Source organism: Adiantum capillus-veneris, chromosome 1 (assembly GCF_014529385.1).
Source record: "Adiantum capillus-veneris isolate H3 chromosome 1, ASM1452938v2, whole genome shotgun sequence".
NCBI classification, from domain to species: Eukaryota; Viridiplantae; Streptophyta; class Polypodiopsida; order Polypodiales; family Pteridaceae; genus Adiantum; species Adiantum capillus-veneris.
In genome coordinates this window covers 8,152,343-8,224,431 of record NC_140931.1, presented here as the reverse complement: position 1 = coordinate 8,224,431, position 72,089 = coordinate 8,152,343, and the positions used below count along the sequence as shown (strand labels likewise).

Genomic DNA, 72,089 nt, shown 5'->3' with positions numbered 1-72,089 from the left:
CCTAAATCTAATCCAATCTTAAATCCTAAACCTAAATGTAATTTAGCTTAAACCTAATATAGCTAGCTAATCTTTAATACTACCCTAATTTTAAATCTAACCTAATCTTAATGTAATGTAAATTTAAATCTAACATAATCTTAAACTCAACATAAACATAAATCTAAATGTAATCTAACCTAATCTAATTGAAATCTTAACCTAATCTCTCTCTCTTTGTTTTCTCTCCTTACATCTCTCTTTCGTCTTCTCCCCCCCTCTCTCTCTTTGGTTTTTTATTCTCTCTCTCTCTCTCTCTCTCTCTCTCTCTCTTTCTCCCTCTTTCTCTTTCTCTTTGTTTTCTCCTCTCTCTCTCTCTCTCTCTCTCTCTCTCTCTCTCTATCTCTTTGTTTTATATCTATCTCTCTCTCATTCTCTCTCTTTACTTTCTCTCTCTCTCTCTCTCTCTCTCTCTCTCTCTCTTTCAAAGACACAATGTGTGTGTGTGTGTGTGTGTGAGAGAGAGAGAGAGAGAGAGGGGAGAGAGAGAGAAAGAGGGGAAGGGAACATGAGAGAGAGGAGAGGGAAGGAGCATACATGGCTCTCCTTGCTCTCCTCGTGTGTGTGTGTGTGTGTGTGGGGGGGGGGGGGGGGGAGAAAGAGAGAGAGAGAAGGAGAGCGCGGGTTACCTCTTTGCTTGAGCGCCAAAAACTTAGATCTGAGATCTGAGTTTTCGGGCGCTCTCGGTTTATTTTTTACCCTTGTCAGCGTCGCTATGAGAGTCGTTATGTAACAAAGAGAATAGTGACTCACATAGCGATGCTGTGGATTTTCACTTTGGAGCGTCGCACTGCGAGCGTCGCTAATGTGAAGTACCTCTTGTAGTGATGTGTCCCCCTGTCCCCTTTTGTGAGAGATTTAGGTAATTAATCAATGCAACTAAACTCCATTGGACCCCTTTGTCCCCTGGCCAATAGGAATCAGGCAAGCCATTGGACTGTTGAATGCTCATTGGACCCCTTGGGAGACTGTCCAATAGTCTTCTAGAGAGCTTAATTCTTATTGGTTCTTTTATTAAGTGTTTTTAAATTAATTAAACTAGACTTACTCTAGCCTAATTCTCATTGGTCCACCTCCATGGCCATCCAATAGGATTTGAGTACACCTTGTGGGCATCTGGGCTAGGGAGGTGACATGTGTCCCTCATTCCCTTTGTGTAAAGGAGGCTTGTGAGTGTGTCTGTGTGTTTCTCTCTCATTCCTTACTTTCAAGGCTCACCCCTCGCTTTGTAGGATTCATGAAGACTTTTGGTACACACACAAAGCATCCAATTTTTACTAAGCTTTGACCATTAAACACAACCTTTGAATTTTGGAACCTTAGCATTTTGGAAGTCTTAATGGGGTTGAACCTTAGGGTCTTTAAAGCCCATTGTTGCACTTGCCGTTTTGCAGATGCCCCCCCCTTTGGATCCGTATTGTGGCCGGTCTGCCAGCTTAACCAATATTCTAGCTTTTTCTCCCTTGGCACTTCCCCATATTAAATGATTAGTTTAACATGAGAAAATCATTTAGGAGAATTAGATATTAGTTATATTGACAAACACAAATAAAAAGTTATCCATAACCTTGGTGAAACTGAAATGTGAGACAACTTAGCGAGAAGAAAAACTTTGCGGTTTGACTTAATAGCATAGACTATTACTATAACTATAATTCTGTGCAACTTTTGATAATTGTTAATTAAGATCTTTATATGCAATGACAATAATAGTTTCTTTATTAAGTGTTAACTATAATATAACCTCTATTGTTATTCTTTATATAATATACACGATAAAGGTATTACAAATATATTTTTTATCTCCTTATTAGGATTTAATCTTTTGTCATTTATTGTATTAATTAATATGTTGATATGTTATATTTATATAATATAATTATGATATACAATTACTATTTTCATCTATAAAACACATAATATAACCAAAAAATGAATTATTGTTATGTAATATTCCCTTATTGTATTATAATATAATGTAAAATTTACATTGTATGTTATCTACATCAATTCTGTGATCTTATTTCTAAGAATTTCTTATGTATACATATACTCATTCATGGGTAGCATTGTGTATTATGTGTCTGCACTATAACATACAAGCTAGGTGGATCTAATACAAAATTTGGGTATAAAAATAAAATAAAGTAAAGTGAAAGACTGAAATAAAAAGAATAAAACCCTAAAAATGTAAGACAAAAAGCGTCATCATTATCTATGCACGTGGATGTCTAGCGTCGTGCAAGAAAGTATTATAGCGATCGCTGAAAAGCTTTGTGAATGTCCGCCTCTATAGGGAGTCGTAGTGGAAGGGGGAAAGGGAGAGAGAGAAATGAAATGAAATGTTGTATTATCCTTCTTCCAATGGCCTAGGGAACCAAACTGATATAATCCTTATGGATCTAATACAATATCTGGGTACAAAATAAGATGAAGTAAAGTCTTTAGTCGTCAAAAGGTCAAAATTACCTATAAGATCTAAAGTGATACAATCCATGTGAATCTAATCCAATGCCGGGGTACAATTTAAAATGAAGTGAAGTACAAAAACTGTAAAAAAAAGAAAAAAAATCAGCAACATCATCGTTGTCAATGCTCAAGGAGGCATTGCGACGGGTGTTGTTGCAGAGAGTATGGCATCAGGCACGGAAGAGCTTCTTCAATGCCCACCGCTATAAGTAGTCGTCGGGGGAGAAAGAGAGAAAGAGAAGGGGGTTAATGTACCTACAGATAGGGTTGGTTGTTGGACATGGCGAGATCAGAGAAGACATAACCAAAGCAAAGGATGCGTCACCCATCTGCAGCGAGCAATGAGGAGAGATCTTTACACTCCATGACTCCCCTCGGCCTTTGGTGGAGTCACGTGACAAGGAGGGGGATATGCATGAAATGGTGCCTTTAGGATGCTGATCAAATTAGCCTTCTTGTGGGACTCGTAGGAAGGAAGATGTTAGTTTATCAATAGGTTGCAACTAGGAAGGATAGGATTTTGAGACGGCCATGTGATCTCCTCCAACACAAATCGGCTATGGCTATTGCAAGCCAAAATTGGATTCAAGGTAGCTAGCTACCTTACTGTCACATAAACAGACTGCTAAATGGGTACCGAATATGGATGAGAGCAGAATATCACTACCTCTGAGAAGCCTCTCAACACTACACCAAGCCACTACCTCTGGACACCATGGTCACACTTGGCTCTTGCCCACATATTTGACATACATATCAACCAAAGCTTCCCAAGAACGAGACCTTTTCCTTTCTACCTTGTCTTGCGTAAAGCATCATGCCTTTGTTGTGAGCATGGCATGGAAAAAAAAACAGTAGCGGGAGTACTGCAAGGAAAAGGAAATTGGAGAGATAGGGAGAGAGATTTGCATGTGCAACCTGTGGTAGCCGTGTATGTGCAGCCTGTGGTAGCCATGTATACTATGCTAGAGAGATTGATGGTAACTCCAACGATGCAAGGTGGTTGCAAGGATTGGTTGGCGGTCATGATGTCCATAGCACCATGCATTACGAGGGTTGGTGGTAATTGGTGACGATGCCACCGAAAACTACGAGATGACTAGGAAATTGGATGGGTGAAATTATAAGGGGGGGCGACTGGTTGTTAACAGCCCCTGAGGGACCTGTGGCCACAAACTTCACTGCACACATGCTGTGGTAGTTTGATTAGTGCCTTGAGAGGCTGCGAGACGTGCATTTAAGCTGCATGCCACTCTTTTGTGAGAGGGAAAAGGAAAAAAAAGGTGTTTGAGATAGAGAGACTTTGGTCTGCAAACTGTTCACCCGTACAACCGCATGCAGGCCGTTGAAGAGAGAGAGAGAGAGAGAGAGAGAGAGAGAGAGAGAGAGAGAGAGAGAGAGAGAGAGAGAGAGAGAGAGAGAGAGAGAGAGAGAGAGAGAGAGAGAGAGAGAGAGAGAGAGAGAAATAGGTACTGCCTACTAGTTGGCCAGAGAGAGAGAGTGCATGGCGGCTATTTTGGGAGTTGCACTTGTGGTTTGACAACAATACGAGTGAGAGGCGGCTCTAATAAGAAAGAGAGTGATTTTGACTGGTGTGGTTGGTGAGAGAAAATTGATAGAGAGATTATCTCTGTGTGGGGAACAAGGGAAAGAGAGAGAGAGAGAGAAAGAAATATAAAATATGGTGGCTGCATGGTGTGTTTCATGAGCAAATCGTAGGTGGTTGACGCTTGTGTGTGTGTGAGCGGCGGTGGTGGGTGGGTAGTACCTCCTCGTCCATGTGTTTGTAATGCGGGTAAGTGGGTTGGATGGTAGAGGTAGCTCTTTACAAGGGTTTTTTGCATCCTTGAATGTGTATTATACCTCTTTATCTTGGCACCTCTAAAGCTTTGGTTACAACTCCTCTTATCCCTTGAAAATTAGAACTCAACTAACTACACCCGTGATTTAGAATATTGTTAATTGCAAGGAGTAGTGGAGTGAGTTTAACAGTGCTAAGCTAGCACTTACTCCTATCGAGTGGTTGATAACTCAATTATGGTTAAGCCGTTGCCAAGTTTAAAGAGACTCCATTATTAAGACCATAGTTCCCGATGGTGTTCTCCGTACCCTGCAAGTGGGCATGCCAACTGAAATAATAAATCCCAATCCCACTTATTCTATTGCAATGAACAACTTCAACTTTCATAGAATGCTCAAGGACCTCTCTTCTTAGGTAATAAAAGAGAAACCTAGGCTCTGATACCAATATGAGAGAATCTATCTATTTCTTAGATTTACAACATAATTAATTAATAGGTGTAATTTTCCTTGAGAGAATTTCACAGAGGAGACATAGAAGTTGCGCCGGGTTGATTTTATTGCACTTTCACACACATTAGAACATTTAATCATGTATGTAAAATTGAAGAGAATTACAAAATTAAGACTGAGAAATTGACGAGGACCGGATATGGGTCGGATATGCTTGGAGCTGGTCCCCCCTCCAAAAGGACTTGTATTATAATTCTCTCAAAAGAGAGCTTGGTTACAATACATACTTATGCTCTTGTGGAGCCTTTCCTTAATCAAGAAGATGGTGTACTTCAAGATTCCATGGTGCAACCCTCCTTCCCAAGCCCTAAACACCCTAAGAGAAAGAAACGAACTACGTGGAAAGAGATAGATGAGGATGAAAAGAATTATTTTTCAAGAAATTCAAGAGAATTGTACCCTATATACGCTTACTCCATCGGTAAGCTCTTGACATAACTTAGCATAATAGAGTAGTAGGAGATGATGAAGAAGAAGATAAAACTTTCACTTGGTGAGATTTGCATCCATAGCCAACGTTCTCGAGCATGGAGACTATCTCTTAAGCTCCCATGAGAGAAGGAGTGAGAGAGAGGTTGCTTGGCCACAATGTGCACTCTGCAAGTGTGTGTGTGTGTGTGTGTGTGTGTGTGTGTGTGTGCATACCCTAACTCCCACAAAGCAAGTGCGAGCTACTTTGGACAAGTGGCCTAGCCAAACTTGGAAGAGAAGGTCAATGGTCAACTTAGTAATTAAGTACGGGATGATTTAACCTTAAACTTTCAATTTCCCCTAGCCTTAATTAAAATCCCTAGCCTTACCTTTGAATTTACCGACTCGGGTGCAAGACCTTTGCACAATCCCTTTGGAGACAGCTAAGTTAGGACCTACTAAATTAGGGTAGACATTGATAAAAGTCAAATTTATCTTTGGGCTTTTAGAATCCTCCTCTCTTGTGCAGAACCTTAGCACTAGGCTTTGGAGATGTCACCAAGCTTTCCCTGAAGCTTGCAAAAAAAAACAACAAGATAGCATTTTGTAAGTATAAACATATAGCGACATTTATAAAACAATACAACAAATAGAAAAGAATAAACCCTAAGACTAACCATGCCGCCGCTAGAACTCAGAATGTCCATAAGGGCATTTAAGCCCTTCCTGCCTACGTACTCACGCTCGTACGGTGTGGGATCACGTCCTGTCATCGACCACTGTCAAAACATACAAAGAATCCATTATGTTAGAATTTAAAAACCCATAAACCCTAAACTATCAAACATAGAGAGCAATGCGAAAACACTTACAAAATCGACCTCAAATGATGCCCACCCGCCGCTCCCCAAGTGGTTTGAGCTCCCTGCCTCTACTCGCGCTCTGGTTGCCTCCTTTTGTTGCTTCCACTTGTCGGGATTCTCGCGCGCTGTTTTTTTCGCATTCTTCCAATCTTCTTTGGCTAGCCAATCTGGTTTTTTCCACCCATGCTTGACTGCTTTTTGCACTTCGGAACGCTTGTGCTTGCAGTATTCGCGCATTTGAACCTTCATCATGTCTTCATTGAAGCGGTCATCCCATGTTGGAACGGGAAACTTGTCATGAAGCATGCTGATGACTCTGTCTTTTAAATCATTTGGTACTTCACTCCAGGTGTTTAGTATGTAGTGCCTAAACACCTGAGAGCAAAGAGCGTGCATGCGCAAAATCACCTTCTTGCCTTCATCATCCAAGATGATGCCGTCACTAAAGTCGACGGAGTAAGGCAAGCCCTCTTGCCGCTGACGCGTGAACCTGGTTGTCCCGGCAGGGGTAACTCCTCCAACACAAATCGGCTATGGCTATTGCAGGCCAAAATTGGATTCAAGGTAGCTAGCTACCTTACTGTCACATAAACAGACTGCTAAATGGGTACCGAATATGGATGAGAGCAGAATATCACTACCTCTAAGAAGCTTCTCAACAATGCACCAAGACACTACCTCTGGACACCATGGTCACACTTGGCTCTTGCCCGCATATTTGACATACATATCAACCAAAGCTTCCCAAGAACGAGACCTTTTCCTTTCTACCTTGTCTTGCATAAAGCATCATGCCTTTGTTGTGAGCATGGCATGGAAAAAAAAACAGTAGCGGGAGTACTGCAAGGAAAAGGAAATTGGAGAGATAGGGAGAGAGATTTGCATGTGCAACCTGTGGTAGCCATGTATACCATGCTAGAGAGATTGATGGTAACTCGAACGATGCAAGGTGGTTGCAAGGATTGGTTGGCGGTCATGATGTCCATAGCACCATGCATTACGAGGGTTGGTGGTAATTGGTGACGGTGCCATTGAAAAGTGCAAGATGACTAGGAAATTGGATGGGTGGAATTATAAGGGGGGGCGACTGGTTGTTAACAGCCCCTGACGGACCTGTGGCAACAAAATTCACTGCACACATGCTGTGGTAGTTTGATTAGTGCCTTGAGAGGCTGCGAGACGTGCATGCAAGCTGGATGCCACTCTTCTGTGAGAGGGAAAAGGAAAAAAAAGGTGTTTGAGATAGAGAGACTTTGGTATGCAAACCGTTCACCCATAGAACCGCATGCAGGCCGTTGAAGAGAGAAAGAGAGAGAGAGAGAGAGAGAGAGAGAGAGAGAGAGAGAGAGAGAGAGAGAGAGAGAGAGAGAGAGAGAGAGAGAGAGAGAGAGAGAGAAATAGGTACTCCTTACTAGTTGGCCAGAGAGAGAAGACTGCATGGTGGCTATTTTGGGAGTTGCAGTTGTGGTTTGACAACAATAGGAGGTGCGAGGCGGCTTTAATAAGAGAGAGAGTGATTTTGACTGGTGTGGTTGGTGAGAGAAAATTGATAGAGAGATTATCTGTGTGTGGGGAACAAGGGAAAGAGAGAGAGAGAGAAAGAAATATAAAATATGGTGGCTGCATGGTGTGTTTCATGAGCAATTCGCAGGTGGTTGAGGCTTGTGTGTGTGTGAGCGGAGGTGGTGGGTGGGTGGTACCTCCTCGTCCATGTGTTTGTACTGCGGGTAAGTGGGTTGGACGGTAGAGGTAGCTCTTCACAAGGGTTTTCTGCATGCTATGCCCTGGAGCTCGCATACAACATAGACCCTGACAGAGTATGGAGCGTGTCCGATTTGCATTGTGTCAGATGCAAAAACTCCCAGTTAATTATACGATCGACAATTAATTTAAAGGCGTCTAAGCAGTGTTTTCCACTGCACGACATGTCTCCAATGGTGTTGACACTCATTTTGTCGACCTAGCTTTGTGCTTGAACTCCTTTGCAAACCCAAGGTCTTGAGGGTTTGTTGACGTTAATCCATGGGATCTCCCGAGTTTTTTTTTTAATTTCTATTTTTTCCATTCTTCTCCTTCTTTCTTCTACTACCCATCGGATTTGCATACTTATTATCTTAACAGTCTTCTTCTTCTTAAGCTTGTAACATAAGGCATAGTCGATCAATTCCTAGTAACTTGATACTCTCTCTAATTATTTATGTATTTTATTCTATATTATTATTATTATTACTATTAATCCCATATTTGCACTTGACTTCCTAAACCGAAGATGTATAACCTGAAACAATCATGGCATAAGTATTCTTATAACAAACGCCGGCGGATACATATTATGTATAAGTAATATGATTACACTAACCCTCTTAAAATAATGAAAGAGTAATATTTAGATCTTCGAAGACCTTCTTTTAAAATCAAAGAGAGATAAAACAACAAAATTTAATGGAGTAGATGAGTTTATGTAGCTTATCTCTAGTGCAAAATTTCAAGGATCTATATTTCTTGGAGGTAAATCATGGATTTTTACTCGGATGCCTAGGTTGTTTGTTACCCAAATTGTAGCCGCGTGCTCTGATACCACTGCTACAAAGGGAAGCATGGAAGGCCCTGCAAATATCAAGAATAATGTATTGAAAACCATAAAACAGACTAATCGACATACCTGGCAATCCCACAAGCGCATAATTGCGTGATACACGAATAGAGAGAGATAGAGAGCGAGATAGAGCAAGAGAGCGCGTGCAGGTGCACCTCCTAAAACGGAGTGCTACACGGACACCACAAGAGAGAAGAGAGGAGAGGAGAGAAGAATAACACAGACACTGGGTGCAATCTCCACCCGTGCAAGACTGACCATTTTCCTCTTGCACGTATTTACTTTATAGATTTCTTGAATGGTCAAAGTGAGTACAAACTGGCCGATCGGTCATAAATGGCCAAAGCTCAAAAAAGAGCACTTGAATAATAAAATGTACATAATATACTTATCCGTTTGCATAGGCCTAGATCGGTCAAGCCTTTTCCACATGTCAGCTACAATAAATAGGTAAAATATCAATTCCATAACAAGTTCTTACCTTGGACATGAGTCATTGTAAGTATTTACAAGGTTTACATTATCCTTTAGCTCGCTGTTCTGCATCCACTGTGCATCTTCAATAGGATTTTTCTTAAAATTTGATAAGATATCATTGGATAATCATACCACTTTGTAAAACCTTTTCTTCATGTTGTAGAATACTTTCAGGCTATAGAATCTCTTCTTGACCTTCAAACTCTAACGGTTCTTGAATTACACGTTCTTTGGGTGGCTTGCCCTTATAAGATTTCAAAAGGCTCACATGAAAGGCATTATGAATGAGCCAAGTACTCGGTAACCTTAACCTATAAACCGATTCATTAAAGGGATTAAAGATTTGAAATTGGCCATAATATCTTTTTGCTACCTTAACATAATATTTCTGATGACCCGTTGGGGGAGTCCTTGTCTTCCTTTGCTTATTGTATAACTGAAGTGTGCTTTGAGAAACTTAAGTAGTACCCAATCATTTTCTTTGAAGGCCAAGGCTCTTCTATGCTTATCAACAACAACCTTTTGCTTTGGTTGCGTGATGGACATATTCCTTAATCTTTTAAAAGATTCGTTGAGGTTTCTACTATACTCATTAACTACTAGGATCTCTTCTACATAGTCGTTCATCTACATTTTTATTCATTAGTTTGCTAGATTCCTCCTAGGAACATCAGGAATCGCCCTTTCTAGGGTGGAAAGATTTCCATATCCAAAAGGAGGACTCAAACTCCTTCACTCTGGAGTGAAAGAATAGATTTCAATCCCCTTTACCAATCGTGCTACGGTATCTGCGTAGCATGCTAGGCTCCCTTAACATTGAAAAAGAGTACTCAATGCAAGCAACTGCTGCTCAATGAACACTCACCCACACCAGGCCACATGGCATCTCTCCTTGCTATTGCTGCTTGGCCAGCTGTTCCAAGCAATCAACAACCCCCTACACGAGGCCAAGCCCCCACGCCGTGTGCACCCCTTATTGGTTGGCAATTGTTTTGGTATCTTCTATAGATTTTTATTAACAAGGAATTTTTTGAAATCGGCAATACTCATCAACTGCAAAAATCTTCCCAAGTGTCTTGACTATCAACAGGAGCTTGGGTCTTCCTTCTATAACTTTGAAGGGTTGTAGAAGTATGGATAGTATTATTGTACACATACTGTACTAAGGGTAAATACTTTCTCATTGATCTTTTTGATCTACCTCTATAACATAGGCTTTAAGTAGATTAAAAAAGCATCAAGTATTAACATAGGAGATAATTAACATTCTTGCTTGGGAGATAATATGACCTAGGTATTAAATCTCTTTCAAGAGAAAATCACTTTTCTTTTGATTAATACAAAGCTTATTTTCTCTCAAAACTTGAAGTATTACCTTAAGATGCTACTTATGTTCCTCCGGAGATTTGGAGTAGATGATTATTTCATCAAAAAATACCCATAAATCTTTGATGAGACTTGAAAAGCTTCTCCATTAATTGACTAAAGGTAACTGGTGCATTAGTAATCCCAAAAGGCATTACCAAATATTTATATAGGCCTTATGTTGTACGAAAGACTGTCTTATGAATATCTTCTGGGATAATCCTGTTCTGATGATAATCACTTTTAAGATCTATTCTACTAAAGTAGGTAGTTGGTGCATTAGAAATACCAAAGGCATTACCAAATATTCATATAGGGTGATGTTGTATGAAAGGCCGTCTTATGAATATCTTATGGAATAATCCTTATATGATGAAAACCACTTTTAAGATATATTCCACTAAAGTAGGTAGATCCTTGTAGCTTGTTGAACAAATCCTCTATAGTAGGAACAAGAAACTTTGTTATCCTATTAAGTGCATAATATTCTACACACATTCTATAAGTATCATCTTTCTTTTGTACTAATAGAACTGGTGAACAAAATGGAGATGATCTAGGCTTTACCATTCATTTTTCCACAAATTCGTTCACTTGTCTCATAATCTCGTCTTGCTAAGCCGATGAGACTTGATAAGGAGGCTTATTAGGAGGTGAATTACCAAATAGAAGCTCTATGGTATGATCATCTTGTCCTCTTGTGGGAGGTAACTCCCTGGAAATATCATCCGTAAACACATCTTGGAACTCATTCAGGATCGACTTCTTTAGGCAAAAGTTTATTTTACCTTTATATCCTTTTTTATGCCTTGCCTTTATTATTGTTGTTGCTGTTGGTGCTAGCCTTGGAAGGAATTTGTGCCATGATTAAAATTCCTTGAATGTGTATCATACCTCTTTATCTTGGCACCTCTAAAGATTTGGTTACAACTCCTCTTATCCCTTGAAAATTAGAACTCAACTAACTACACCCGTGATTTAGAATATTGTTAATTGCAAGGAGTAGTGGAGTGAGTTTAACAGTGCTAAGCTAGCACTTACTCCTATCGAGTGGTTGATAACTCAATTATGGTTAAGCCGTTGCCAAGTTTAAAGAGACTCCATTATTAAGACCATAGTTCCCGATGGTGTTCTCCGTACCCTGCAAGTGGGCATGCCAACTGAAATAATAAATCCCAATCCCACTTATTCTATTGCAATGAACAACTTCAACTTTCATAGAATGCTCAAGGACCTCTCTTCTTAGGTAATAAAAGAGAAACCTAGGCTCTGATACCAATATGAGAGAATCTATCTATTTCTTAGATTTACAACATAATTAATTAATAGGTGTAATTTTCCTTGAGAGAATTTCACAGAGGAGACATAGAAGTTGCGCCGGGTTGATTTTATTGCACTTTCACACACATTAGAACATTTAATCATGTATGTAAAATTGAAGAGAATTACAAAATTAAGACTGAGAAATTGACGAGGACCGGATATGGGTCGGATATGCTTGGAGCTAGTCCCCCCTCCAAAAGGACTTGTATTATAATTCTCTCAAAAGAGAGCTTGGTTATAATACATACTTATGCTCTTGTGGAGCCTTTCCTTAATCAAGAAGATGGTGTACTTCAAGATTCCATGGTGCAACCCTCCTTCCCAAGCCCTAAACACCCTAACAGAAGGAAAGGAACTACGTGGAAAGAGATAGATGAGGATGAAAAGAATTATTTTTCAAGCAATTCAAGAGAATTGTACCCTATATACGCTTACTCCATCGGTAAGCTCTTGACATAACTTAGCATAATAGAGTAGTAGGAGATGATGAAGAAGAAGATAAAACTTTCACTTGGTGAGATTTGCATCCATAGCCAACGTTCTCGAGCATGGAGACTATCTCTTAAGCTCCCATGAGAGAAGGAGTGAGAGAGAGGTTGCTTGGCCACAATGTGCACTCTGCAAGTGTGTGTGTGTGTGTGTGTGTGTGTGTGTGTGTGTGTGTGTGTGTGTGTGTGTGTGTGTGTGTGCATACCCTAACTCCCACAAAGCAAGTGCGAGCTACTTTGGACAAGTGGCCTAGCCAAACTTGGAAGAGAAGGTCTATGGTCAACTTAGTAATTAAGTACGGGATGATTTAACCTTAAACTTTCAATTTCCCCTAGCCTTAATTAAAATCCCTAGCCTTACCTTTGAATTTACCGACTCGGGTGCAAGACCTTTGCACAATCCCTTTGGAGACAGCTAAGTTAGGACCTACTAAATTAGGGTAGACATTGATAAAAGTCAAATTTATCTTTGGACTTTTAGAATCCTCCTCTCTTGTGCAGAACCTTAGCACTAGGCTTTGGAGATGTCACCAAGCTTTCCCTGAAGCTTGCTAAATTTAGACCTACTAAATTTAGACTATCTTTAGTGAATTTTAACAGACTTCATACTTGGAGTCTTAAGAGTTATTTAGATTACTGAAGCTTAGCACAACTACTTTCTACTTTTAGACTCCTATAATTGCTCTAGGTAATCTCATTTGTCATGTACTTTGGATCAAGGCTTCTCAGAATAGATTTTATCCTCCCATGATTTGTACCTTTTGATTGAGATCACTAAATAGAAATTATCCCTGCTCTTTTGTAGACTTCTCTCCCTTGATCCCAAGCCTATGACCGTGCTAGTCTATACGCACTTAAATCAACTTCACTTGTTCTCTTTTATTTCCCCCAGACTTAATTGGCCAAATTAAGATGGAAACTACTTTTAGAGGGTTAGAAATTAATTTTCATGACAAGGACATGATATGTGCATAAACAAACACCAATAGAGATGCAAGCATAAAGAGAGCGTAAACCAAATTCCTTCTCAGGTAAACAATCTCAAAAGAGCTCGATGCAATCAAAACTATTTATGTAAAGAAACTCATAAATATTTAAGCAAAACAATGCTCTTATGCATCCCATAGTAAAATAAAAGTATGTTGCAAAACTTTGTAGCTACCAGACACGTGACCTGTCCCTGTAAACCTACACATGTAAGACTATGAAACATGTATCCAACAATACTTGTAGAACCTATAGAAGCAATCTGATAAGTCAATTGATGCAGGCTATGCACAACCTCAAAGAGTTAGTCTCTCATCCACATAAGCATACATCAAGCAAAAAGTGTATGATTATAGCAATGACTTTTATCATAATCCTGTGCAAGTACTCTATATGCCTCTGCATATGTGTGCCTGTATGCCTGCATGTGTATTCTTGTCCGTGGAGGTCAGATGTGTAGACACCCCCGCTCTTATTATGTCGAGGCCAATGCCAAACTGGATGACAATGGTCACCGCAGATTTAATGAAACTAAACTGACCTACAACTAGAGAATCATCTCTCCCAAACCATGAGGAATTTGCAAAAACTTCTTCTACAAAGTTTTAGATATAAAGAAAATGGTGAAGTATTGATCGGGGCTATGTTTGAAATCACATTTGAAGAAAGCCAAAATAAACCTGCATAATTCTATTGTTGTCGACTATGACTTGCAGATAGTTTAAATGCTTTATCTCAAATCGATGAAGAATTTGAACCAATGTCTAACTATAAAGCTATGGAGCACGAAAATTTGATTTTAAGAAATTGGAAAATTGGCCCATAATGAGTTGTTTATAAAGGGAAAATAGATTTGCAAAAATTGGCTGAAATTTGTTTGGTAAATCTTTTTGCACATACTCGCCCAATGCTTATGTTTGTCAAATGCAAACTCAAACCTGCTATTGTGAAATTGTGAGCTGAAATGAAGCTTACCTAATACTTCTCTACTCCAATCTACTCTAGATATGAGTGATCTCACTTGTACCAAGCTCCAATGGTGAGCTCTTGAATGGTCGTCTACTCACTGATGCACCAATGCTTGCATGCCACAAAGTGAGATCTCTCTACAATGAGCTTCTCTCACTGAACCGAGCGCTCTGATACCAGTTATAAGTGCATGGTGAGAGAGAATGCATGTGCGTGAGCAGTGAGGATGGAGATGAGAAAAGAGAGAGAGAGAGAGAGAGAGAGAGAGAGAGAGAGAGAGAGAGGCTTGCTTGGTGGACTCCAAGATTGTGCATATGTAGATGTATCATGTGTGCTCGATAGGCACTACAAGAGGTTGTGTGCTCTTGTAACGCTTTTAGGGACGGAAATACACTGGGGCTTTATAACCCTCGGTGTCGCTAAGAGCGTCGCTACCAGCATCGATACGGAGATGTCACTATATGCGTCGCTATGACAGTTGGTATATGCATTGCTATAAACGTCGCTATATAGCGACACCTATAGCGACGATTATAGCGACGCTGCAGAGCCATCTATAGTGACGCTACAAAGCCTTATATAGCGACATTCATGGCGACGCCCGAGGGGAAAATATTTTGGTGGGAGCACCCATCAACCATATTGAATGTTTTATTAATTGATTCACCTTTGAAAAAAGGTGCAAAGGTAGATATAGACCCAAAATAGTCACCCACAAGACAATATAACCATTAACTCCATCATCCATAGTACGTATTCTTTGCAAAATAAAGATACAAAAATGACAAGCGTGAATTGATGAAAGTAAATCAATGAAAATTGTACACATAGGCAAAATCACTTGATTGTTAAAATTTGCAAATATAATAGTTACAAACCATTGTCATTATTTAAAAAATATACATGGTTTTCAAAAAGACGTATAAAAGTCGTCTCATGATACATAAGCTATGAAAAAAAGAAACTAATGCTATCTAGCTATGGCTAAACTGACGTCGTGTAATCAGACGTTTCATCGCGTCCAAGCGGCGTATCTGTCGGATTCTGCAAAAAAAAACAATAAGATAGCATTTTGTAAGTATAAACATATAGCGACGTTTATAAAACAATACAACAAATAGAAAAGAATAAACCCTAATACTAACCATGCCGCTGCTAGAACTCAGAATGGCCATAAGGGCGTTTAAGCCCTTCCTGCCTGCGTACTCACGCTCGTACGGTGTGGGATCACGTCCTGTCATCGAACACTGTCAAAACATACAAAGAATCCATTATGTTAGAATCCATTATGTCAAAACATACAAAGAATCCATTATGTTAGGATTCTCGCGCGTTGCTTTCTTCGCATTCTTCCAATCTTCTTTGGCCAGCCAATCTGGTTTTTTCCACCCATGCTTGATTGCTTTTTGCACTTCGGAACGCTTGTGCTTGCAGTATTCGCGCATTCGAACCTTCATTATGTCTTCATTGAAGCGGTCATCCCGTGTTGGAACGGGAAACTTGTCATGAAGCATGCTGATGACTTTGTCTTTTTAATCATTTGGTACTTCACTCCAGGTGTTTAGTATGTAGTGCCTAAACACCTGAGAGCAAAGACCGTGCATGCGCAAAATCACCTTCTTGCCTTCATCATCCAAGATGATGCCGTCGCTAAAGTCGATGGAGTAAGGCAAGCCCTCTTGCCGCTGACGCGTGAACCTGGGTGTCCCGACAGGGGTCTCTAGTGGTGTGTCAACGGGGGTACGGACATTAGGTGTCTCCACTGGAGTCTGAGCCCCGAAGCGAGGAGTGTCCACTGGAGTGACTCCTAGAGGAGTAGCTAGTGGTGTGTAGCTGCGGGGAACGGCAGTCAGCCGTGCAAAACCTGGTGTCGATGGCGATGCCGTGGCTGGTGTCGGGACGGGCAAAGAAGGGGAGGGTAAAGAGCCTCGTCGAACACGAGGCATGTCGAAGCATCGACGGCGGCATCCCCACAACAACCGCTACCGCCACCACTAGAGCGTCGGCACCTAGACGAGTGTGAAGATCGTCTCGTCGACACCGAAGCTTCGAAGCGTGCTGAATGCTCCGAAACAGAGGGAGATGCGGATGGAGTAGGAACGCGTGATGGTGCTCCAAAGAGATGACGCTCCACGTACCACTGTCTCTGCTGGGGTGACAAAGAAGAAAGAAACTCCTCATCATCCATACCTGCATTAAACACACAAACATTTACCCTTAATATTGAATGAATGGAGTAGAAAACATGGACAAGTAGATAGATAGATAGATAGAGATAGATAGATAGAGAGAGAGAGAGAGAGAGAGAGAGAGAGAGAGAGAGAGAGAGAGAGAGAGAGAGAGAGAGAGGAGGTGCTTGTCGTCCCTGCTTGTGAGAACATACCTAGAGCATACGTACCTGGGGTGGAGGCAAAGACCATTAAATACAATGATGCAATGACGCAATGACGCGTTCTTCTTCTATTCAACTTGACTGATAGAAGAGGCAAGTCGATAAGTCAGAATTTGAGAGAGAGAGAGAGAGAGAGAGAGAGAGAGAGAGAGAGAGAGAGAGAGAGAGAGAGAGAGAGAGAGAGAGCGCACACAATCAGATCTTGCAGTCGAAAAACCAGGTGGTGGAGCTGCATGTGGCCATGGATTGCCTAGGATGTGAGCGCAAAATCAAAAGAGCGTTATACAACATGGAAGGTACTTAGAGAGCCAGAGTTTTTACAAAATGTAGCAAAATTGTTCAAATACAATATTTATGGCTTTAAGAGATCTCTCTCTCATCCTCACATAGCTCAGCATAGCTTCTTATATCTATATAGAGCTCTCCGTTGAAACAGATGTCCTCCGTTTCATTTTGTAGATCCTCTGCATGCACCCCATAGAGAGTAGCAGCTTGATGTTCGTCTGGCACCACCTCAACGGCTTCTGACTGAGCATCTTCTCCGATCTCTACCATTGATGCCGCTATGATTGGCACATGGAGCCTTCATACGTCCGTGCACTACGAGGGGCTACCTCTATGACGTACCACCAGTTTGATGCAGAATTTGTAGGATGAAATATCACCTGCCAGAGCCACATAACTTACATGAGAGCTTCCAAGCACATAAATTCTAAAATGGGATGTTAACTATTTACATACTTACTTGTTCACAATGCTCAGGTAGTACGAAAGTGCCTCTTAGGTCAGTCCATTTCTTAGTTGAATCCACCTCAAGAAAACCAGACTCTCCTCTACGCACAGTAGCGTTGCGACCCTCCATGATTATCTTGAACCATTGCACGTCGAACAAGTCGACAAAAAATCCTCTATACTCGATCCTCAAAATCTCTTGTAGAGTGCCGAAGTAAGTGAGTTCCGCCACCACAGGACCTGCATCAGAGGACCGTCGTCGACTAGACTGTTCAAAGTTTGCCATGATTCCACAATCTTGAGTAAAACGCTTTTTGTCGATCCGTTCCACCCTAAAATGTCGACCTTTACACCATGTTGTTGTGTATGACTTATACTACAACCAACAAAGATTATGAGTGGCCGTTCAAACATCTAGAAAGTCACTAGTTGTACATTGCAAACTTACCTTGGTCGCGCAACCCCAAGAGTACTCCCACTCTTCCTCAATCACTTCTTCACCGCACTGTTGTGCACTTTTCAATTGGTTGTGCAACCATCTTAAGCTCATGAATATTGGTAGGCTCTCTAGACCCGTCGGATAGTGCATCGGTGGTCGTCTTCCCCGTCTCCACTTGATTCGTGCCCTTTGTCGCTCTTGCTTTGCATCCTCATATTGTGAAGTCCACTTTTGCATCATTGGATTGTGAAGCATGCAAAATCGGTTGATTTTAGCCTCTAGATCTTCTGTCATCTTCTTCTCATCACCGAGATTGCACATGACAATCCCAGATATGCGCTCATCATCTATGTTTCGCCATAGCGTATCCCGGTCTTTATCAAATCCGTCTAGACACTCTCCAATGTACACTAGGGACTCTGATACCACCCAACCTTCTGCCATGCTACCCTGCGGCGGACATGCCTTCTGACGCACATATCCCTTGAGCGTTTTCATGAAACGTTCTAAAAAGAACATCCATCTGGAATGTACTGTGCCAGCTATTTCCACCTCATCAACTATGTGAACAAGAAGATGCACCTGAATGGTTTGCATGGTAGTAGGAAAATGTTTCTCAAACATGCACACAACCTCCGTAGCATTTAGTTTGGCGAATGGTATGGAGTCTACGTTGATCTCCTTTTGTGAGATCCATTGCACCAACTTCGCAAGTTTGTAGATTGTGTTACAGACGTTTAGAGACAAACATCCCTCAATGGCAACCGGTAAAATAAACTGCAAAACACGTGCAACAATGATATTAAAGTCCACACACGAGTTTGTTACACAATTCCCACTATGATATATTCCACTATGAACATACCTGACACATTTTATGCCAGTTGTGTGACTTCAAACCGGTAAGCTTTCCTTCTTTAGTAAAACACGTTCGGAGCGAGTGCATTATGCCAGTGGGGGTCCGCAAAGATCGAATGGTCTCTTTTACTTTGCGTTCTTGGGCTCCTATGAAAATCCATGGTGCTTTAGGGAGTTTTATCAATCCATCGGACGCTGTTTGCGGCCAATATTGCTCCATACGATCCACATTTCTAAGATCAACTTGGCTCCCAAAGTATCTTTCTTGCCGGTCAGACGATCCCATAGTAGATTACCCACATTCTTGAATATGTGCATTGGATCGAGCAAGTGATTGATCATGAGTCGGGGCCAGTATCGTAACTCGTACCATAGAGATAGTCTCTCATCCCTGGGGGCAAACCGTCATCACACATCTCCTTGTGCTCTAACCATGCTTGTGCAGACATCTTCGGTGGCTCTCTTCCCAAAAAGCCGTCGCGTAACACATGATTCTGTGGAAGGGCGCCCTACGTGCATTCAGTTTAGGTCCACATGTGACACATGCTCTGTATCCGCTTGTTTGAAGCCCTGCATGTATACACATGATAATAGATCAGCTTGAGAAAAACCAAGATTTACAGTGTCTGAGTGAGGAGTGTAAATAGATCACCTGAGCATTCTGTTAGTCCGGGATAGTCATGCATGGTCCACATTAGAATGCCTCTGATAAAAAGAGAAAAATGGTATAACCTTTTTATCACCCAAGTGTGGAAGATTGATTATGCCATTTCCCTCTTGAATAACAGGTCTTGAGTTCAACTCCTCATTGGCTAGATCTTTAGGTCTCTTTAATTAGTTTCCTACGACGTTAAATTAAACTCTCTTCTTCTCGGGTGTGTGTGTGTGGGTGTGTGTGCACGCCAATAAAAAAAGGAGAAAAATGGTATAACTTTTCTATCACCGAAGTGTGATAGATTGGTTATGCCATTTCCCTCATGAATAACAGGTCTTGAGTTCAACTCTTGTCGACTAGATCTTTAAGGTCTCTTGGGATAGTTTCCTACGATGTTAAAACTCTCTTCTTCTTCTTCTTCTCTCTCTCTCTCTCTCTCTCTCTCTTTGTTTTATATCTTTCTCTTTCTCTCTTTCTCTCTCTCTCTCTCTCTCTTCCTCTCTCAATGTGTGTGTGCATTCTTTGTTTATGCATGTATGTGTGCGTTTTTGGCTTATGCATGCTCTCTCTCTCTCTCTCTCTCTCTCTCTCTCTCTCTCTCTCTCTTTTCCTCTCTCAATGTGTGTGTGCATTTTTTGTTTATGCATGTGTGTGTGTGTTTTTTGTTTATGCTTGTGCTTTCTCTCTCTCTCTCTCTCTCTCAAAAACACAATGTGTGTGTGTGTGTGTGTGTGTGTGTGAGAGAGAGAGAGAGAGAGAGAGGGAGAGAGAAAGAGGGGAAGGGAACATGAGAGTGAGGAGAGGGAAGGAGCATACCTGGCTCTCCTTCCTCTCCTCGTGTGTGTGTGTGTGTGTGTGTGTGTGTGTGTGTGGAGAAGAAAGAGAGAGAGAGGGAGAGGGCGCGTTACCTTGCTTGCTTGAGCGCGCACCAAAAACTCAGAAATGAGATCTGAGTTTTCGGACGCTCTCGGTTATTTTTTTTAGCCCTGACGGCGTCGCTATAGGCGTCGCTATGAGCGTCGCTAAGTTACTTGTAATTTAGTGACACCATGGTTTTTCACATTTGATTGTCGCACTCTGAGCGTCGCTACTATTAAGTACCTCTTGTAGTGAGGAGGATATATTGTAGTTCAGATCAATTTACATATTTGCACTTACGATAGGGTAATTTTAATTTAATTTTTTTAAAAAAAACTAAAGATTTATAAGGAAAGAGGGGTAGTGATGTGTAAACGGGTTTTTTTATTAGGCTCTGATTACACGTGATATAGAGGATTTTGTAAGGTGCACCCCTTGAGGCACTGTCTCATTGACTCTTTAATCTATTGATAACGAAGAATATAGTTAGAGTTATAGATGGGTATATGGGTTGTCTGATCGGCCACTTGGCCGTTACCCTAATGGCCCTATCCGGAACGCTTCCTTGGTGTTGATATTGTAAGTGTTAGTGCCTGATAGCTATGCTATAGACGTCCATCACAACGATTTGCTAAAAGAGTCCTTCGGTCACCATCCCTTTGGTTACGATCTCTTGTATATTTCATCCTCTTTGTCATGGTCTATTACCTTCTCTCATGTCGACTGCGATAGCCATCAACATGTTGATCATGCGTACTGCCCTTCATTTCGATCATGAAGCGCACATGCTGCAATAACAACCATGATCCATGATCATTGAAGAACTCAAGTTCTTGTGGTTGATGTCCTTTTGAAGAGCTAGGGTTTCTATCATCTCGATCCCTCTTACTCTGGTCTTTACGTTCATCATCGTCATCATGCTCTATGTGAGTCCTTCAATCACCTTCCCTGTGGCAACGATGCCCACAATACGCCTCTCTGTCATGGTCTCTTTCTCATGTCACCTGCGATCTCCATCATCATGCGGATCATGCACTAGATTTCGATCATGAAGCCTGCAAGTTGCACAAAGTATATGTGATCCATGATCATCGAACAACTTAAGTCTCTGTGGTTGAAGAACTCAAGTTCCTGGGTTGATGCCCTTTTGAAGAGCTTGGGTTTCTATCATCTTGATCCTTCTTGCTCTAGTCTCTACGTTCATCGTTGTCATCATGCTCTCTCTAAGTCCTTCAATCACCATCTTGAACGCTACCAAACGTCTTTGGAAGGGTTGTAAACGGTTCTCTTTGTAGCCTATTACATCTTGAATGAACCCAAGTCGCTTTTTGGTATTATGAAATTTTCAATAGAAAATGCTTTTAAAAACGCACAGCTGATGTGGCAAGTTCTTCTTCCTGTATTCACCTACACCCTATAGAAAATCATGGTAAAGGGGAGTTTTTCTCGTGGGTATGGGAAGGAGCTCTAAGTGTTACTTTTCCTTGAAGGATGGGGATCCACAAAGGGCATGGCAAGGCGGGAGCATGCACTTAACTTATTAGAGCCCCCCCCCCCCCCCCCCCCGGTGCAAAGATCCGACGGCCCAAAGCACACGCCCCCGCTGTCGATCCCTTGACACTCCTCTTGTGTCACTTATAGATGAGGATGGCAATGAGGGTGAGGGGCTGGTTGGCAACATGTGCGCAACCAACTGCCAATTTGTTGTGTTTCCATGGTGGGTTGGCCTGGTTGCTGGTTCATGGTTGCGAATAGGTTGCCCTCTTGCTCCACCTCTTGGGGTTGAAGCGAGAGTGCAACTGCAAAAAAAGACAAAATCGTGCACTGCGTGCAGTCAGCATACGCTGGATTTGGTTAACGGGCTGAGTTTGCGGAAATAAGAACTCCTTTTTGCATCATTTTCCTGCGACCATGTGAACTAAACAGCCCTTGGTTTCCAATGGCAACCAATTGCGAGCCTGTAGCTCATGTGAACTGGCTCTTACCTTATTAGTTTTTCAACAGCGACGGTCTCGCTGTGGGGTTCAACCCTGGCCGTGCGGACGCGCTCTGTTCCCTCTTTTAAGCCGGCCACTTGCAGTGTGCAACTGGCATGTCGCTAGCTTGGCGATTGTACCGAGCCTACAGATATACAATTAGCAAGCGCTTGTGGCAGCAGGGTAGCAGCTGAAGCTGGCGATGGAGGGCGCGACGCACCGAACCATCTCCACCAATGGCATCTCCATGCACTTTGTCGAAATGGGAGAAGGTGAGAGAGAGAGAGAGAGAGAGAGAGAGAGAGAGAGAGAGCGCAACATTGCCTTGGTGCAGGCCCAGTAGTACTCTTTCTCCACGGCTTTCCAGAGGGCTGGTATGGATGGCGCAAGCAGATTCCTGCATTTGCGAGAGCTGGATACCGAGCAATTGCGCCAGATATGCGTGGCTATGGAGACACCTCTGCACCTGAGGGGTCCAACAATTACACCTACTTGCATATTGTGGGAGACTTAGTCGGCCTGCTGGATGCTCTCCAAGTGGAAAAGGTGTGTGTGTAAACACATGACCTGAATGCCTTCCCTAATTGCAGGTCAAGCTTTGTACTAATGTACATCCTCAAGGTTACCTTTAATCTTGTTTTTTGCAGGTATATTTGGTTACTCATGATTGGGGTGCAGTGATTGGGTGGCAGTTTGCCCTCTTTCGGCCCGACCGAATCATTGCACTCGCAACCCTTAGTGTTTATTTTCCTGCTCGGCACCCGTCTGGCAGCATGGTGCAGTTGATGAGAGCTGCTTTTGGAGAAGACCACTACATTTGCCAATTTCAGGTATGGAGGCAAAGTCGCATTGTTATGGTGCGCAATCGGTTCTTTCTGTTGTAGGCAACATATGCACACAACACGTCCCTGCATAGCCGGAGAAGATGGAGTACGAGAAGGCATTATAAGTTGTTTTGTTATTACAAATTCCATGTTCTGGGTAGTGATAAGAGCATGTTCTTTTCTTTTTACTATATTTTGTTAACCCTTATTAGCTCAATTTAGGCACCTGGCAAGATGGAAGCTAAAATAGAGCAAATTACATCAGAGGTCCTTTTCAGAAACCTTTTCAGCCGTAGGCTGGATCAGAAGATGGAAGGTTTGAGCCAAGTGAAGGAGAGTGTGCCTCTTCCAGCATGGACATCCGAGGAGGACATTGCATACTATGTTTCGGAGTTTGCAAGCATGGGTTCACTCCCCCGCTAAATTATTACAGGGCTTTGGATCTGTAAGTCTTGGTGCTATTGATTTGTTTGTTTAGTAAGGTTGCATTTATGCTGGCTCTTGTGTTCGGGCCTGCATACTTCTGTATGTTTGTTTGAGAGACCAGTTAATTGAGATATGAGCACCCTTGCAAAGCTTGAGAAGAAGGGCTTGTGGATCTGTAAGTTTTGGTGCTATTGATTTGTTTGTTTCGGCACACCATTTAGGGTTTAGGGCTCTTGTGTTCGGGCCCCTGCATACTTTTGTATGTTTGTTTGAGAGACCAGTTAATTGAGATATGAGCACCCTTGCAAAGCTTCAGAAGAAGGGCTTGTGGTAAATGCAGGTCTTGGGAACTCACGGCTGCGTGGGCAGGAAGCAAAGTGACGGTTCCGTAAATCTATATCGCTGGTGACCAAGATCTTGTATATGAGTTTGCGGGTGCGAAGGACTACATCAAACATGGGATGTTAGCAGATGTACCCTCACTGAAAGAGACTATAATCCTTGAAGGGGTGCAGCATTTTATGCAATTAGAGCAACCAGAGGTGGTGAATGATCACATTCTCAAGTTTTTCAAAGGCTTTCATGCAGGTTGAGGGGCATGATGGGCTCATTTGTTATACTGCTTTTGATGCATCAGTCATGAAATGATGGACATAAGGCTACAAGGTTCTCTCTCTCTCTCTCTGTGTCCGCACATGCTTGCACGCCCGTCCTTTTGAGAGAATGAGGTAGGCAGGCTGAAGCTCACAGCGTGCTATATATTGTTTGGTTGCGCTACGATATCAAATTCTAGGAATTGTTTGGTTGCGCTACGATATTGTTTGGTAGCGCAAAGTTCAAACCCTCGGGAAACATTTCTGCTCGTAATCGCATTGTCTTAGGCCTGTGTCACACACGGGCACCGGACATGCTTACACGGGAGCCCATTTGGGTGCCTGTATTGCCACTTAGATAGACAGACAAATATATTCATACTTTTTGCTAAGCACTTCAAGAATCAGAGGTAATCAGTTGACAAAGACTGATCCGCACGACAGTGGAATGTACACATCGAACCCGCCTATTGCTAATCACGCACATTGATCTGTATGTTTTGGTGCTATTGATTTGTTTGTTTCGGCACACCATTTAGGGTTTAGGGCTCTTGTGTTCAGGCCCCTGCATACTTTTGTATGTTTGTTTGAGAGACCAGTTAATTGAGATATGAGCACCCTTGCAAAGCTTCAGAAGAAGGGCTTGTGGTAAATGCAGGTCTTGGGAACTCACGGCTGCGTGGGCAGGAAGCAAAGTGACGGTTCCGCCAATCTATATCGCTGGTGACCAATGTATATGAGTTTGCGGGTGCGAAGGACTACATCAAACATGGGATGTTAGCAGATGTACCCTCACTGAAAGAGATTATAATCCTTGAAGGAGTGCAGCATTTTATGCAATTAGAGCAACCAGAGGTGGTGAATGATCACATTCTCAAGTTTTTCAAAGGCTTTCATGCAGGTTGAGGGGCATGTTGGGCTCGTTTGTTAGCTGCTTTTGATGCATCAGTCATGAAATGATGGACACAAGGCTACAAGGTTCTCTCTCTCTCTCTCTCTCTCTCTCTCTCTCTCTCTCTCTCTCTCTCTCTCTCTCTCTCTCTCTCTCTGTGTTTGTGTTTCCTTGTCCGCACATGCTTGCACGCCCGTCCTTTTGAGAGAATGAGGTAGGCAGGCTGAAGCTCACAGCGTGCTATATATTGTTTGGTTGCGCTACGATATCAAATTCTAGGAATTGTTTGGTTGCCCTACGATATTGTTTGATAGCGCAAAGTTCAAACCCTCGGGAAACATTTCTGCTCGTAATCGCATTGTCTTAGGCCTGTGTCACACACTGGCACCGGACATGCTTACACGGGAGCCCATTTGGGTGCGGGTGCTGTATTGCCACTTTTGCTAGGCAGTTCAAGAATCAGAGGTAGCCAGTTGGCAAAGACTGATCCGCTCGATAGTGGAATGTACACATCGAACCTCGCTTATTACAAATCACGCTCATGATTTTTTTCATGTCAAGCAGATTGGCATCATGCTCTGACGTTATATGCTCTTGCCATCTCATTTGCACACACTTTCGGGTGGATGTGGCAGGACACCAAGTCCAATGGGCTCTAAGCCCACGACTTTGACAACAAACTACGTTTGTTTATAAATACTACAGTGTAACACACTCATTGCTGCGGCCACAAAGGCATGGTCTTTAATGTTATTTTTGTGCTTGAAGTATGTAACACCAGCCATACAATCACTGCTCCATTATTGTTTTTAAAAATGTTTCTCTTATAGATCATCGAGTCTCTCCATCGAATCATTTGATGCACTCACATGCACCATAAGGACACCATTGATAAAGAGTGTCCCTCCCTCCCTCCCTCCCCAACCCCCCAGCCATTGACCCAAATTCACGTCTTTGGCTTTGACGTACAATTGGCCTTGGAGTCTTGCTACTCTCTTGATTGCTTGCATCTCATCCTCCTCATATGCAAGACTGGTAGCAATACACATCTTCACATAACCCATAGAGAGAGATCAACTTCATAAGTCAACATGGTTCAAAGAGATAGAGTGTATAGCCACCAATACAACTCGGGGGGTTCACCATTTAGTTCCCCCCTATATAACGTACATTCATGCGGTATTAAAAATTTCCTCTTTTAACATGTTTGCATGAATAAAATGACACCTTATTTTAAGATTTTTTTTCAAAACTGAATTAGAAAACCCCTTATTTTAATGTATCTCTATTAAATTGCTTAAACTTTTTGTATTTTAAAACCCCTCCTTGCGAACTCACGTTATACATTAACATGATTACATAGTGCACCCCCTGAGCGATACGACCAATAAAGCTTTGATCAAGAGTAGAGTTGTTACGACATCTACTTCAACATTTGGAATGCAGTTCAACATAACATATCTATTAATTTATTTTGCTTGCATGCATATCTATTGCGTTCTTGTGAACAATTTACGAATTTCACCCAGTTATAGAAGAGAGATCTTGGGACATTCACTCTTGCATTTCAGTCTTTGACTTCCAGACTCATCATATATATAGATATAGATCTTTGATGTTGCTTGGGGTTGAGTGGTGACCATGTTCTCTCTCTCTCTCTCATATCAAATCACTCATTGGATAGATCTCTCTCTCTCTCTCTCTCTCTCTCATATCAAATCACTCATTGGATAGATCTTTGACTTCTCTGACTTCTTTGATTATCATCATATTTATCATATCCATCATGATTGTTAAGCTATCATACACTCTATTTGCACCCAAGTTGTTGTGGCCATTGTAGCACTCATTGAGCCCAGGGCCACTATCATAGCAACTATTGTCTCTGTCGCAACCATAGGAAAACTTGTCGTTACTACCAGAAGGGAAATCCCTTGCCCATTGACCTGGTTGCCCACAATTAAAACAAAGGTTTACCATGAAGCTTATAAATAGCATATTCCTTGCTTCTTTTGTTAACAAAAGTTACGAATCCAAAACCATGAGTGTGCTAGTATCCCTAACCATCATAACCTTGGCCTCCACAACCTTGCCAAACCTCCTAAAGTAGCTTTTGAGGGCTTTGTCGTCCACCTCCCAAGAGAACCACCAAACAAAATTTTGTTCTCCTCATACTCATCCATGTCCAGAGCTCACAACTTGTGTGCAATTAGCAAAATAGAAAACTCCACATAGCAAACCAAAAACCTCTCTCTCTCTCTCTCACACACACACACACACACACACACACACACACACACACACACAATGGACTCGACCTCTACAATGGACCATGGCTTTCTCTAAGAACGATTCCCATAGGCAACCACCAATGTCAAGAGGTCATCCATGTGAGTAGCACGTGTGAGCCTCCCTCTTGTCATGGATGTACCCCGATTGGGACATGGAGATGCTCAATGTTGAGGAAATGCTCTACCTTGGAAACGTGTGGATGTGTCCCAAATTTCGAGAAATTTGTAGTCTCTATAATAAAGTTATAGATGTCTATCAATTCTTGAGTTCCAAACCTCCCTCTCTGTCTCTCTAGCTTCAAGTTTAAGGCTCCTCGTGTAAATCTTTAATCTCAATTTGGATTGTTTTCAAGATGTCAAAAATTTTCTTCTTCTCCTCTCTCTCTCTCTCTCTCTCTCTCTCTCTCTCTCTGTCCGCCCCCCACCCCCTAAATTCAAGACTCATTGGGTAGATCTTTGTCGTCTTTTAGGGGTTTTTCGATGCGATGCTAAAATTCTCTTCTTCTTCTCGTTTCTAGACCCTAACCAAAGATATATTAAACAAATTTCAAAATTAGCACACGAGAAAAGGTGCACGCGTGTGCGCGTGATTAGCACACGAGAAAAGGTGCACGCGTGCGCGCACGCGCATACACATACACAAAGTTCAAAAATATTCTTATTGAGAAAAGAAAGCATAAAAGCATACGTTTTACTTAATGAAGATTTTTGAGATCTACAGGCGATATTTCATGTACGAAATGGCTTCATATAACTGAGACTTAATAGCATGTAAGGCAAGATACAAGAAGCTCTTTATTCAGAAGAATTCATTGTTAATAAGTATCACTGGCTCGATGAGGGACTATATGAATAGATCGGTAGTGACCCATTGTGTGGTGATGCTCACCTAGATGGAGGGCCAATCGACATTAGTGACGTCTAACCAATCACTCCTTACATTTGTCCAACCAGTCAAAAGCATCATAGACTACATAATGGAAAGTGTAAAAATGAGATGTAAAAACAAACACACGTATGTCACCAACTTGTACTCATTCTTCTTATCATTTTCCTCCTCTTCACCTCATTGCATTAGGTAGTGGTCATATGCAGCATAGTCATTAGTTATTTTAACAAATAACTATGCTTTGATCATGATCAGGTGAGGAAAGTCCATGAACATGCAAGGAGAGTCAAAAGGCATAGTTCTACTATGCAAAGAAGTTTACACCTATGCTGATTTCAGCATAGTTGCTCTTGTAACATGTTGAGCAAGAGGAAGCAACTTTTGAGCTATGCAATTTGTTACCATATACATGTGTTAGTGATGTGTGCGAACACACTTAGTACCACCGAGGCATTTTTCCCTCTTTAGGAAGGTTTTTCCCTCGTGCATTCTATATACGCCCATCATTCTAGGGCTATCTATCTTTCCATTGCACACTAAGTAATACACTTTCTGTTGTGTGCCTTGGGCTTCTATTGTCTTCTCCAAGTTGTGTGTTTTTTTGCAACCCTAATTCCAACAATTGGTATCAGAGCAGGTTACGTCCTCTCGGGCTTAGTTGCTAGCAGCTCCGGCACATGCCTGCTCACTTTCTCCGATTTCGGTGAGATTCGGCGAGCATTCACAGGTCGATAAAAATTTCGGGCTCATTTTGGCCTCTACTTCCACTACAGATAGTACTGCACACGTTATTTTGTCATTTTGTGCAAATTTTTTGTCAGTGTTGTTTTTTGCATAACAGATCCCTTACAATCTTCTATGGTTTTCGCTATATAGCACATGTTGTTTCCACTTTGTTTCTCCTCTTTTCAGGCAATTTTCACATCAGGTGCAACATTTACCATGGCCGACAACAACATAGATGTGTTCAAGATGTTTGCAGCTGAGGACAGATTGGATGGGGACAATTACCCTATGTGTGCTTATATGATGCAACATGTTCTTGTGTCGAAGGGCATTTGGAACATTATGCTGGGCATTGATGTACGTCCTGATTCTGAGGATACAAGGGATGTTGAGGATATTGCAGGTCTTGCTGCAAGGATTACCGTTGTAAGAGTTAATTTGCCTACTATAGAACAAGCTTGTTGGGATGTAAAAGGTACACATGCTCATGCATTGATTGCATTGTATGTGAAACGCACTATTATTCCTCACATTCATTCAGTGAAATCTGCAAAATAGGCTTGGGATATTCCGATTGGTCTTTATGCAAGTCGCAATGACGCAAAAACTGCATTGTTGCGTAAAGAGCTGGAGTCGAAGATTATGCATGAGGAAGATGATATGGATACTTTCCTTGCTAGTGTCAAGGATACAAATGAGCAACTTATTTGTGTAGGTGAAGTCATTTCTCACAGTTCCCTTGTGCAGACTATCCTTGATGCCTTGCCAGATTCTTACCAGACTTTTGCTAGTACTTGGAGACTTATGACCCAAGGAAATCTTGAATTTGTCAAGTTTGATGCATTATACACATCGCTGTTGTAAGGGTCACTTTCCAAAAAAAAAAAAGGACTAGACATTGTGCAGTTGAACAAGCCTTTATTGCTGCTCAAAGAAAAGGTGGTAACAACAATGCAGCCACTTCTTATTGTTCTTCTGTGTGGAAAATCACCTGTTCCTAATGCTTTTGCTAGCAGAAGATTGTCCAAAAATTCTGGTGATAAAGGCAAAAAGAAGATGCGTTTTCATTATTGTAAAGCTAATGATCACTTGATCAAGTAGTGTCATAAGTTGAAGACCAAAGAGGCTAAGAAGAAAGAGGGTGGTTCCAATGCAAATGCTGGTTCCATTACAAATGCAGCTATTGTTGAGTCTTCTTTGAAAGGAGACTGTTATGCTGATGTTGATGCAGAATGGGCTTTTAGTGCAAAGTGTACCTATAATCTTGTTGTTCATGATGCATACATGTGAGTTGCTGCAGATTCACATGTGTGGTATTTTGACAATGGTGCTACAAAGCACATTACCTCACATCGTGATTTGTTCACCTCTCTTGAGCCTGTCCCTCGTGGGAATTTAGTGACTTGTGCCAACAATGCCTCTTATCCGGTTCAGGGAGTTGGAAAGATTGTTCTTACTGCTGCAATGGCACTTCTTTCACACTTGTTGATGCATTTTATGTACTTAAGATCAAGAAGAATCTTTTGTTTGTATCTACACTTGCTAGACTTGGTCTTGTAGTCAAATTTGTAGATGACAGATATACAGTACATGATCTCAGTTTTGGTGATGGCCCACTTTATATGACAAGTGTCGGAAGAATTTTGCAAATGCAGTTGTGGATTCAAAGGCTATTTCAGATGCAAAAACTTTGGCATGCACGTTTTGGTCATCTGAATTTTGCTAGTTTGCTGTGTTTGCAAAAGTCTGATATGGTTGCTTCTTTGCTGCCTCCTGAAGCACCTGTAAAACATGTTTGTGAAGGCTGTATTTGGGGTAAGATACAGAGCTCAAAGTTTCCAAAAAATGGTTCAGTTAGGGCCACATGCAGGTTACAGCTTGTGCATAGTGATGTTTGTGGGTCCATGCAAACTCCGTCCTTGGGCAATTATCTTTACTTCGTGAGTATGCATGTATGGGTGTATCCACTTAAAGCGAAGTCTGAAGTTTTCATGTGCTTCAAACAATTTTTGGCTATGGTTGAAAATGTCTCGAAATATACTATGGGCACCCTCCGTTCCGATCGAGGGGGAGAGTATATGTCTCGTGAATTTAATGCATTTCTGGCTAGTCGTGGGATAAAACACCAATATACAATGTCTTATACGCCTCAACAAAATGGTGTTACTAAGAGGAAAAACAGGTCACTTATGGAAACGACACGATGTATGGTCAAAAGTCAAGCTTTGCCGTATTTGTTTTGGCTTGAGACAATCATGTGTGCCACTTATGTACTAAACCGGTGTCCTACAAAAGATTTGCAGTCTATTACTCCATATGAATCATGGCATGATAGAAAGCCTTCTATTGAGCACATGCGTGTTTTTGGCTATTTGACATATGCTTTAGTGCCACAAACACAGCGCAAAAAATGGGATGATAAGGCTGTCAAATGTATTTTTTTTGGTTATAGTGCTGAAAGCAAAGGTTACAAGTTGTATTATCCGCAAACAAAGCATATCTTGGTCTTATAAGATGTTGTGTTCGTGGAAGATTTTGTTCAGTCCTTGCTATCATGTACTAGAGACAGTAATGTCAGCTCACATGACATTTATGACGCTTTGTTGCCTCTTTTCGGTGGTGGAATTTTGAATGTAAATTCCAATGAGGCAAATGTATAGCCTATGGGGGTTTTTGAAAATGTTACAGATCAACCTATTACTGATGTAGATGTACATGATATACTTCATGAGGAAAGGGCTGAAAATGAGCAAGCTAGAGGTATGGCAAAATGGTTGGTGCATACATTGCATGACAGTAAATTGGATGTACCTTTGTCTAGTCATACTCGTTCAGTCTCTCGCCATGCATCTCATGCATCGGATTGTTATGCTTTGGCCGTGTCTAGCTTACATGATGTTGAGGAACCTCTGTCTTTTGATGAAGCACATAATTCAAAAAATTGGATGGTTGCCATGCAATCAAAATATGATGCACTTATAGAAAATGAACATGGACTTTATGTGATTCGCCTCCTCGCAAAAAGGCCATTGATACAAAGTGGGTTTACAAGTTGAAACGCAAGCCAGATAGTGAGGTTGCTATAAGGCGCCTCGACTTGTTGCAAAGGGTTATGCACAACAAAAATGCATAGATTATGAAGAGACTTTTCCTCCCACTTGTCGTATGACTACTGTGCGTTTTTTATGTGCATTGGTAGCTCATTTTTGTTGGGATGTACATCAATCAGACATTATTACTACTTTCTTGAACGGTGACATATTTGAGGAAGATTATGTAACATTAGGAGAAATATGGACCTTGCATGGGTCTTGTAAGGAATCCTAATTTTTAGGGATTAACGCTAATGTTGTATAGGGTTAAGGGGACAAGGGCATTCAAGAAGCTACTTTTGAGTAGGCTTTTCTAGCCTTTTTTTCAGACACATGTGTCTTAGGTCACTTTCTCTCTCTAGCTTTTTGAAAGTGAAGGGAGTAAAGGAGTGTGGCCACATCAGCAAAAATGTGGGTCACTAAGAGCCAAAGTTTGACCTTTTTTTTTCAAAATTTTTTTAAAACTTCCCCCCAACATCTATCTATATATATATATATATATATATATAATAATTTTTTGACTTTTTTTAAAACCTACAAACACTAAAAGTCCACTTTTTCAAAAAAAAATTTCCCAAAAAAAAAAAACCTTGTTCTCTCCTCCTCCTCTCTCCTCTCTCCCTCGCTTCTCCCTCCCTCCTCCTCCCTCCTCTCTCCCTCTTCTCTCTTCCTTCCTACTCCCTTTTCTCCTCCTCCTTCCCTCTCTCTCGCTCTCCCCCCCTGCCCCCTTCTCTCCTCCCATGTTCCTCCCTCTCTCTCCCCCCTCTCTCTTTTCATCCTTTGTTTCCTCACGCAACAACTGCCATGGTGCTCACAGACATCACAAATCGTACGCCTCCACCACCATGTACTCCACACAACAAAAGCGTACATATTTGCTTGTTAGCGGCGCACCGAAGTCCGCACACATGAGGGTGAGCAGAGGTCATCCTAGGAATGTCATACCATCGGTGAGACGAATGTTGATGGTTCTTCAATATCTTGGAAGGGGAGAAGTAGGCTTGTGAAACTATTGCAATTGGTTGTGTATGGGTGCAGGTATATCTTTGCATTTGATGGATGCACAAATGTCAAGCTCTTCAGCTCAAAAGAGTGGCATTACAAGACAGTATTTCCTCTTCAAAGAGGGTGGTTGAAACTCTCCAACAACAATTGCAAGAAAAAGAGGTGTACATTATGAAGCTTGCCAATACCATCACATATTTAAAAAAAACACCCCCTGGTGCAAGGTAACAATATACTTCTTACTTTTGGTTGTGTTCTTCTTATCACAGACTTTGAAGTCTAAGGTGTTGCCTCTACTTGTTTTGCAGTGCTTAGCAAAAATGTTACTTATGTACACAAATAGTGAAAGACTGCAGGTTAGAGAGGTTAAGTGTCACCACTTTTTCTCTAAACAGCCTTCTTTCTTACACCTTGCACGTAGGTGCTTCAAATCCATGCTTATTAGAGGTGGGTAATCTCATCCTAATGTACATTTTTGGATTATTGGATGGAAATACTTGCAAATTTGTACAACATATACTTAACAAGTGTCTTTATTATACAGCTTGCAAATGTTGAATTCATACATGTCTTTGTTTGAAGAACATGTTTCTAACGCGTCATGATACAAGGTGACCTCTTACTATGCTAGTTGAGTGGCGTTGTTTGTAAGAATGTCTCAAGGAACTGATATAACACGAAGCTTTTACGATGGCACAAATCTCTCCTCAAGCAATGTGGCTCTCACTACACCAAAAATGATTATGCGAACATGGAGAGATCCTCAATAGGACAATACAACAGCTTTTCATCAGCAACACACCCTTTCCTAACATGAGGGTACCCCCACCAAAGATATTTTTATGTGATAGGTCACCCCATGAGTATACCATGTCATGGAATGGATGTAAGAACTATGACCGCACTACCCATTGGAAGTTGTTCACGAATGTATGTTTATCAAAGTTAATGAAAAGAAATTTGGACTTTTTTGTTTGTTGATGTGTAAGAGCACTCTAGGTCTACCATACTTTAGATTGTTTGATAAGTTAAATAAGATTTGTAGTCATTTAAAGTGTAAATTTGTTTTTGTTTGGTAAGATTGTACATGAGAAGACATGATAACGTACAAGAGATCTTGATGAAAAAAACCTCGGTGAGATTCCTACCATGCACTTGTGACACCATACCTCTCCTTGAACCCTTTGATTTCTATCGTAGTGGCAAGTCCATGGGAAGCCTATTTTCAAAATTTTAGCGATAATTTTGTTTTGAAGAAAATTTTGGTTATTTTAAAGTTTGTACACAGTTTAGAAGTTCATTCTGATTGTTTTCCTTCAGTTTCAAATTTTGACCCAAGGCACTCCTTGGAAGCCACTTTTGAAGGTGTTAGGACGGGATTTTGGGAAAGTTTTGTATGTAGGAAATATATAGAGTGCTTATTTTTGCAAGCTTCTAATTTAGAGCTTTCAAAGAGAATTTAGAGCTTTTTTTAAATCATGATGCTAGTTTTTCATTGTAGCACCCAAAACAACATCTGTTTCAACACACTATTAATCATAATACACCAATACACTTGGATTAAAGACATCAGTCCTAATATACTCTTTATTATTATCCCCATAACAAACCATTTTAAAGTACACTATAATATATATGGAGGATTACCACTAGCTAGTGATTATGATTAGCAATTAAATGCCACAAACCATTGTTCTAAGTGCTTTTCAAGAGGCTTGTGTAGTATGCTTTGTTAAATTAGTATATAGAAGACCAAGATACTACCTTTCCATTGAGCAAGTGCAAAATACTAAGATTCAAAGAAATTAGAATCTTCATGCATCTACCACCGTAGAAGGAGAAGACCTTGGACTACACAACTTGTAGTAGTCTAAACGGTCCCTCTATTGTTTCATTCACAAACAACTAAAGCCATAATTTATACAATGTGAGTGTATTAAACAAAATACATTGCTATGAGATACTATGTAAAGGGACTCTAAATGGTACCTCTATTGTGTCATTCATAACCAAGCTTTTTTTCTATACTATAGAAGTTCACTTTAAGTTCTCCTTGCTATGCACTAGGTTGTGAGTCTATCAAACAAAGCTACATTGCTAGGAACTAGTATGTAAAGGGAATTATTGACTTCGAAGGGAGGCACTTAGAAATTGAGAGGAGAGAGCAACCATTGTTAACAAGAGAGAAGTGTATGGAATTATTTTTATTGTTTCTATCTTCATCTCCATCTACACTCTTTATTTATTTTGTCTCCTCTCTAACAAGATGCACAAATGTGAGATGTCACTCATCTAAATAACACATATGACGGATAGATGGTAGGAAAACTTGCCTTGATGCTACATACCCTTACTAAAACTACTCATTACTTCAAGCTACCTACAAAGTGGTAAACACATTGAGGAGAGCACACAACCCTTACAAAAAGGGGGAGCCCTTTATCATTAACTACTTTTATTTGTATCCATTATTCAAACTCACATATGAGCTGTCATAATAACTAATATCTAATTTTTCTAAATGATTTTCTCATGTTAAACTGATCATTTAATATGGGGAAGTACTAGGGGAGAAAAAATTAGAATATTGGTTAAGCTGACAGACTGGCCATAGTAGGGATCCAAAGGAGGGAAAATACGGATCTAAACAAGGGGCCATCTGCAAAAGAGCAATGTGAAACAATGGGCTTAAAAGACCCTAAGGTTCAACCCATTAAGACTTCCAAAATGCTAAGGTTTCAAAATTCAAAGGTTGTGCCCAAAGGTCAAACTCTAGGGAAATTGGATGCTTTGTGTGTGTCCCAAAATGTCTTCTCAAGTCCTACATAGGAGGGGATGAGCCCAAGAAGTAGGGGATGAGAGAGAAACACAACACACACTCACAAGCTTTCTTTGTACACAAGGGAAAGAGGGACACATGTCAGCTCCCTAGCCTAGATGCCCACAAGGTGTACTCAAATCCTATTGAATGGCCTTGGAGGTGGACCAATGAGAATTAGGCTAGAGTAAATCTAGTTTAATAAATTTAAAATCACTTAATAAAGAACCAATAAGAATTAAGCTCTCTAGAAGACTATTGGACAGTCTCCCAAGGGGTCCAATGAGCATTCAACAGCCCAATGGCTTGCTTGATTTCTATTGGCCAGGAGACAAAGGGGTCCAATGAGAGTTTAGTTGAATTAAATTAATTAGAAAAATCTCTCACAAAAGGGGAAAGGGCGACACATGTCAGAAGGCTATCACTTATGCTGCTTAATTTCCATTGGCTAGGCTTGGGGAGGTCCATTAGGGTTGCAGCATGAGCGAATAGAAAGAGGGGTCGACCAAGAGAGAGAGGGGGCTGATTTTTCAAAGGAATTATCAATTATACACTCACACAATCTCATGTGTGGAGAAAGAAGAATCTCTCATGTGTGGAGAAAGAAGACTCTCTCTCTCCTTCTCAAGATTTAGTGAAAAGCTTACCACCTACTCCAAGCTTGTGAGAAGGGAGGCCTACACCAACAACACTTGCCTTTGTGACGCAAATCCAACCAAGAGCCAAGCTTCAATGCATGCTCATCTCCTCTACCATGCTAATCACTAAGCTAAGCTATGCTAATATGAGTGATTATGTGAGGAGATGTACATCTTTCTCATAAGAATACTCCTTCTTCCTCTTAATCTACTCTCATACCCCACTAGCTCTCACCATCTTCAAAGTGTGTGAGGTCTTGGGTCTGAGACCATGAGGGAATTGATGTTGTGTTTGATAAGTGTTTTTCTTAGTGCATGAAGTTTCCATATTCATTGCACTAGCTAGTGTTGAAGGAGCACAAAGAATTGTATTGTGAAATGTCTCTCTTGATGGGAGAAACCATAATACAAAGCCTTTTGGAGGGGGGACCAGCTCCATGTAATCCGGTCCTCAAATGTTGGCAATAGCTTAATTTTGCTCTCTTTTGAAGTATTTTTCATGCTATCTAACTAGGTGTTATAGTTTTTGTTACTGTCTCCACCCAAGCACTCTTGTTATTCTCATTAGGAATCTATTCTAATGAAATGCTCACTATGTTCATGCTATTTTCTACTACATACAAGTTACTTGGCCAGTAAAGGTTACATGAGCATTCACTCAACAAGGAGATCAAGCACATTTGACACCATTATCCTAGGGAGGCTCCACATTGATAGCAATCTATTGATTATTTTAAGACGTAGAGAAAGACTATGGATTTATAATTTGATCGTTACCATAAAAAAACATACATTTGGATCCAAAAAGAGTGCACAATAATGTGATTGGGAAAATAAAATCTCATTAGAAATAATTTCATTGTAGTTATCTTGTGATTTTTACATAGTGGAATCCCTGGGGATATTTATACATTTGAAACTATAATTTTCATATGCTGCGTTAGCTCAAAAAACTAAATCTTACTTTAGCTACACCTTCTAGGGCATACTTTGAAAGCAATGCATTTTAAAATGAAATATTGTAATAGAAAATTCTCCCTAAGGTATTAAAGGCATAAAAAAGGCACACCTATATACAAGAGCACTACCTACTGTCACACCTAATTTAAAGCTCTGCCTAGTGTGACACCCATTATTGATGCAATATAGACATCATAATCCTTGTCACATTGTTTACAAAAGGACATCTTGCACCACTTGAAATGCACAGCTTGGGCAAGTGCAAGAATAGCCTTGTTATAGGAAACTAGAGAGACACTTTAATAGAACCATCTTAGGATCTTATAAAAAATTGTAAATCATAAATTTTGGAGTGTGTAAATTGTTTTGATTAAGTGAAGACATGCTCCTCAAGACTAACTCAAAATTATTTATTGTGTTAGGCACCATAGAATTTGGCCATAAAGTCTCTGTATAACAAGCACTATAAGAAAAAAGAACAAATTTTACATTGTAGAAACAATCCCAAGAGACCCAAGAAATATAAAGCACAAGTGTTGAAATTAAAAGAATGGTATTCCAAAATTTGCTCCTGGTATATGAAGCCTTGGATTTTAAATATTCATGTACAACAATAGCTCACAGGCCAATGGCTTGAATGTAGATAGTCTAGAAGCTTATAGAAGAATAAAATTTTTAATCTTTGAGTGATGTAACTCGTAAGTGTTGAGCTCAAAGGTTGGTTTTTAAGATCTAGGTCAAAACAATTTGGCTTCCATATCTTCATATAGGAAGAGCTCACAAACAAGACGGGACAATTTAAGAGTTCATAGAAAAAGAGTTCACAGACTGGATCCTTATAATAAGATTATAAATCAAGGTGTAGTACTGAAGGTTTTGATTGCAACAAAAGTTTTCTAGCTAGGCATCTTTGCATCATTGGCTACTTGTTTAGGGGTACTTTCAATCTTACCATTGTGGTGCTAGATTCTTTGCTATTCTGCTATCAGATTCTTTTATATATGTGTTGTGTAGTACCAATGCCATACTCAATTGGTTCTTCTACAACTATCCAGTTTCAAATATTCCCACTCACAAGTATCAACCCCTTTCCTCAAGGTTTCCAAGGTCAAAAATATATGAGGATTGTGCTAAATTTGGTAAAATCATTATCTACCGTATCAAGCTCAAAATTGAAGATTGTCTAGAGTTGTGCGGACGATCTTTCATCTCTCAATGACATACTGAGTGAAAAACTCTTCTTCCAAAATTATGGGACCAAAATGGTTAAGAAAAACACGAAACTTCCGAAAATATCGCTCAAAATTTAAAAGTTCTCAAAATACTCTTTATCAATTTTAATGCATTGCTCCAAATTTTGTGTCTTTCTAATAGTAGAGATCCATCCTTAAGTGTCATATTTATATAAATTGTCTACTTAGAATAATCCATTTTAGCTTGAGAGTCCACAACTCCATCCAAAGCCATTGTTTTGTCATCTTCGGTTGAGGGATAACTCATCTTTTTATCAAGAGCTAGAATTTTTTTAAGGAGTCTTTTTGGGAAATTTTGGAAAAATACAAGGGGTATTGTGAGAATGTTTGGAATTTAAGGGGTATTTTAGGAATTTTCCTTTGCAATAAGTCTCCATATGTTTCCGTTGAGCTTCTTGCAATCAGTCTCATAATTTTTTCATCTGAGTTTTTGACTCCGTGTATCATTGACAACTCGCAATCCATCCGCGTGCAAGCAGACGGACTGTGAGCTCTTTCCCTACCCAATCTTCAATTGTTTAGGGTATTTTGGTTACTTTTTTGATAGAAAATCGACACAATCAAAGAAAACGTGATACTCCCCTACAAAATGTCAATATTTTAAGGCTATTTTGATAACTTTTTTGAGAGTAGTCGTGTCAATGAGAGGAAACGTGAGATCCTTAGCAGAGCTCGCAAACCGTCCGTGCGCGCGGACGGATTATGAGCTCTTGAACATGCTAGCAGCTAGAGCAGACATTGTAGATAGCTGATGACAAGATGGTGATGCTAGCAACTAGAGGCCGGGTAGCTACTCCCGTTACACTTAGCGCAGGGATTGACAGGCAGCAGAAAACGTCATTAATTGAGCCAGTAAGAGGGTGAAGAGCAGGCGTGTGTGACCGCACAGCGAAGACGGGAGGACTGTCAGAAAGAGGAGGAGGAGGGTTGAGAGCAGCATGAGTCGGGCTGCACAGGTTGCCTTCGAGCAGCAGGGGAAAGAGGTAGTGGTGGTGCAGGGGCCGTCAATTAGCACTCAAGTGCGCCGGCGACAGGAGATAAAGCAAGAGCACGCGAGGGCCAATAAAAAAAAAGCAGACAGTGCTAGTTAAGGGAAGAGAAGTTGGCGAGCAGGAGCGGACGAGGGTAGGGGGGACGTCAACTGGGGCATCAGAGAGCCACCGAGCAGGGTAGAGAGAAAGCACCTTCGTAAGCAGATTGCGGAGAGACGTGACGAGGTGGAAGAGCAGGAGACAGAAGCCAGGTGACGGCTTTTGCAGATTTTGCAGCGCTAAAGAGGAAGTTGACGAGTCATTTTTGGCAAGGCATGGGCTGAGCAGTTGGTGCCGTACAGATGAAGAGACCAAGGCTCCTGCTACACGGCATGATGGCGAGGTGATAAACGGGGGGAGCTGATGTTGTCGACAACACAAACCCCACCCACATCCTCTGGAGATGTGATTCCCTATGCATGCCCATTACCCTGCTGCTTATAACGGCTGTAGAACATGATCGCACAAAGCCCACCCCTATCCTCTACAAATGTGATTCTCTATGCATGGAAATGCAAAGACATGCTACATCGTTCATCGAGGAGTGCGCGCGTTCAGAAAGCTGGAATGAACACTCAAACACCTAACACATGCACAAGTTCATACAAGTACAGTCCTAGCACTGCAAGTTCATACAAAGAGTGCAGGATTTTAATGCAACTTTTACCTCAGGCATGTCTACATTTAGCGTAAACATTCTACCCACACATTTGTCCAGTGTGATCAACTTACAGCCATTCTGGAAATCTTCTACATAACAGCCATTGGGATTGAAGCGAACCTGCAAACCCTCCTCAAACATTTGTCCAACAGAAACAAGATTCTTTGTAATGTTTGGGACATGAAGTACATCTGCTAAGTACTTTGATTTCCCACTCTTCGTATTTAGAGGTATGTCCCCTACATGAGCAATGGGGTGAGCTGTGTCATCTCCTGTCTGCACATAGCCTGACACATCTGGTTTGCGCATATCTCTAAACCACTCTCCATGAGACGTCATGTGATTAGAGGCACCTGAATCCACATACCAAACATCATCTTGGGTGGAATTCTCTGCAGTCATTGTATTCATTACATGCTGCATAACAAACATGCGCTCGTTTTTGCTGTCATCTGTATCTCTGCTAGTAGATCCATAGTTGCCCTGTTCTCTCTTTCCACTTGCTTTTCCCTTTGGATAGTCATGTGACATGTGACCTCTTTCACCACAAGTCCAACATTCTCTGCTATATGCAGTATGTTGCTGCCTGCTTGATCCTGCACCACGACCTCTTTGACTCCCCCTACCTTGAGACTGGTTTCCCCATCCACCTGTATTGTTTTGATTTGATTGAACTTCTTGAAATCTGCCCTTGCAACCCCTTGGGCCTCGACCACGACCTCTATCTCTAACTCTACCTCTGTTGGAGTTAGAATAGAAGGCCTGTTCATAATTATTTTTGCCATGAGAAGAAGATGTGTCAAGGTTCTTCTCCTCAAGAATAAGCATAGAAATCAAATCTTGGAACACGGGGATGTCGTCTCTTGTATTCATGGAAGACCTGAAATGTACATACTCATCTCCTAGACCATCCAAGCATGCACGGACAATGTCATCGTCTTCCACTGAGACTTTAATAGATCCAAGAGCCTCGATGATACTCTTGATCTTCAAAGCATAATCATTGATGGAGAGGTTGTTCCTCTTAACCTGATTTAGCTCCGACTTTAGTTGAAGCTTCCTGGCCTTGGTGTTCACCTCGAACACTCTGCCTATGTTTTTCCATGCAATGGCGGGGGTTTCAGCATCCTGTAGATAGCCCATCATGCCATCTGTGATGCTCATAGAAAGCCAATACATCACTTTGCTCTAGCCTTGTTGCCAGTCCCTCAAAGGTTTTCTTTGTTCTGCTGTAGCATTTGCCTCGAGAATCTCTGGTTCCTTTTCATTGTCTCCTTCTACATAGTCCCAATAACCTTTTCCTTTTAGGAAATTAGTTATTCTGAACTTCCATGCAGGGTAGTTATTTTTCTCAAGCTTCTCAGTAACAATCAGACTGAAACCGTCAGACATCTTGAAGCACTAAGACAAAATAGCTGCAATCTGCAAAAACCTGCAAATCTGCTGAACCTGTTATCATGGTACCTGTAATGCTTTCTACACTCAACGAGTGTCCACAATCAAGCGTACATACAACCACTATACTTGTACAGTAAATCTCTGTGTAGCTCACTTTGGAGACCTGTTCAGAAACTTGTAGACACGCTTTCTACACTCAACGAGTGTCCACAATCAAGCGTACATACAACCAGTGTACTTGTACAATAAATCTCTGTGTACTGCACTTTGGAGACCTGTTCACTTTGGAGACGTCGTGGATTGCGAACGAAGGGATTGTGAGCTCTTGCTCTCTTAGCCTCTCTTGCCTGCACCAGGCTCTGATACCATGTAAAGAAAGAGGATGCAAGAGAGATACACAAGACAAGCACAAAGCACACAGAGATGGAAAGCTTCTTATTCTTCTCACAGAAAAGAGAGTACAAAATAACTAAGTGCTAAAACTGAAAAGTAGCACATATGTACATGCGGTCACTAAGTGTGAACTCGCTAGAAGCGTACTAGGTTGGCACTATAAGTGTAGTCCAACTGTAGAATCACTGGCAGAGATCCTTCGTGTCGGTCACCTAACGCGCCAGTGAGTAAATGTCGTAAGCTGCCAAGACCCGTAGTGGATGCCAGCTCAAGATGTAGAGCTCGACATCTCAACACTCCCCATTTTGCTATGGCGTGGATGGCCATTCTCATGTCCTTGTGGCCCCTCTTGTTGAGGGTCCCTGGGGCCTTAAAATGGCAAATACAATCTTTTTTTATCCATGGCTATGAGATAGAAGTGTACAGTTTGATGTATTCATAGCAAACTCCCCTCCCCCCCATGGCAAATACCTAAACCTTGTATCATGCTCATCAACCATTTTTTGCTTCCTTGTGTCCACTACCCATGTTCTTCGTGTGTGTTTGTCATTATAAGGCCCCAGGGACCCTAAAAAAGAGGGGCCACAAGGGCGCGCATAATGGCCATCCAGGGTCCCTGGATGGCCATTATGCGCGCCCTTGTGGCCCCTCTTTTTTAGGGTCCCTGGGGCCTTATAATGACAAATAGGGGCTTTTTTTTAATGCATGTCCATGAGATAGAGGTCTAGAGTTTGATGTAATCACAGAACCCCCCCCCCCCCCCCCCCCCCCCCCCCCCTTTTCTCTGTGTTCAAAGGTCCGGAACATTCACCATGTAAAATTTTCCTATATCATGTGCATTCACCAGAATGGATTAAAAGTACCCCTTATAGGCCTTATCTACACATGTTTCTGTAACTTTACAAGAATATAAAATCCCTTCTATTGAACACATGTGCTATGTTACATATACTTTAGTGAACTCCCCAGGTGAAAGGCCTCGCAAATCCTGCGCACTAAACATTCAGCACTAGAAATCGACCAAACAAAGAGCCAATTTTTACTTCCTTGTGTCCACCTCGTGTTCTTGGGAATGTTTTGGTTAAGCCATTTGTTTGGTATTTGAAACCACATGTGACCCCTATTGTTATAGTATCCAACCAAAGGTTTCTTGATTAGCGAGGCTCGAGTGGTACATATCTTCTATGTTAAAAATGCATGTATCTATATTTTATGTTTACACTTTCTCTATCCAAATGAGCTACATAGTAAAAATCAAATTCACAATTTAACAATTAAGTTCACAAGGTAATAGCTATCGGTATCATCTTTAGCAATACCAAAGAGATAACTACCAATAGCTCATGAACAGGGATATTTAAGAAGATTTGATACCAAAAACTTGTCAACACTACTCAAAAAGGTGGAAACTCAAAGGCTTTGCAATATATGTATAATGAAACACGAATCAATAATAGGTCACTTCTATACATCGACACCTCCGTCTCAAGTTGTCATTTCTCTAAGTCAAGCTTGGCATAGGCATATAGTATGGAAACAATAACATGTTGGAAAGTAAGAATTTAGCTTTCTAAACTTGTGAATCGTTGCTAATGATATATATTAAACATCCCCAAATGAGGACATCTTGACAAAGGTTATGATCCACTTTAATAAGAATAATCATTGATGATTAAACTCAATAATAGGTCACTTCTATACATCGACACCTCCGTCTCAAGTTGTCATTTCTCTAAGTCAAGCTTGGCATAGGCATATAGTATGGAAACAATAACATGTTGGAAAGTAAGAATTTAGCTTTCTAAACTTGTGAATCGTTGCTAATGATATATATTAAACATCCCCAAATGAGGACATCTTGACAAAGGTTATGATCCACTTTAATAAGAATATCCATTGATGATTAAACTCAAATAAAAATATCCATAAAGGTTAACAATATTTCTCAGATCTGTATAAAACTCCAATAATTTAAACTAAATACTTTGACTCAATGTGACACCATTTAACAAAAAAACATATTTATATTGCATTTATAGAGGAATCCAACCTCATGAAAATAATTACAAACGGAGACAATGTTGTTGTTGTTAGGCGTCTCCTACAAGTATTTGTCTTCCTCATCTAGAGATTCATATACACTTGAGTATTTGTGTGTCTATGACACTAGGGAAGATAGTCGTACTATATGGATGGCTTTTCTAAGAGCTCCTAGAGAGTACCTATTGGTTCAAGATTCTACAAAAATTATACTATTATTATGAAAATCCTTTAACATGGTAGTGAAAGGTTCCTCACGGAACAAAGAAAGAGTGATTTCCATCTGTGCACATGGTTGCTTGCTCATGTCCTTTGAAAAAACGTTGACTCTGTAAGTAAACAATAGATTATGTGAGCACAAAGTTATAAAGTACAAAATGATATCATTCTAATAATCTAAAGAAAACTATACAAAGAATAAATTATAAGAAAAATCTTTCATGACTCTCCATAGATAGCACAACTTACTTGCATTGTGAGACTCAATCACATGCTACACAACTATAGATAGCGCACCAAAGCCATCAACAAAATAGCACCACCCAGTGTTAAGAGGTGTGAAGCATAAACATTGAAAGCCATAAAGAGGTTTGTTCTCTCCAGCATGATAAACTTAAAGATGGAGATGATGTTTAGCTCTGAATGTAAGCTACAAGGGTAGTTTTCTTACCATTCTATCTTTATGTTGGAGATGAACCCTTGCAATGCCCATACACTATTCACACCTCCTGTTTTTGTGGTATGCAAGTCATGTGAGATCATACTTTTGCCACCTTCGGGAGTAGAGGTTTCCATGTAGTGTGAGTGAATGAAAGTAGAAGGAGTAGAATCTTGTTTCATGCTGTAATGGAGGTGAGAGAAGGGAGAGGAGCTAGCTTGATGTGAAACTATGTGGTGGGCAAGGGGAAGAGATGGGAGAGGATCTTGCTTGGTGCTACAATGGAGGTGGGAGAAAGCTAGCAGAGAGATAATGATGGACTATAGGGGGTGCATGTGGTTGTTGCAGCAATGGAGAGCTTGGAAAAGGGTTTGTAGAGAGAGAAAATCACTTTTTAGCTATAGAATAGGTTTGGAAAGACTTTGGAGGGTGAAAATGATGTTTTGATTTTTTTTGAAAAAAATCAAAATTTTGGATTTTTTAGTGTACGTTTTTGACTTTTGAAGGTCAAAATACTTTTTTGACAATAAAATAGGTTTGGGGACCTTTTAAGGAGGGAAAACTTGAAATTTGAATTTTTTAGTGTATGTTTAAATCCGGACCAAAAAAGTGGGGGGAAAAAGGTCAAAGTGGTCCCCCCTCCCCCCTTTCTCCTAGCCACCTCCCTTACCTTCTCACTAGGTAAGAGGCCATTAAGAGGTGTAAGGATACCTTGTCCCCCTACTTTTTTGAGGGTATAGAGTGTGTCCACCACCCTCTTCCTATTGGCTGGCCTCTAATTAACCTTAATCCCAAAGGGCCCCTAGAGGGTTCATATTTTTCCTAATGTATATTAGCCAAGTAAATATAGGGTGTAATAGAAGTGGGGTTTGATAGATTGAATAATTGGAAACCCATAGCCTTGGCATTCCTAGAATGTGTCTAATAACCCTTAGTGTAGGCCTAAAGTTTCTATCACGTGGTCCACTCATGAGTCTACTCTGAAGGTATACATGAAGTGATATTAGCCGACTAAACATAAGGTATATAAAAATGGGATCCAGTCCATTGAATGACTAGGAACCCATACCCTTGACATGGCCCTTAACGTGTCTAATACACTTTGGCATGGACCTGAAGTTTTTTCCACGTGGTCAAATCTTGAGGCTACTATGAGGGTACATCTCAATATATATTAGCAAAGTAATAGCATGTAATATAAGTGGAGGATGGTACATACCATGATTGCAAACCCATAGCTTTCACATGGCCCTTTATTATTTCTAATAATACTCAACATGAGCTTCAAGTTTGTGCTACATAGTCAAATCTTGAGACTACTCTTGCATTGAATGTTTTTTTCATGTGTCTGTACAATAGTCATTCAAGGTGGAGACAAGGTGGTTGCAATGGGAGTGTATTTTCAACCGAACCTAGTGTTTTGTGCCATGGTGGATTACTTGGAGATGGTAACTTGTCAGTGTCAATTGATAATTGCCATGACTCTTTGCTTGCTTGCCCTTTCCAACAATTCATGCATCGACAATCGGTGAAATGGTTGGTGGGTTTGCAAAATGGGAGAGACAAAATGTCAAGCTTACAGGGGAATGTGGCATGGTTAGTATGCCACATGATGAAGTAGATGACGCCCTTGAAGGAGAACATATGGAGGAAGTCGACTACGGAGATCAACTGCGAGAGAGTTGGAAAGAGCGTGTTGTCTTGCTTTGGTCAGAGGGGATGAAATATTGCATTGGAACAGGGGCTATACTTCTATCTTTTCCATATGAAGTGATTGACTATGAGGTTTTAGGAGAAGAAGATCTTTGTGTGGTGGTGAATAAAGCTTACAATGAAGGAACAAGGATGAGTGCAAGTGACAACTTAGATTGCATTACTTTAGTACGATGGCCTATTAAGAGGCTTACCTCCCAAGAAGGATCACCATTGCTTTCCAAACCATTGGGCAAAGATTTTGTGGATGAAGACACAGGCAAGGATATGGACAATGTGGATCATGCAGTTACAAATTTTGTTGCAGGGACAAGGTCACTTTTTGTACACAAGCGAACTTATTGTATGGCTAAGAGAAAGCCTAGGATTCTTGCTCTTAAAGCTTCAGATGGCATGATGTCTATGGGAGCTGTCTCACAAATTGCAACCATTGATTGTTGTCCAGATAAATGTTTCCAACTCTCAAATAGAGAAGCGTTTCTTAACTTGCAAAAATATTTTTGGGGTTTGCAACTGGAGGAACGTACAAATTATTTGTATGACACACTTGATTCGTCTTGTCAAGCATGTTAGTCTTGCAACAACAAGCGTGTTCTCCAGATGCATTATTTCTCAGAAATAAAGGAAAAAATGGCATCAACAAAGTATCTACAAGAGCGTAATGCGCTTTTAAGGAAGGGTCGAGTTCACATCTACAACAACAAAGCTGTAAATTTTTTTACTATGGTTGGCACTTGGCATCTCAGTTGGCATTAGGAAAAATATGAACCCTCTAGTGGCCCTTTGGGATTAAGGTTAATTAGAGGCCAGCCAATAGGAAGAGGGTGGTGGACACACTCTATACCCTCAAAAAAGTAGGGGGACAAGGTAGCCTTACACCTCTTAATGGCCTCTTACCTAGTGAGAAGGTAAGGGAGGTGGCTAGGGGAAAGGGAGGGGGGTGGGGACCACTTTGACTTTTTTTCCCCCACTTTTTGGCCCGGATTTAAAAATACACTAAAAATTTCAAATTTTTTAAAAAATCCAAATTTCAAGTTTTCTCTCCTTAAAAGGTCCCCTAACCTATTTCATGGTCAAAAAAGTATTTTTTACCTCCAAAAGTAAAAAACGTGCACTAAAAAATTCAAAAAAAATTAAAATTTTCCAAAAAATTTCAAAACATCATTTTCCACCCTCCAAAGTCTTTCCAAACCTATTCTATAGCTAAAAAGTGATTTCTCTCTCTACAAACCCTTTTCCAAGCTCTCCATGGCTGCAACAACCACATGCACCCCCTATAGTCCAACATTATGTCTCTACTAGCTTTCTCCCATCTCCATTGTAGCCCCAAGCAAGCTTCTCCCCCATCTCTTCCCCTTGCCCACCACATAGTTCCACACCAAGCTAGCTCTTCTCCCTTCTCTCACCTCCATTACAGCATGAAACAAGATTCTCCTCCTTCTACTTTCATTCACTCGCACTACATGGAAACCTCTACTCCCGAAGGTGGAAAAAGCATCAACTCACATGACTTGCATACAACAAGAACAGGAGGTGTGAATAGTGCATGGGCATTGCAAGGATTCATCTCCAACATAAAGATAGAATGGTGAGAAAACTACCCTTGTAGCTTACATTCAGAGCTTAAGATCATCTCCATCTTTAAGTTTATCATGCTGGAGGAAATTAACCTCTTTATGGATTTCAATGTTTAGGCTTCACACCTTAGAACATTGGGTGGTGCTATTTTGTTGATGGCTTTGGTGCGCCATCTATAGTTTTGTAGCATGTGATTGAGTCTCACAATGTAAGTAAGTTGTGTTATCTATGGAGAGTCATCAAAGATTTTTCTTATAATTTATTCTTTGTATAGTTGTCATTAGATTATTAGAATGATATCATTTTGTAATTTATACTATTTGTACTCACATAATCTGTAGTTTACTTAGAGAGTCAACTTGTTTTGGGAGGACATGAGCAAGCAACCATGTGCAGAGATGGAAATCACCCTATTTTTGTTCCGCGAGGAACCTTTCACCACCGTGTTAAAATATTTTGATAAAAATAGTAGGATTTTTGTAGAATTTTGAACCAATAGGTACTCTCTCGGAGCTCTTAGAAAAGCCATCCCTATAGTACTACTATCTTCCCTAGTGTCATAGACACACAAATACTCGTGTATATGAATCTCTAGATGAGAAAGACAAATACTCGTAAGAGAAGCCTAATAGCAACAACATTGTCTCCATTTGTAATTATTTTTATGAGGCTGGATTGCTCTATAAATGCAATATAAATATTTCTTTTTGTTAAATGGTGTCGCACTGAGTGAGAGTATTTAATTTAGATTACTGGAGTTTCATACAGATTTGAGAAATATTGTTGATTTTTATGGATATTCTGATTTGCCTATAAGATGTTTGAAGTTTCAAGTCTTAATCATTCCACCATGAAGAAATTCATGCAATATTTTGATTTCAGTTTAATCACTAATGGTTATTCTTATTAAGTGGATCATAACCTTTGTCAAGATGTCCTCATTTGGGGATGTTGAATATATATCAATAGCAACATTTCAAAAGTTGAGAAAGCTAAATTCTTGCTTTCCAAAATGTTATTGTTTCCATACTATGCCTATGCCAAGCTTGACTTAGAGAAATGACAACTTGAGATGGAGGTGTAGATATATAGGGGTGACTTATTATTGATTCTTGTTTCATCATATATATTATAAAGCCTTTGAGTTTTCACCTTTTTGAGTAGTGTTGAGAAGTTTTTGGTATCAAACCTTCTTAAATATCCCTATTCGTTCGCTATTGGTAGCTATTTATTTGGTATTGCTAAAGATCATACCAATAGCTATCACCTTGTGAACTTAATTGTTGAATTGCGGATTTGATTTTTACTATGTAGCTCATTTGGATAGAGAAAGTGTAAATATAAATTATAGATATATGCATTGTTAACATAGATATGTATCACTCGAACCTATATAACTACTAATCAAGAAACCTTTGGTTGGATACTATAACAATAGGGGTCACATGTGGTTTTAAATACCAAAGAAATGTTTTAACCAAAACATTCCCAAGAACACGAGGTGAACACAAGGAAGTAAAAATTGGCTCCTTGTTTGGTTGCTTTCTAGTGCTAAATGTTCTGAGTGCACAAAATTTGTGAGGCCTTTGACCTTGGGAGTTCACTAAAGTATATGTAACATAGCACATGTGTTCGACAGAAGGGAATTTATATTCTTGTAAAGTTACAGAAACATGTGTAGGTAAGGCCTATAAGGGCTACTTTCAATGCATTGTGGTGAACGCACATAGTGAATACTCCGGACATCAAACACTACAACTCTATCTCATGGCCATACATTAAAACAAAGCCCTTATTTGTCATTTTGAAGCCCCAGGGACCCTCAACAAGAGGGACCACAACGGCGCGTAGAATCCCCATCCAGGCACAAATAGGGACCAAGATATTTTCAAGAACAGGGGATGGACACAAGGAAGTAAAAAATGGTTGATAAGTATGATACAAGGTTTAGGTATGTGCCATTTGGGGGGGGGGGGGGGGGGGGGGGGTTGCTATGAACACATTAAACTGCCCAGTTCTATCTCATGGCCATGCATTAACAAAAAGCCTGTACTTGTCATTTTAGGGCCCCAGGGACCCTCAACAAGAGGGGCCACAAGGGCGCGCAAACTGGCCATCCACAATTGTGGATGGCCAGTTTGCGCGCCCTTGTGGCCCCTCTTGTTGAGGGTCCCTGGGGCCCTAAAATGACAAGTACAAGATTTTTTTAAATGCATGGCCATAATTCAAGTGTTGAACTTTTAGGCTGTTTTCAAGAGCTTCTAGTGTTCAATTGGCTCCGAATCTGTCTGTGCTTGTTTCACATAAATTTGTTCATCTCGTTGCGCTCTTCGACCATCGTGTGATGCAAAAAAATCATATCCTACTCGGATTTTCCAAAAATCAACGTGCAAGTTGGTAATTTCTTAAAAAATGATGTAAAACAGACATTTCTTACTTTTTTCTTAATCTACGAGCTTGAACGGGCATTAAAACCATGGAATCTGAAAATACTCAGAGAACGAATGTTTTTTATTGTGTTAAGGACTGCATTTCCTACATACAAAACTTTCTCAGAATCTCACCCTAACACCTTCAAAAGTGGCTTCCAAGGAGTGCCCTCGATCAAAAATTGAAACTAAAGGAAAACAATCAGAATGAACTCCTAGACTGTGTACAAACTTTAAAATAACCAAAATTTCCTTTTAAAAAAAGTTATTGCTAAAAATTTGAAAATAGACCACCCTTGGACTTCCCACAATGATAGAAATCAAGGGGTTCAAGGAGAGGTCTGGTGTCACAAGTGCATGGTAGGAATCTAATCGAGGCTTATTCCATCAAGATCTCTTATACTTTATTATGTCTTCTCATGTACAATCTTACCAAACAAAAACAAACTTACACTTTAAATGACTACAAATTTTATTTAACTTATCAAACAATCTAAAATATGGTAGACCTAGAGTTCTCTTACACATCAACAAACAAAAAAGTCCAAATTTCTTCTCATTAACTTTGATAAACATACATCTATGAACAACTTCCAAGGAGTAGTGCGGTCATAGTTCTTACATCCATTCCATGACATGGTATGCTCCTGGGGTGACCTATCACATAAAAATATCTTTGGTAGGAGTGCCCTCATGTTAGGAAAGGGTGTGTTGCTGCTGATGAAAAGTTTTTGCATTGTCCTACTAGGGATCTCTCCATGTTAGCATAGTGATTTTTGTGTAGTGGGAGCCACATTGCCATTGAGGAGAGCTTTGTGCCACCGTAAAAGCTTCATGTTATGCCAGTTCCTTGAGCCATTCTTGCAAACAACGCCACTCAACTAGCATAGCAAGAGGTCACCTTGTAACAAAAACATGTATGAATTCAACATTTGCAAGCTATATAATGAAGACACTTGTTAAGTATATGTTGTACAAATTTGCAAGTATTTCTATCTAACTGGGAATAAACAATACAAAAATATACATTAGGATGAGATTACCACCCCTAATAAGCATGGATTTGAAGCACCTACCTGCAAGATGTAACAAAGAAGACTGTTTTAGAGGAAAAGTGGTGACACTTGGCCTCTCTAACCTGCAGCCTTTCACTATTTGTGCATAAAAGCAACCTTTGTGCCAAGCACTACAAAACAAGTAGAGGCAACACCTTAGACTTCAAAGTTTATGATAAGAAGAACACAATCAAAAGTAAGAAGTATATTGTTACCTTGCATAAAGGGGTGTTTTATTCAAATATGTGATGGTATTAGCAAGATATTGAAGAATTGTCAACATTCATCTCACCGATGGGACGACATTCCTGGGATGGCCTCTGCTCACCCTCACGTGCGGCCTTCGGTGCAAACGTTGCGAACAAGCAAATATGTATGCATACGATTTGTGATGTCCTTGATCACCATGGTAGCTGTTGCATGAGGAAGCAAAGGATGAAAAGAGAGAGGGGGGAGGGAGAGAGAGGAATATGGGAGAAGACAAGGGGGTAGTGGGGGAGAGAGAGAGAGAGAGTGGAGAAGGAGGAGAGAAGGGGGTAGGGAGGGAGAGGGAGGAACATGGGAGGAGAGAAGGGGACAGTGGGGGAGAGGGAGAGAGGGGAGGAGGAGGAGAGAAGGGGGCAGGGAGGGAGAGGAGAGGGAGAAAGGAGGGAGGAGGAAGAGAGAAGAAAGGTTTTTTTTTTGAAAAATTGGACTTTTAGTGCTTGTAAGTTTAAAAAAAGGTCAAAAAATACTTTTTTGATATGGATTTATATTGGTGGGGAGTTTTAAGTCAAAAATAAGTAAAACTAACTTTTTTAAAAAAAAGTCAAATTTTGGCTCTTAGTGATCCACGTTTTTGATGATGTGGCCACACCTCTTTACTCCCTTCACTTTCATAAAGCTAGAGAGACAAGGTGACCTCCTAGATTCAAATAGAAATCTAAATGCTATGTACACTATACACATGTCCCTAGGGGCTCATATATGGATTTTGTCCCCATACTCCTTTGTAACACTACTATGAGGGCATATACTCTAAATTTCGTCAAAAAATTATCACAATAAAACGCAAAAATTCAATGCATCTCACAAAACATTGCCCTCTAATAGTCATAATGTTAGGCCCGCATTCAGAATGCCTCCCCCCTTCCTATTTGGAGTCATCCTTTACGACAGGGTATCGCAAAGGGTATGTGTTGTGCTTGGGCAATTAAAAGTTGTGCTTATGCAGGCCTTGTAATGTAGCCCTATTATGCATACACAGTCAATGCATGGAAAAGATTTATGTTGTGCAAGATGTGGGTATAGGAAATTTGCTTATTGGCATTTGTTAGCGAGGCTTCCTATTCTAAGCAATGTAATGGTCTTTGAAGCTCCTGTATCGTTGCTTGATTGAAGCGACTTGCTCTCTTCTAAATGTACTATAATCGTAGGAAGAATTGTAAGAATTCAAGCGGCGATGCACTAACAACAATTTTGTTGTTCTTCTTTGGGACCCATTTCTTTGCGATTATTGGCTGTTTTGTTGCTGGCTCTGGTTTGGGAACCCATACTTGCCCGTGCTTCGTTTGTGTTTGAAGAGACTTCTTTGGGATCCACCTTTTTGTTGTGTGAGTCAACAGTGGTCTTTGCTTCAGCCCTTGTACGCGTGGTTGGTGACGGGATTCAGGCTTTGAAAGTTGATACTGTGGTTGTTTTGGAATCCAAATGAATTCCTGACTTTTTCGTGCTTGAATCAACTTCTTTGGAGCCCAAACCTGAGTTGTGAAAGCTTGTGACTTTGTGATATTCTTACCCGTTCGTGCACGCTTTCCTTGTTTTTGTTTTGGTGTTAGATCTTGTGATTTGTCATTAGAGATCTTTGTCTTCTTGATCCATATCTGTTTTTGGTCGATCTGGCTTTTTGGTATCCAGATTTGTCGAGCTTTTTGGCTTTGGCTTGTTGTCCTGTTCTTTTGACCTGTCATGGTTGTTGTTGCTGAAGGGGTTGGTGATAGTGATGGCCTGAGTTGATGATAGGGGATGTCGTAAGATTCATCACTATCGCTACTATCCTCAACAAGGTTGACTTCTTGTACTTTCCCTTGATTTTTTGGCTAGTAGTGGAAAGTTACTGTCTGTTTGCTCGTGGGTGGTAGTTTCTTGGAGGACTTTTCTAGCCCATTGATTAGAGCATTGTTAGCTCATTGCTCTGGTCGTATTCCTCCTAGCTGAGTCTTTGCATCCTTATTAGGAGCCATGTATGAGGATGCTTGTGGTTGGCTGTGTCTTCACCGAGGACTTTGGAATCCACTTTTGATGCACTTTATTCATGTAGCGATGACATTGATTCCCGGGTCGTTGATCTTCTTGAAGCTCGAAGTGTTCTACAGAGTCATAGAACTCGTCGTTTTCTTCATCTTTTGATTCTCCACATTTCTTTGTTTGCTCCTTATGTCGAGAGCTTGTTGATGTTTGGATCTCTTCGTTTTCCTGGACACTCACTGCAAAATAAGGAACGACATCATAGCCATTTTCATCACAAAACTTTGTTGTGGGAGCATCCTCCACGGCGCACACGTCTAGAGTAGCCAAGATGTGTTCCCATCCAAAAGGCTCTAACTCTTCTTCAAGAAATGGTTCTGGGATATAGTCCATATCCTCTATAACCCACTCTAGGATACATTCCTCACGTTTCAAGCTATCACATTGTGAAGCTCCACACATCCACAGTTCTTTAGGCTTACCTAACCAAGATGGAAGTTCTGATCCTGCTACTGTGGCGGAATCAAACTCTTCAAACGGTGTTCTCGTCACATCCCTATAGCTATGGTCCCTCAAGTTTATCTTTGTTATGGTTTCCATATGTCTCAGGTATATATGGTCATAACCCCAATCTTGGACCATTTTCAATTGTCGCATGAATGGTCTTCCCAGAATGATGTCATAGTTGTTCTTCTTGCCAAAGTCAACAACAGCAAAAGTGTGTTCATATTCAATGCCACAAGAAGTAACAAGTACTTTTTCTAGCAGTCCTAGGGGCTTTTCCTTGTGTCCGTCTGCAAGCTGCAGGGTCATTCGTGTGGATATCAAGGTAGGTTTTCCCCATTTTTTTCCAAACCTCTTTGGTTGCAATGGCCACACTAGCTCCACTGTCAAGGATTGCCATGGTTTTTAAACCATTGAATTCCAAAGGAAGTGTGGTGTTTCCATCTTCTCCCTCGTAATAATCGCCTACCTTGTTTAATGGCACTGGCCTAGTATTTAGTTGAGGCATTTCAAGCTCTTTGATGCCTTCCTCGATTTGAGTCATTGGGGTTTTTACACCAAATTCTCTAGACAGTTACCCACATTAGCCCACATGTTTGGTCTTATTCTGAGCAACTCAGCTAACATTATTGTACAGGTGACTGGGGTAGATAGAATATCTACTAACCCCTTTGAATTGATGGCCTTGTTGGGAGACAGTCTCTGTGATGGGACTGCAACCACATCTGACTTGGTCTCGTACTCTCCCATGTAGGACGGTAGTGTTCTAAGCGAATGGGGTTGACTATCCATAGATTGTACAAATCCTTTGTCGCCCCAATACGATCGCACGTCTAGATTCATTTGAGATCCAGTCTCAAATTCCTCTATTGGTGGTAGAAACACTCCTCATTCATCACCAGTCTTGTCTACTCGTCTTCTTAGGTCATCGTCTTCTTAGGTCATCGGCTTCATTTTCCTCTCTGACTTGTTTCCACAATTCGTCAAGACCATCTATCTCTTTACAATCCTCAGGTATAGCTTGGTGAAATCCCTCGGAAGAGTTATCCGTGGTATTCAGTACTATCCTTGGTTCTAATGCTGGGCCTTTGAGGTTTGTTCTGTGCTCATGACTAGATTCTGGCTCTTTTAGTTCCTGGTTTGGTGGGATTACTTGTGTAGGCATGACATGGATCACATCCTCAGATTTTGCAACTGGTGGTTCTAGTAAAGCTTGGGCTGTTTGAATCATTTTCTGGCACATTTCAAAGCTTTGCTTTTCTAGTTCCACATAGGGATATGTCATCCACCCGTGTTCTTGGGTTTGGTTGTTTTTGAGCGTCACATCATAGGATTTCAAGAGGGCATCTAATGTCTCATTAACCTTCTCTACCAACACAGATCCTCCTGAACTAGCACTTCTCGGTTTCTCATCCATGGATGGTTCTTCTAGAGGTTTAACCATATGTGTAAGAGAAGGTGCATCCTTTTCCTCATGTTGTTTTATCTTCTCCTGAGCTTCGGTAAGCTTCTCAGCTAGGGATTTTTGCTCTCGTTCCTTGCGTGCTTTCATCCTAGTCTTTCTAGCTTTCCAACTATTTTGTTTGCTCTTGGTTTTCTGACTAGGTGCGTCTGTCTTTGGTCCATCATCTGTCTTTGGACTCATGTCACTTTTCATGTTATTTGTCTCTGGATTCTCATCAGCTTTCTTTTGAGCTTGTGCTCTCGTAACCACTTGAATTGGTACGACATTTTCATTTTCTGAGCTACTAGGTAGCCAAACAGTCCCTAATACATTTGTCGTGATTTTCCTGATTTGGTTTGGTTTTTTCGGGCAATCGGGGATCAAGTGAGTAATGCCACACTCAAGACAATAGGCATTTACTTCAGTGATCTCCGTATGAGGACATTGTTTGACCAAGTGGTTGTCACGACTTTTGTGACAATCTGTCTTTGGTTGAGGAGATTCTTTTAGCATTTCCTCTTGGCTATAAGCAAGATTTGACCTAGATAAGCCGCTATTTGCAATGAATTGCAATGTCCTTTCGTCCATTTCATACCTTCTTTCTTTCGACTGAAACCCAGGAGGTGGAGGTTGTACCAGCCTCACCACTCCATGTGTTTCTCTCACATTTTGTTGCTCCGAAGGGTAGTACTCACTTTGGTTGCTATACCACATTGTAGCTGGTACTGGCGTTGGTTTATTTGATGCTTCCATCATTGGCATGTATCTCATGTCTACCGGCATTCTAGCACCTGGCAGCGGAGGTTGTTGTCCAAAGACAAGCTGTGGCCTTAAAACTCCTACTGGTCTTGGCGCATTCCCAGTAATGTATCTAGGTGGAGTAGGTGCTTCTGGAACAGGTCGTACATACCTCTCCCTAGCATTTTCCATGCTATAATAGCACTCTTCCCCTGTATGGTTCGTCCATTTTCTCTCAATTTCACACCACTTCGGCTCTCCCAAATCAGACCTTACAACTCTTGACCAAGTTGTCGATAAGCTTTTCTTGATCAATAGGTGCCGTTGGCTTGGCAATGGACTCACTTATCTGTGAAACACTGTGCTGAGAGGATGTGTCATCTCCTTGACTCTTTAAGTCCTTTTCTTTGTATGCCTCACAGTTATGCACTAGATAAAGAGCTTCTTTGATCAACTCGTTCAGCGTCATCCTCCTTATCATATGCAGATCCTTCTGAAGGCCCGCATGTCTCATTCCCTGGATAAAGATCAGCATTAGTCGTGCTTGCGTAGGTAATTCCGCTCTCGCACAGAGCTTAACATATCTCTTGAGCCGTAATGATGCTTTGCGTACTGATTCATTCTCTTTCTGTTTGAATCTATGGATTTGCGAGACCGTGTTGTGAGCAATGCCTTTTGGCGAGAATTCTTCAATAAACTCCTCAAACAGCTCATCTAGGGTCTCAAAATCCCATTTTTCCACCGAGTCGAACCATGTAGCTGCATCATCTTCTAGAGTCAATCCAAATCCCGCAAACTGTGTCGCAAAATCTGAAACTTCCTCTGCTCTAATCACTCTTCTAAAAGCTGCTACGTGATCTCTCGGATCTTTATCTCCGGAGTATTTTCTGTTTACCCATTTCTGGACTTGGGATGGTCTAACTCGTTGATTGTCTACAAGTCTAACCAGAGACTCTCCCAATCCTTCTCTCATTATCGCTCTTGAAGGGAATCCTGGTGGCTCTCTTCTTGAAATTTCTATAGGAATTATCGTGTTTGGTGGAGGCATTTGTGGTCCTTCATTGACCAAATATCCACCTCTTTCTAGTACAGTCTGTGGATTTGTGCTTTCTACAACTCTGTATTCTCGTCCATACTTGTCGACAACTATAGATCTCCATTGACAGTCGACTCCGTATGTGTAGACATATAAGAGCTTGTAATCTGTTATCTCTTCTAGGTATGGATCTGAGCACCTATAAAGATTGACCTCATTGTCGTCAATGTATCTATATAGTCCTTCACTCTCATGACCAATCATCCAAACTCTCTCAACAAGATGGGTCTTTAGATTGACCCATATTAGGGGCTTGTTTGTATTGTTGACATAGCTATCAAGGTTTGAAAAGTTTTTCTCATGCTCACTAACACCACAAATGTGTCTATGGCTTGAGAAGCAAAATTGTTGGCTAACGGCAATGCTACCAACAAGCATCTGGAACTTTATGCTCATGTGTAGAAGACCATCCTTCAAAGCAGCCATTTGCCTCCAAGTAAGAAAAGATAGTAGGATGAATTGTTTAGGCTCACAGGTCATCCTCAGCAAATAGGAGACAAGCCTCTCAAACTTGGAGGAATCCCAATTCATTCCTTCTACTTCATGTGCAGCATCCAAGATAGCTACACCAATGGTAATTGGATCTTTGTGCACATTATATATTAGATCAAGGGCGTCTAAATCATACCCAACAACATACACTGACCAAGGAAAGGTGCTAGAAGATTGAGGGGTCTCCTTTCAGGGCCAACAAAGAAATTCACTATGTCTCTTGCACCATTGGGTAGTGGACCTATATCAGCCTTATGTGAAAATTTTTGACAACCAATCAATACAAACACCTACAAACTTTGAGTAAACATCCTCTGTGATACTATAGTCATTAACTAGCTCCTCCCATGTTTTCAAGACACTGTTGTTGGTTGATATTGATGCATTGAAAAGTGTGACCAACTCTTCCTTTAGCACCCTGTCCTACTTTAACTGCTTTGCCCTTGTTTCCATATCTATAAGATCTTCCTTATCCCACTTATTTCTAAGAAATAAGATTTTCCCTTCATTGATTTTGTTTTGCAGCCTATTAATCTCTCCATCCTTTAGCCCCATCACGCAACAAAAGGTAGCCGATGATGCTTGTCTTCCCTTCTTTCCGAGTCTTTCTGCTTGAGATAATAACTCACCTTTGGCATATTGTTTCATTATTGAAACCCATCCATCAAATACTTGTTGGGAGCTTACTATCATTTGATAGTCCCTTGATGCCCATTTATCCCCAATGTAATCAACAAAACCCTGAAAACATACATAGACAGTAACTTTGTAATAAACATAACAAACATGCTATTTCATAAGAGCAAAAAAGGTAGTGTGTGATGCTCTACCTGCCAAGGTAGCCGTAGCCTGCTAGACTTGGGAAGTCCTTGTTGAGGTTTTGATGAAGATCCAAATGCCATCCATTGGTCTCTCAACTGCTTGAGTCGCTCAATATAAGAAGCATTCTTCATGACATTATGTGATTCTTTGTTTGTCATGCGAGATAACTCTATCCATTGTTGCATTCAAGCATTCCATGTTGCATATAAATGTTTGGTTGCCATGCAACGTGGTGTTGTGCTTTGGATATAGATTTTTGTTGCATGTATGGAATGTAGGCCTAATATAATCCAATGAGAGGGTGTACTCAACATGGATTCCTTGACCTCATCGCTCGTAAGTGGTCTTGACTCCCCATTTTCCCTAATATAAGGCATTAGGTAAGCTGCGATGGTAGGAGCCATAGGATTACTAACAAAGAGTTTTGTTAATGTTTCCACATAATACCATGCAAGGGTTCTATATGTATAAAGTGGAGGTGCCTCCTCACATTTACCAATGGGAATGGAAAATTGTGAAGTGAACCCAAATTGAAAGAACTTTTATAACAAGTGAAACCCCAATTCGTCTTGCTTTCCCTTCTTGTTGCTCGACCCCGGGGAATCAAACGTTATCTCTACACCCTTGATGTGAAGAGTAACGAGTGGTTTGGGGTTCAAAATTGCAAAACTTGAGGATGTAGGAGAGCCATTAACAAGTGTGTTTGCCACACTTACAACAAGTGCATTTTCCATGAAAGATTCACGACCCTTCAAGTTAACAGTGTTCACAGGGGTTTCTTCTCTAGTATTGTCCTTGCAAGGCAATGTATGAAGCTTCTGTCTTTTTTTCAAGCGGACACCATCTCCTTTTTCTAAAGAGAGGAATTCTTCATTGTCTTGAATGTTTTGAAATGCCAAGACAACATCCCCTATGCAAGAGATATCCTCAGACAAATCCCACCCCATATTTTTTAGAGAGAAGTTGTCTTCAATCTGCATCCGTGTAGCATCAAAGGCCATGGTTTCAAGCTTGTAGCACATATTGTTGTCCCTTAACTTAATCTCATCACAAGGAACCCCTTCCTTGCCAGCACACCCCTCTGTAATATTGTCTATCACCCCATTTTGTTCAAAACCTAATGTTTCACCTTTCTTTGTGAATAAGAGTACATCTGAGTGTAATTGTCCTTGTAGATCATAGACATCAATATGCCATAAATATGAAAACTTTTCAGTAACCCCATCAATCACCTCAAGCCCCTTCTTTGGATCTTTATCTTTCTTTGCCATTTGGGAGTCTAAAAAAACATACAACAATAAAGCATTAGTCCACATTACTCCACATTATTGTAATTGGAATATACCTAGGTACTTGCTTAACTTTTGACCATGTTGACAAAACTCACTCACTTAAGGTATAAAACTTACAAACGGATTAATAGAGTTTTGACCATGTGGATAATACTTAGGGATGGAGAGAGAGAGAGAGAGAGAGAGAGAGAGAGAGAGAGAGAGAGGGAGGGAGGGAGGGAGGGAGGGAGAAAATCATGTAGACAAAAACAATGGCAAAATGAGAAAGCCATGAGAAATCTAAGTGAATGAGAGAGAAATTACAGAACTTGGGAGGGAACGATAAATTTTGACCACATGGTCAAAACTTAGGGATGGAGGGAGGGACACACACACACACACACACACACACACACACACACACACACACACACACACACACACACACATAGGAACAAACTCATTCACATAGATGCAACCAAGTGGAAAAAGCTCACTCACTAAGAAAGAGTGTAAAAACATCGTTTCAAAAGTTTTGACCATGTGAACAGAAGTGAGGGATGAAGGGGGAAGATAGAGGGATGAGGAAGACATTGGTAAAACTAGCAGAGTCAGAGGGAAAGTACAAAACTTAAGAGGGGGTAATAGAGTTTTGACCATGTGGACAAAACTTTGGGGGACACAAAGAGAGAGAGAGAGAGAGAGAGAGAGAGAGAGAGAGAGAGAGAGAGAGAGAGAGAGAGAGAGAGAGTTTTGACATTGTGGACAAAACCGATGGCAAAGTGACAAATCCATGGAAAATCTAGGGTCAAAGAGAGAGAGAGAGAGAGAGAGAGAGAGAGAGAGAGAGAGAGAGAGAGAGAGAGGAAGATAGAGAGGGGGAGAGATAAACAGAGAGAGTTTTGACCATGTGGACAAAACAGAGAGAGAGAGAGAGAGAGAGAGAGAGAGAGAGAGAGAGAGAGAGAGAGAGAGAGAGAGAGAGAGAGAGAGATTGATTTATATAAGGTCTCTCTCAAGATATAAGGGGGAGAGGGAGAAAGAGGGAGAGAGAATGTTTGAGATGACCAAATTCATTCTCATAGGTTTGAGTAAGTGGGGAAAACCACACTCACTAAGAGATAGAGCAAAAACATTCTTACAAAAGTTTTGACGATGTGGCCAAAAGTGAGGGATGAGAGAGACAAAGAGTGGGGAGGAGGAGGAGTCCATTGGTAAAACTAAGAGGTGGGTTATAGAATTTTGACCATGTGGACAAAAGGGGTGTATGGAGGTACACACACACACACACACACACACACACACACACACACACACACACACACACACACACATAGTTTTGACCATGTGGACAAAACCGTGGCAGAATGAAAAATCAATAAGAAAGTTAATACTAGAATGGATGGAGGGTCGGTGGCCAAAAAGAGGGATTGATAGAGAGAGAGAGAGAGAGAGAGAGAGAGAGAGAGAGAGAGAGAGAGAGAGAGAGTTTTGACATTGTGGACAAAGGGGGATGTGGACAAACCATGGGGATGGAAAGAGAGATGTTATTAACATTTATACAAGGCCTCTCTGGACAAAAGGGGTGTATGGAGGTACACACACACACACACACACACATAGTTTTGACCATGTGGACAAAACCGTGGCAGAATGAAAAATCAATAAGAAATTTAATACTAGAATGGATGGAGGGTCGGTGGCCAAAAAGAGGGATTGATAGAGAGAGAGAGAGAGAGAGAGAGAGAGAGAGAGAGAGAGAGAGAGAGAGAGAGAGAGAGAGAGTTTTGACATTGTGGACAAAGGGGGATGTGGACAAACCATGGGGATGGAAAGAGAGATGTTATTAACATTTATACAAAGCCTCTCTCTAAAGAAAAAGGGGGAGAGAGAGCTTTGACCTTGTGAACAAAGGGGGATAAGGGAGAGAAAGAGTTTTAACAATGTGGCCAAAACTCAAGGATAGAGATCTTGAGGGTACTGGTACAATCCATGTTATCTTAACTGAGTAAACATATAGATTGAATAGCTTCAAACTCATAGCCTTGATATAGGCCTTGAATGTGTATGATGATCCTTAGCATGGACCTCAAGTTTTTTCCATGTGGTCAAATCTTGAGGCTACTCTATGATGGTACACCCCAAGTTTATTAAGAGAAATATGGACCTTGCATGGGCCTTGTAAGGAATCCTAATTTTTAGGGATTAAGGCTAATGTTATATAGGGTTAAGGGGACAAGGGCATTCAAGAAGCTACTTTTGAGTAGGCTTTTCTAGCCTTTTTTTAAGACATATGTAGGAATTTTCCATATGCGGAAAAGATTGAGGCAAACATTGCGGTAATGGTCTAGCGGCAAAATCCGCGGTAATGCTTGCGGCTATATTTTTGCGAGTATTACTGCATGTTTTACTGTAAACATATCTGCAACTGTTACCGCGTAGATATTATCATGATCATTACCGCAAACGGGTTTATTATAAAAAAACAGATGACCATTTGGATGATCTTTTGCAGGACCATCCAAAAGGTCATCTATTTTTTTATTTATTTATATATTTTACAAAATTATTATTAATTACAACAAAATATCACAATTGGACAATACATTGAGCCAAAAAAAGATTGATACTTTCATTTACATAAGTGGAATTACAATTGGAGGAGGTATTGAGCCAAAAAATGATAGGTATTGCATTGGACCTAGGAGGTCACTTTCTCTCTCTAGCTTTTTGAAAGTGAATGGAGTAAAGGAGTGTGGCCACATCAACAAAAATGTGGGTCACTAAGAGCCCAATATATATACATATGAAAAGATCATTTTTTGACTTTTTTTTAAACCTACAAACATTGAAAGTCCACTTTTTCAAAAAAAATCCCAAACAAAAAAAAACCCTTTGTTCTCTCCTCCTCCTCTCTCCCTCTCCTCTCCCTCCCTCCTCTCTCCCTCTTCTCTCCTCCTCCCTCCCTACTTCCTTTTCTCCTCCTCCTCCCCTCTCTCTCCCTCTCCCCCCCTGCCCCCTTCTCTCCTCCCATGTTCCTCCCTCTCCCTCCCCCCTCTCTCTTTTCATCCTTTGCTGATTCTTCAATATCTTGGAAGGGGAGAAGTAGGCTTGTGAAACTATTGTAATTAGTTGTGTATGGGTGTAGGTACATCTTTGCATTTGATGGATGCATAAATGTCAAGCTCTTCGGCTCAAAAGACAATATTGCCTCTTCAAAGAGGGAGGTTGAAACTCTCCAACAACAATTTCAAGAAAAGGATGTGTACATTATGAAGCTTGCCAATACCATGACATATTTAAAAGAAACACCCCCTGGTGCAAGGTAACAATATACTTCTTACTTTTGGTTGTGTTCTTCTTATCATAGACTTTGAAGTCTAAGGTGTTTCCTCTACTTGTTTTGCAGTGCTTAGCAAAAAGGTTGCTTTTGTACACAAATAGTGAAAGGCTGCAGGTTAGAGAGCTCAAGTCTCACCACTTTTTCTCTAAACAGCCTTCTTTCTTACATCTTGCACGTAGGTGCTTCAAATACATGCTTATTAGAGGTGGGTAATCTCATCCTAATGTACATTTTTGGATTATTGGATGGAAATACTTGCAAATTTGTACAACATATACTTAACAAGTGTCTTTATTATACAGCTTGCAGATGTTGAATTCATACATGTCTTTGTTTGAAGAACATGTCTCTAACGCGTCATGATACAAGGTGACCTCTTACTATGCTAGTTGAGTGGCGTTGTTTGCAAGAATGTCTCAAGGAACTGACATAACATGAAGCTTTTATGATGGCACAAAGCTCTCCTCAAGCAATGTGGCTCCCACTACACCAAAAATCATGATGCTAACATGGAGAGATCCCTAGTAGGACAATACAACATCTTTTCATCAGCAACACACCCTTTCCTAACATGAGGGTATCTCCACCAAAGATATTTTTATGTGATAGGTCATGCCATGAGTATACCATGTCATGGAATGGATGTAAGAACTATGACCGCACTACCCATTGGAAGTTGTTCACGAATGTATGTTTATCAAAGTTAATGAAAAGAAATTTGGACCTTTTTGTTTGTTGATGTGTAAGAGCACTCTAGGTCTACCATACTTTAGATTGTTTGATAAGTTAAATAAGATTTGTAGTCATTTAAAGTGTAAATTTGTTTTTGTTTGGTAAGATTATACATGAGAAGACATGATAACGTACAAGAGATCTTCACGAAAAAAACCTCGATGAGATTCCTACCATGCACTTGTGACACCATACCTCTCCTTGAACCCTTTGATTTCTATTGTAGTGGAAAGTCCAGGGGAAGCCTATTTTCAAAATTTTAGCGATAATTTTGTTTTGAAGAAAATTTTGGTTATTTTAAAGTTTGTACACAGTCTAGAAGTTCATTCTGATTGTTTTCCTTCAGTTTCAAATTTTTACCGAAGGCACTCCTTGGAAGCCACTTTTGAAGGTGTTAGGGCGGGATTTTGGGAAAGTTTTGTATGTAGGAAATATAGCCCTTAACACAATAAAAAACATTGGTTCTTTGAGTATTTCAGATTCCATGGTTTTAATGCTCGTTGGAGTCCGTAGATTAAGGAAAAAGTAAGAAATGTCAGTTTTACATCATTTTTTTAGAAATTGCCAACTTGCACGTTAATTTTTGGAAAATCCGAGCAAGGTATGATTTTTTTGCATCACACGATGGTCGAAGAGCACGATGACATGAACAAATTCATGTGAGACGAGCGCAAACAGATTCGGATCTGATTAGAAGCTAGAAGCTGTTGAATGCAGCCTAAAAGTTCAACACTTTAAAAAAAAAAAGAAGTAAACCTTGTATCATCCTCATACACAATAATTTTGTACTTTTTTTCACTTTAAAGACCCCTAGGGCCCTTAGCAAGACTGGCCACAAGGGCGTGCAAAAAGCCATCCAAAAGTCCCGGATGGGCATTTTGCGCGCCCTTGTGGCCAGCCTTGCTGAGGGCCCTGTGGACTTTTACATGGAAAAAAATTACATAAATATTGTGCATGAGGATGATATAAAGATGTTATATTGGATGTACAGAGAGCAAGAGCTTCCCCTCCCCCCCCCCCCTCCCCCCTCCCATTTTGCTATGGCCTGGATGGCCATTCTCATGCCCTTGGCCCCTCTTGTTGAGGGCCCCTGGGGCCTTAAAATGGCAAATACAATATTTTTTTATCCATGGCTATGAGATAGAAGTGTGCAGTTTGATGTATTCATAGCAAACTCCCCTCCCCCCCCCTCCCCCCCCAATGGAAAATACCTAAACCTTGTATCATGCTCATCAACCATTTTTTGCTTCCTTGTGTCCACTACCCATGTTCTTGGTGTGTGTTTGTCATTATAAGGCCCCACGGACCCTAAAAAAGAGGGGCCACAAGGGCGCGCAGAATGGCCATCCAGGGTCCCTGGATGGCCATTTTGCGTGCCCTTGTGGCCCCTCTTTTTAGGGTCCCTGGGACCGTATAATAGGGGCTTTTTTTAATGCATGTCCATGAGATAGAGGTCTAGAGTTTGATGTAATCAAAGACCCCCCCCCCCCCCCCCCCCCCCTTTTCTCTGTGTTCAAAGGTCCGGAACATTTACTATATAAAATTTTCCTATATCATGTGCATTCACCAGAATGGATTAAAAGTACCCCTTATAGGCCTTATCTACACATGTTTTTGTAACTTTACAAGAATGTAAAATCCCTTCTATTGAACATATGTGTTATGTTACATATGCTTTAGTGAACTCCCCAGGTCAAAGGCCTCGCAAATCCTGTGCACTAAACATTCAGCACTAGAAATCGACCAAACAAGGAGCCAATTTTTACTTCCTTGTGTCCACCTCGTGTTCTTGGGAATGTTTTGGTTAAGCCATTTCTTTGGTATTTGAAACCACACGTGACCCCTATTGTTATAGTATACAACCAAAGGTTTCTTGATTAGCGAGGCTCGAGTGGTACATATCTTCTATGTTAAAAAGGTATGTATCTATAATATATGTTTACACTTTCTCTATCCAAATGAGCTACATAGTAAAAATCAAATTCTCAATTTAACAATTAAGTTCACAAGGTAATAGTTATCGGTATCATCTTTAGCAATACCAAAGAGATAACTACCTATAGCTCATGAACTGGGATATTTAAGAAGATTTGATACCAAAAACTTTTCAACACTACTCAAAAAGGTGGAAACTCAAAGGCTTTACAATATATGTATAATGAAACACGAATCAATAATAAGTCACTCCTATACATCGACACCTCCATCCCAAGTTGTCATTTCTCTAAGTCATGCTTGGCATAGGCATATAGTATGGAAACAATAACATGTTGGAAAGCAAGAATTTAGCTTTCTAAACTTGTGAAACGTTGCTAATGATATATATTAAACATCCCCAAATGAGGACATCTTGACAAAGGTTATGATCCACTTTAATAAGAATATCCATTGATGATTAAACTCAAATAAAAATATCCATAAAGGTTAACAATATTTCTCAAATTTGTATGAAACTCCAATAATTTAAACTAAATACTCTTACTCAATGTGACCCCATTTAACAAAAAAATATATTTATATTGCATTTATAGAGGAATCCAGCCTCATGAAAATAATTACAAACGGAGAGAATGTTGTTGTTGTTAGGCGTCTCCTACAAGTATTTGTCTTCCTCATATAGAGATTCATATACACTTGAGTGTTTGTGTGTCTATGACACTAGGAAAGATAGTCGTACTATATGGATGGCTTTTTTAAGAGCTCATAGAGAGTACCTATTGGTTCAAGATTCTACAAAAATTATACTATTCTTATCAAAATCCTTTAACATGGTAGTGAAAGGTTCCTCACGGAAAAAAAAAGGAGTGATTTCCATCTATGCACATGGTTGCTTGCTCATGTCCTCTGAAAAAAAGTTGACTTGTAAGTAAACAATAGATTATGTGAGCACAAAGTTATAAAGTACAAAATGATATCATTCTAATAACCTAATGACAACTATACAAAGAATAAATTATAAGAAAAATCTTTCATGACTCTCCATGGATAGCACAACGTACTTGCATTGTGGGACTCAATCACATGCTACACAACTATAGATGGCGCACCAAAGCCATCAGCAAAATAGCACCACCGAGTGTTAAGAGGTGTGAAGCCTAAACATTGAAATCCATAAAGAGGTTTGTTCTCTCCAGCATGATAAACTTAAAGATGGAGATGATGTTTAGCTATGAATGTAAGCTACAAGGGTAGTTTTCTTACCATGATATCTTTATGTTGGAGATGAACCCTTGCAATGCCCATACACTATTCACACCTCCTGTTGTTGTGGTATGCAAGTCATGTGAGATCATCCTTTTGCCACCTTCGGGAGTAGAGGTTTCCATGTAGTGTGAGTGAATGAAAGTAGAAGGAGTAGAATCTTGTTTCATGATGTAATGGAGGTGAGAGCAGGGAGAGGAGCTAGCTTGCTGTGAAACTATGTGGTGGGCAAGGGAAAGAGATGGGGGAGGATCTTGCTTGGTGCTACAATGGAGGTGGGAGAAAGCTAGCAGAGAGATAATGCTGGACTATAGGGGGTCCATGTGGTTGTTGCAGCAATGGAGAGCTTGGAAAAGGGTTTGTAGAGAGAGAAAATCACTTTTTAGCTATAGAATAGGTTTGGAAAGACTTTGGAGGGTGAAAATGATGTTTTGAAATTTTTTGGAAAAAAAATCAAAATTTTGGATTTTTTAGTGCATGTTTTTTACTTTTGGAGGTCAAAAATACTTTTTTGACCATGAAATAGGTTTGGGGACCTTTTAAGGAGGGAAAACTTGAAATTTGAATTTTTTAGTGTATTTTTAAATCCGGACGAAAAAAGTGGGGGAAAAGAGGTCAAAGTGGTCTCCCCTCCCCCCTTTCCCCTAGCCACCTCCCTTACCTTCTCACTAGGTAAGAGGCCATTAAGAGGTGTAAGGCTACCTTGTCCCCCTACGTTTTTGAGGGTATAGAGTGTGTCCACCACCCTCTTCCTATTGGCTGGCCTCTAATTAACCTTAATCCCAAAGGGCCCCTAGAGGGTTCATATTTTTCCTAATGCCACAACCTCACGGTTTTGTCAAGAAAGGACAAGAGGATAAGGTGTGCAAAAATGTAACAAAGTTTTGTATGGGTTGAAGCAATCTCCTCGTGCTTGGTATGAGAAGGCTGACACTCATTTGGTCAAACGAGGCTTTCATAATAGTCCAACAAAAAGCACATTGTATATAAAGCGTGAGGGTGATGTACTTCTCATTGTGGTTGTTTATGTAGATGATTTGTTGATCACTGGACCAAATGAGAGACATATTTCTGAATTTAAGTTTGATTTGAATGCTACTTTCAAGATGAAAGATTGGGGGATGTTGTTTAAGCAGTGTGATAGTGGTATTGTCTTGTGTCAAAAAAAATACATAGAGACATTACTATGTAAGTTTGGACTTGAGGGTTGCAAACCTATTGCCACTCCCATGGAAATAGGTTTAAAATTGAGTCTTGACGATGTTGGCGATCCTGCAGATGTCACTCTTTACTAAACTACTGTTGGATGCCTCATTTATGTATGCAACATGAGGCCGGATATTCAGTTTGCAGTCTCACATGTCAACAGATTTATGCATAGCCAAGGGTCTAAGCATTGGTAGGTTGTCAAGAGGATTTTCCGCTACTTGAGTGGCACTTTACATCTTGGCTTGTTTTATCCCAAGGGGGGATCATTGCCGCCAGACTTACATGCTTTTTTGGACTCAGATTGGGCTGGTTGTTTTGGCACACGAGTGTCCACAAGTGGTTTTTGTTTCATGCTTGGCAGCTCATGCATATCATGGTCGAGCAAGAAGCAACCTACTGTGGCCACTTCTAGTTGTGAGGCTAAGTACAAGACATTCTTCACAGCTACGGTTGAGTGTGTATGGCTCAAACGCCTTATGGCTGATTTGGGTGTTGAATGGGACACTGCCAACACTATCTACACTGAAAGTCAGAGTGCATTGGCAGTTGCGAGGAACCTAATTTTTCATGCTCGCAAAAATCACATTGAGGTGCATTACCACTATGTCAAGGAGAGGCTCTCAGCAAGAGAAAATCAACTTGGCTTATGTGCCAACACAGGACAACCTTGCAGATCTTTTCACAAAGGCATTGTCTCGTGAGGAGAAGTTTGAAGCTTTCCACAAAGCTTTGGGCTTACTCCCCTTTGTGGACTGATCATGTCCTCAGGGCATGGCACTTCCATTTACTCTATGTCCCAACTCTCGTTCACCCCATCACTCTAGGGGGGATTTGTTACCATATACATGTGGTAGTGATGTGTGTGAACACACTTTAGGAGGTTTTTCCCCCCGTGCATTGTACATACGCCCATCATTCTAGGGCTATATATCTTTCCATTACACACTAAGTAATACACTCTCTGTTGCGTGCCTTGAGCTTCCTTCATATTCTCCAAGCTCTCTGTGTTTTCCTGCAACCCTAATTCCAACACAGTTTGCATGTGGCTTCTCTCGAGGCCATTGCATGGTTTTCTCGCTCGCAAGATGTTTGGCTCACAACCTGTTTTTCTACGTGACTCTCCCTCTCTCTCTCTCTCTCTCTCTCTCTCTCTCTCTCTCTCTCTCTCTCATTTTCATGCTCTCCATCTCTAGGCACCAATTGCGAGCTTGAATCATACTATGCTTGAATGTTTATCGTTGCAAAAAATTATTACCAAAGGCTATTTGGAACAATGAACTATGCACTATGTGACCATGCTAGAGTAGAGGACGATTTTGAGTACCTACTCAAAAAGAAGCTGGAGGTGAAGGAAGTAGTGTTGTTGACAATCCTACTAGTATGGCCGAATAAACCCACACGACACAATTTTTAAATGATTATGCAGAGGATTTCATGCATAATCTCATGCCCACATGATCATGTAGGCACAGTAGAGGGAAATGATTGAGTCTTGATGGTGGTAGCTGGACCTACCTAAATGAAGCTGCTAACTGGATTGCCTACTACTCTACTGATGGTTTCTAGGCTTGCATGCGTGAGTGTCCAATAGCACCACCCAATTTGCATGAATCTTCCTATCCAATGCTCAGTGATTTGCTTGAATCTACAAAATAAGACTTTCATCTTGGGTTTAACCTTGAAAAGATAACATGTCATGACTTGCTAGCTAATTTGCATGAGACATGCATGTTATTACAATTAAAGGTGATGAGCTCATATAACTATTTCTTATCAGCATGTTCTACAACATGATGAGAATCATGATCCATGACCTATTTGCTCATGGAAACTGCTTACATAACATACGCGGCAAGATGTAGATATGAACTTCTCAAGTGCACAAAAGATTTGCCCTTAGTGCTCTCATGTTTTTCCATTTTTGTTCTCATGTTTAGTGTCACTTGCGTGAGGACCCCAACACATATATGAACATGAAACAAAAAACTTGAATGCCTTTCACAGGCTCACAAGAATCATAGGTAGCAAGATAAGAAGTACCTTAGAAGAGCTCGCCATACCCCCTCCATTTTTTGCTCTAATTTTTGTCTGTAAAGCAGGAAATGGGAGCATTAGTATGTGAAGTTTTTTTGTACAGTGATACCAACTTGTGGGTATTCTCTCCCCCATATGAGATGGTTCCTGTAGCTACACCATAAACTTCACTAGGCTCTTCATAGTATGTTAACACTAGAATGGTAACAGGACACTTTTGTGTCCTGTTAAGTGACCATTTTGCTTGAATTATTTGAAGAGTATGAAAATGAATTTTTAGGTGCTATATATCCACAAAGTTGCCTTATGAGCTGAAAAAAACTTAGCATTTTTTTTGAGTATCGATCTCACCATTAACCTTACTCTTGCACAACATTTTTGAACCTAAACTGTGTGAAAAAACGGGTCCTGTTTTTGGCTTTTTTTCAATTTTTGGCAACTATACCACTCTAAACTTCATGTTTGTGAGGTTTAGATGGCTAGAGGTTAGGCCTTTGAAGTTCTCAACATGTTTTGATGCTTGTAGAGAGAGCTAAGTGTTAAAATTGAAAGTTATGACCAATTTACAAGAATTGCATAATCCTGTTTTTTTGGTCAAAATTAGCACTTTTATGATTTTTTTGGTGGCTTTCTTGATATCCAAATTCAATTTTGATTGTGTAAGTGTAATGTATAACATAAAGCTAATCTTCCTTGAGTTTTGGGGGACCTAATATGCTATATAGCATAGTATATGATGATGGTTGAGTTTTTTGATTGCTGAAGAATACGATACATTTTAGAGTAGCAAGTATAACTTTCTCAATATTGCTAGTTTCTTAGGCCAATTGTGTGTATTTTGTAGGTAGTGACCATACCTAATCATAGACTACAAACTTGGCTAGATATTGAGTAGTTTCTATGGGTTTCTAGTGGTCATAATGCTAAACCCAGTTTTTTCATGTTTGCTGTATTTAGCACTTTATCATTGCCCCCAAGGTTCCAATTGTAAGAGATCCATTATCTTTTTGAAATTCTCCATGGATCCTTTTGAATGCAAAGGCCCAAAGGGAACTAAGAAAACATGTATATAGTATCTGTATTGAGCGTGACTATAGAAACTTTGATGATAGGTCCGCAGAATGGCAAAAATGCAACTTTTTGGTACCTTTTTTTTTGCCCAAAAAAAAATTAGTGAGGTAAAAGCAACCATATGTTTTGGTCACCAACCCATTGAAGTTAACGAGGCATTTTATCTCATGTCCTACAAAAATCTCCACTCTTATTTATATGCAATCAACCGTAAGCAATTGCTGTTTTGGGCAAAATGCACTGGTCCATCAACTTTGGAGGCTTGTAGTGACCAAGGGATGAGAAAAATTACAAGTTTATCATTTTCTCCATATGTAGTAGTTATTGAACTAT

General features: G+C 40.6%; 2 protein-coding genes across 3 annotated transcripts; both read left to right on the top strand.

Moving 5' to 3' along the window:
- Positions 1–22,302: 22,302 nt before the first annotated feature.
- LOC147464273 (epoxide hydrolase 2-like) lies at positions 22,303–25,030 on the top strand. The gene is made up of 8 exons (XM_086513816.1): positions 22,303–22,482; positions 22,545–22,756; positions 22,858–23,040; positions 23,257–23,301; positions 23,387–23,479; positions 23,801–23,865; positions 24,098–24,126; positions 24,712–25,030. The coding sequence occupies exons 1-8, from the start codon at positions 22,413–22,415 to the stop codon at positions 24,750–24,752; spliced, it is 738 nt and encodes a 245-aa protein (XP_086369942.1). The 5' UTR covers positions 22,303–22,412; the 3' UTR covers positions 24,753–25,030.
- On the top strand, positions 24,896–30,398 carry LOC147464272 (uncharacterized). Of its 2 annotated transcripts, none has more exons than XM_086513812.1 (2): positions 24,896–25,031; positions 29,038–30,398. In XM_086513812.1, the coding sequence occupies exon 2, from the start codon at positions 29,068–29,070 to the stop codon at positions 29,407–29,409; it is 342 nt and encodes a 113-aa protein (XP_086369938.1). In that variant the 5' UTR covers positions 24,896–25,031; positions 29,038–29,067; the 3' UTR covers positions 29,410–30,398. The 2 variants fall into 2 exon arrangements, with proteins under 2 accessions (XP_086369938.1, XP_086369935.1); XM_086513809.1 differs by having other exon boundaries at positions 25,030–29,326; positions 29,410–30,398.
- Positions 30,399–72,089: the final 41,691 nt, after the last annotated feature.

What these genes read in the sequence shown, in the direction of transcription:
- LOC147464272 (XM_086513809.1), top strand. Translation starts at nt 29,005, where the DNA reads ATGTTGTTTCCACTTTGTTTCTCCTCTTTTCAGGCAATTTTCACATCA. An exon ending in AGCTTGTTGGGATGTAAAAG is followed by an intron (nt 29,327 to 29,409) that starts GTACACATGCTC and finishes TCTGCAAAATAG; the next exon opens with GCTTGGGATATTCCGATTGG.
- LOC147464273 (XM_086513816.1), top strand. Translation starts at nt 22,413, where the DNA reads ATGGAGGGCGCGACGCACCGAACCATCTCCACCAATGGCATCTCCATG. An exon ending in CTTTGTCGAAATGGGAGAAG is followed by an intron (nt 22,483 to 22,544) that starts GTGAGAGAGAGA and finishes GCCTTGGTGCAG; the next exon opens with GCCCAGTAGTACTCTTTCTC. An exon ending in TCCGTAAATCTATATCGCTG is followed by an intron (nt 23,866 to 24,097) that starts GTGACCAAGATC and finishes TTGATGCATCAG; the next exon opens with TCATGAAATGATGGACATAA.